The 66104-nt window shown below is 50.8% G+C and overlaps 5 protein-coding genes across 5 annotated transcripts in view; 3 read left to right on the top strand and 2 right to left on the bottom strand.

The window, feature by feature from the left end:
- The first annotated feature begins 11948 nt into the window (after nt 1–11948).
- LOC115503283 (kallikrein-4-like) lies at nt 11949–13504 on the top strand. The gene is made up of 3 exons (XM_030299414.1): nt 11949–12255; nt 12342–12478; nt 13085–13504. Exons 1-3 carry the CDS (start codon nt 11994–11996, stop codon nt 13235–13237), a joined length of 552 nt encoding a protein of 183 aa, XP_030155274.1. The 5' UTR covers nt 11949–11993; the 3' UTR covers nt 13238–13504.
- A 6917-nt stretch (nt 13505–20421) lies between these two features.
- LOC115503264 (kallikrein-1-like) lies at nt 20422–26187 on the bottom strand. Its single transcript, XM_030299390.1, has 5 exons — nt 26142–26187; nt 25009–25168; nt 23487–23791; nt 23219–23355; nt 20422–21207 (listed from the first exon to the last, which is right to left on the bottom strand). Exons 1-5 carry the CDS (start codon nt 26185–26187, stop codon nt 20851–20853), a joined length of 1005 nt encoding a protein of 334 aa, XP_030155250.1. The 3' UTR covers nt 20422–20850.
- A 13323-nt stretch (nt 26188–39510) lies between these two features.
- Nucleotides 39511–40529, bottom strand: LOC115503288 (prostate-specific antigen-like). The gene is made up of 3 exons (XM_030299421.1): nt 40397–40529; nt 40149–40285; nt 39511–39636 (listed from the first exon to the last, which is right to left on the bottom strand). Exons 1-3 carry the CDS (start codon nt 40527–40529, stop codon nt 39511–39513), a joined length of 396 nt encoding a protein of 131 aa, XP_030155281.1.
- Nucleotides 40530–58940: 18411 nt separating this feature from the next.
- Nucleotides 58941–64308, top strand: KLK15 (kallikrein related peptidase 15). Its single transcript, XM_030297361.1, is given in 7 exon segments — nt 58941–58954; nt 59677–59747; nt 62538–62648; nt 62651–62693; nt 62988–63271; nt 63392–63528; nt 64144–64308. Coding segments are annotated over 7 exon segments (825 nt in total).
- A 1741-nt stretch (nt 64309–66049) lies between these two features.
- The window catches only part of KLK1 (kallikrein 1), a 4279-nt gene continuing 4224 nt past the window's right edge, over nt 66050–66104 (top strand). Inside the window, exon 1 of the mRNA XM_030299400.1 lies at nt 66050–66104. This exon is cut by the window's right edge and continues 29 nt beyond it. Coding sequence (XP_030155260.1) covers nt 66088–66104 — 17 coding nt within the window. The 5' untranslated portion in view covers nt 66050–66087.

The following is a 66104-nucleotide window of genomic DNA, read 5'->3' as shown; positions in this document are numbered from 1 at the left end:
GACACTTTCTTCCTGATGATGCAACAGTTGTGAATCCTGATGGTGGTGACGGGAAAGACAGAGAAAGAGATATAAAAATGATGAAATTCAACTGAGATCTGTAGCAGACTACTATTGTACCAAACCCAGTTTTCTGGTTTTGACAAAGTTTTGTGGTCATGAAAGATGTGACTGAGGGAAACTGGGTGAGAATTATCTGTACCACTTGGCAACTCTTTGTGAGTCTTGAACTATTTCAGAATAAAACATTAGAATAAAAAAACGTTTCTGGCACATTGAAAGCGCTCAACGAACATTAATCATCGCGGCCATAGATCTCCCTATGTGCATCTTTCATCTGGTCTTGTTTTCTTTTCAATTTTTTTTTTCCTGGCCAGCTCTAAGCCCCACAAAATTAATAACAAGATCCCTTGAGGAGGGAAAAAAAATGCCTCCCACTAAATTCCCCCAGACTGAAAGACTTCCCAGCAGAAGGCTTTATAGGCATAGATATAATTATGATTCATCTGTAATTTTCACACCAGCCATTGTCTTACAACTTAGGTAATTATCTAAACAGTGTTTCACAAACCTTGAAACTCACCAGGCATTGCAAAGTTTCCATGCTTATAACAGGAAAAAATAATTAACCAAGTGTTCTGAACACCAGGAGACGCCTTACTTTGTTAGGAGCCCAGCCCGGTGGCGAAAGGCAAGAGAAAAATAAAAACACATCTTTGCATTTGCCTGTTTATGTGCAACGAAACCTTTGAAGATGACCCAAGTAACATATTCTACTTGTTATGTTTTGAATAAGAGGTGAGGACAGGATAGAAGGCGGATATGGTCATGATTTGTCACTGTGTACCTTTTTTTATAAACATACTTTATTTTTGTACCATGTGGAAATAGTACAATTACCACGTGGAATAGTACAAATACTATTCAAATACTTGGGTAGAAATGATATTACACACACACACACACACACACACACACACACACACAGATTCTCATGCAAGTCTCTCTCAGTTCAAACCTAGCTATTTCCTACTGTGTGGACTTGGGAAATGATTTTAATGTCCTCTGGCCTCAGTTTCTCCTGTTTATCGTGAAGACAGCAACAGCAGCAAGGTTTACGGGAAGATAAACAAGTTAATCCACGTAGAGCCCTTCAAACAGTTCTACAGAGGATGCGTTCAGCATACATTGGCCAATAATCTTAACATTGCCCCTTTGAGTAAGTAAAAACAAAAAGGTACTTTCTTTTCACCTCTGTTGCAATCCTAACAAACCTAATCAGAGAGGATTTTACTGAAAAAAAAATTATTTCTTCTTGTAATGGGAAAGTCATATTTCTTTATCTGTTGTTGTTTTCTTTTTTTTAATTTTTAAGTTTTATTTCTTATTTTGAGAGAGAGAGAGAGAGAGAGAGAGATAGTGAGAGTGTGGGAGGGGCAGAGAGAGACGGGGAGAGAGAATCCCAAGCAGGCTCTGTGCTGTCAGGACACAGCCCTACATGGGGATCGAACCCACGAAACCATGAGATCATAACCTAAACGGAGATCGAGAGTTGAACACTTAACTGACTGAGCCACCCAGGTGTCCCTGTAGTTTTGTTAAAAAGACAGGTTCGTGATTTTATCCCACTAGATTAATTACAACGACACAAGTAAAACAGTGACTATAATTGCTCGAGGCATGTGAGCTATTTATTATATTATTACTATTGTTATTATTATCATGATCTTAGGTGGGTATCTGGGTGCACAGAGGAGATAGTTCTGGAAGACAACCAGGGTCACCATGACTCACGAATAAACAGACATGATGGTAATTTCTCCAACTTATTAAATCATTACATTGGTAGCAATACTTGGAAATAACAGTGGCTGAGCTCTGAGGTAGAAATACTTAGTCTTGGGGCGCCTGGGTGGCTCAGTCGGTTAAGCGTCGACTTCAGCTCAGGTCACGATCTCACGGTCCGGGAGTTCGAGCCCCGCGTCGGGCTCTGGGCTGATGGCTCAGAGCCTGGAGCCTGCTTCGGATTCTGTGTCTCCCTCTCTCTCTCTGCCCCTCCCCTGTTCATGCTCTGTCTCTCTCTGTCTCAAAAATAAATAAACGTTAAAAAAAAATTTAAAAAAAAAAAAAAAGAAATACTTAGTCTCTTGCCCAGGGTCTCATCGGAGCGGGTCTGACCCCACAGGCCACACTCCCTGCCTTTCCCTGTAGAACCTGAGAGACCCAAGATCAATCAAGATCAGGACTTGAGCTCGCCAAGGGCAAGGTTCAGGTGGCTCCCTCCCCCTGTCTGCAAGGAGTTTGCTTGCACCTCTGTCCCCATCTAGCACCAGAACTGGGTGCTGAGACCCACAGTCACCCACCCAGGAGAACTTGGGAATCCTTCCTTTGTGCCTCACCCCTTCAACCTCTTATTCTTTCCCTGTGTGCCTCCAAATCCACAAGGGGGCAGTGTTGCCTAGTGGTTAGGCTCACACAGGGTGGGTGATGTGGGGATGAGGGTTCAGATCTCAGTTCTACCAGGTAATCAACTTGGTCAACAGGTAAACAGCTCTTAGCTTCTCCGTGCCTCATTTTTCATCTGTACAGTGGGGGGAGGGGGGGATAATAGATCCTATTTCATAGGATATTGAGGAGACTGAGCCAGTTAACGTTTGTGAAGAACCTGGAGAAGTGCCTGGAACAAAATAAGTACTGTTTGTATAGCCTATATGTAAGTTTATATGTAGGTGCTCTATGACAGTGTATGACGATTATTGTTTTTTTTTTTTCTGGTTTACTTTATCTCTTGTCTCTTTGTGCCTGAGTCTTTCTGTATTTGTGTCCACTTTTTTCCTCCACTGGGGTCACGAACTCTGCTGCTTCCTGGGGCCAGGCAGGTAATGAAAATGAAGGAAACCGCCGGGTGTGGGCCAGAAAACGGGCAAGCTGTCCCCAGGACAGTGGCCACTCAGAACCTGCTGCTGGTGAATCATGACCGTGGGAATGCAGACACGATATTGACTTTTCAAGAGAAGCTTGAAATTTCCTGATCTGTCAATGTTGGTGGCCAATTGAAAAAAAAAAAAAATGCCCAGAATAGAGAGCCCGGAATAAACCCACACATATGTGGTCAACTGATCTTAGACAAGGGTGCCAAGAATACAGAATGGGAAAAGGACAGCCTCTCCCACAAATGGCGTGGGGAAAACTGGATATCCACATGCAAAAAAATGAAACTGGATCCCTGTCTTACACCCTACACAAAAATCAACTCAAAATGGATTAAAGAGGGCGCCTGGGAGGCTCAGTCACTTAAGTGTCCAACTTCGGCTCAGGTCATGATCTCACTGCTTGTGAGTTCGAGCCCCACGTTGGGCTCTGTGCTTACTGCTCGGAGCCTGGAGCCTGCTTTGGTTTCTGTGTCTCCCTCTCTCTCTCTGTCCTTCTCCCCCACCTCCCAAAAGTAAATAAACATTTTTTTTTAATTTTTTGAAAATGGATTAGAGATATAAACAGAAGACCCAACACTGTCCAACTCCTGGAAGAAAATAGGGGGGTTGTCTTGGCAATGATTTCTTGAATACGACACCAAAATCACAAGCAACATAAGCCAAAAATAGACAAATTGAATCACATCAACTAAAAAGTGTCTGTTCAGCAAAAGGAACCATCATCAGTGACAGGTGGCCTATGGAGTTTGAGAAAATACTTGCAGACCATATAACCAACAAGGGGTTAATATCCAAACTATATAAGGAACTCCTTCAATTCAATAGCAAAACAAACAAACAAACAAAAAACCTATAAAACCAGATAACCGGATTTAAAAATGAGTGAAGGACTCGAACAGACATTTCTCCAAAGACGACACAGAAATGACCACCAGGTATATGAAACAATGATGCCACTCATCACCAGGGAAACGGAGATCGAAACCACAACGAAGTATCACCTTGCACCTGTTAGGATGGCAATTAAAAAAAAAAAAAAATCCAAGGGGCGCCTGAATGGCTCAGTCAGTTAAGTGTCCGAGTTTGGCTCAGGTCATGATCTCCCGATTTGTGAGTTCGAGCCCCGTGTCAGGCTCTGTGCTGACAGCTCAGAGCCTGGAGCCTGTTTTGGATTCTATGTCTCCTTCTCTCTCTGCCCCTCCCCTGTTCATGCTCTGTCTTTCTCTCTCAAAAAATAAATAAATGTTAAAAAAAATTAATAAAAATTTTTAAAAAATTTAAAACCCACAACAGCAAAAAACCCAACAACGACAGCAGAGGTAAGTAAGGAGCATTGGTGAGACTATGGAGATATTGGAATCCTTGTTCACTGTTGGCGGATATACAAAATGGTGCTACCACTGTGGAAAACAGTGTGGGGGTTTCTCAAAAAATCAAAAGTAGAATTACTATATGATCAGGAATCCCACTTCTGGCTACTGAGTCAAAAGAATTGAAATCTGAGTCTCACGTTAGGTTAGCGTCACATCTCGTGAAACACTGTTTCAGGTGTTTGCAAAGTAATATTAATATTAATAACAAAAGTGAATTCTTACGAAGTACTTCCCACGTGCACCAGACTCCGCACCAACTGCTTTACAGGTATTAACTAAGTGAATGTTCTCAATATTCCATGAGACAAGTAATATATTTATTCCCATTTCACAGATGAGAAACAGAGGCACAGAGAGGCTTGGTAATTTGCCCATGGTCACTGACCTAGTGAATGGCAGACCTGAGATTTGAACCTTGAAAGGCTGTCTCTTCATCAGTGTGCAATCAGCTGGGAAATTGTTTCTGTGACTGTAAATCAATTTGTTGGTAAGGACGTTAATTCTTCCCTCCTCGAGGGCATTTGTTCACTCAGCGAATCTTTACTAACAACCTACCACGCGCCAGGCATTGTTCTTGGCCCTGGGGATACAATGGTGACCTTGGCAGGGATGTTTTATCCTCATGGAGGAGCCTGTGTTCCAGTGGAGGAGACAGACACCATGAGCAGGTGAAACATTAACGCATCATGTGATTTTGCGGCAGATAAAATAATCCCCATCACAAGGGTGTCCTGTGAATATGCGATCTTACTTGGGGACTTTGCGGGTCTGATTAAAGATCTCGAGATGGGGCGGTTACCCCGGGTTATGCTGCTGGGCACAATGAAACCACAAAGGTTCTTACAAGAGAGAGGCAAGAGGCAAGACGGGCTAAGGAATGCAGGTGTCCCCAGAAGCTGAAAAGACAAGGAAATGGAGTCACCCTTAGAGCCTCCAGAAGGAACCAGTCCAGTGAGACTGCCTTTGGACTTCTGGCCTTCTGAACTGTAAGAGAATAAATCGGTGTTGTTTTAAACTAGTCAATTTGGGATGTTTCGTTACAGCAGCAATAAGAAATTGACATAGATTTATATATAGATAAGTTTTATACTGATAATCAGGGCATATATACTGTTAATAAGGATAAAGAAATGGGGCCACTCGAGACACGGGGCCGTCAGGGAAGGATCCTCTGGGGAGGGGATATTTAAGAAGAAACTTGAATAAGGGCAGAGACAGGTAGATAGGTGGACAAAGAGCATTCTGGGTAGAAGCAGCAGCCAGCAGCGAGTGCAAAGGTCCTGAGGTGGGGACATGATTTACATATCTAAAAAGCAGCAAGGAGGCAGGTGTGGCTGGAATGGGCAAGGGGGAGAGGGAGGAAGATGAAGTCAAAGCAAGAACAAAGGGGGACAGAGCGGGTGTGGGCCTTTGCATCATGGTGAAAAGTCTAGCTTCTACTCTGAGTGTGATCACAAGTCTTTTAGACCAAGTTTGCACATTAAATAGTTTTCTTTTACAGCTGAGCGCCATTGTAGATCAGCCCAGTCAAGGATCTGCCGTTTATAGAACTTTTTATTAGAGATCAGTGACTCTTCTGGGGACCAAGAAAAACGGGGGGGGGGGGATGTCACTGCGTCCCCTCCCCTACCTCCACAACCAGTTTACAAAGTGTTTCTGGCAGTTTCCACTTAAGATCATTTAATACCAGGGTGCCTGGGTGGTTGAGTCGGTGGAGCGTCCAATTTCAGCTCTGGTCATGATCTGATCTCACAACTCATGAGTTCGAGCCCCACATTGGGCTCTGTACTGACAGCTCAGAGCCTGGAGCCTACTTTGGATTCTGTCTCCACCTTTCTCTGCCTCTCTCCCTTTCTCTCTTTCAAATATAAAACACATTAAAAAAATAATAAAAAATAAAAAAAGATCACTTACTACCACTTAAGCTTTGATCTATTTGATGTGGTTCCTATGTTCTCCAAATCAGCCCTGTCCAATCAAAATAGAACATGAACCAAATATGTAATTTAAAATTTTCTAGTGGTCACATTCTAAAAGGGGGGAAAAAAAGCAAGCAAAAGTTTAATTTTAGTAATATATATTTTTTGAATTTAGAGAGAGAGAGTGCAAGCAGGGGAGGGGGGGGGAATGGAGAGAATCTTAAGCAGACTCTATGCTCAGTGCAAAGCCTGATGTGAGGCTTGATTGCATGACCCTGGGATCATGACCTGAGCAGAAATCAAGAGTCAGATGCTCAACTGAATGAGCCACTCAGGCGCCCCAGTAATATTTTTATCTTAACCCAACGTATCCAAATTATGATCATTCCAACATGTAATCAATACAAAAGTAATAAGATAGCTTACAATCTTTTATACCAAGTCTTCAAAATCCACTGAATACTTTACACCTGCAACAGCACCCCATCCAAATACTAAGTTTTCTTCAGAAATAATTGATGTCGGGGCGCCTGCGTGGCTCAGTCGGTTAAGCGTCCGACTTCGGCTCAGGTCATGGTCTCACGGTTTGAGTTCAAGCCCCGCGTCGGGCTCTGTGCTGACCGCTCAGAGCCTGGAGCCTGTTTCGGATTCTGTATCTCCTTCTCTCTCTGCCCCTCCCCGCTCATGCTCTGTCTCTCTCTGTCTCAAAAAATACATTTAAAAAAAATTTAGAAATAATTGATGTCTACGCAGAGCCTATAAAACTTAGATTTGAAACAGTAGGTTCTTGTAGCCAGATGTGCTTAAGACCTTTTCAAAAACTGGAACAGATGGTTCCAGATGTGCTTAAGACCTTTTCAAAAACTGAATCAGGATTCAATGCTTACACTTAAATTAGTTAAAATTTGGGGGCGCCTGGGTGGCTCAGTCGGTTAAGCGTCTGCCTTTGGCTCAGGTCATGATCTCACCGTTTGTAGGTCTGAGCCCCGCGTCGGGCTCTGTGCTGACCGCTCGGAGCCTGGAGCCTGCTTCGGATTCTGGGTCTCCCTCTCACTCTGCCCCTCCCCCACTCACACTCTGTCTCTGTCTCTCTCTCTCAAAAAGAGATAAACATTAACAAAAATAAATACGCTAGTTAACATCGAATAACAGTTCAAAGCTCGTTGCCCTACCGCACTTGCCACGTTTCAAGTGCTCAATAGCCCACCTGTGGCTGGTGGCTGCTGTGTTGAGTGAAGCGGATCTAAAACCCAGGGAGATCGAAATCCACCTGGCAGGAAATGTCTCAGTCACTTCCGGGGTCTCCTGTCCTCCCCTGCAAGGTAGCGACAGAAAACTCAACTTGGTTGGCGCTAGAAAAATGGGGGGGGGGGGGGGGGGCCAGGCCTTTGGTGCGTGGGGTTCCATCTTAACTTCTGCTCCTTTGGTATGTGCTGAGGTCCCTCTCAAACCCTGTTGCTGCAGAGGGGCTGGGACATGCCCCCCGTGGTGGTCCCTACAGCCCGCAGCCATCCTGCTATTGTGCGTGTGGTCAGGATACGTCTCCTGTGGCTCTCCGGGGTGGAGCAGGCTACAATTCTCTCTGTGCCCAGTAAGACTCTGTGCCACCAGGAGACTGAACACAAGCAGACAACTGGGGACAGAGCTAGAGGACCAGACAGGCACCAAGAAAAAGCGAGCGACAGAGAGAGACAGGGTCAGAGAGACAGAGAGAAGTGCAGACGTTCATGCTTCATCACCACCACCATCTGTTGCCCAACCCCTCATCAGTGCTGTCCACACCTGCTCCTTAGGTGATCTCACACAACCCCATGGCTCTAAACACCACTTCTCCGCTATGACTCCCCACTGCTTCTCGCCAGCGCTGACCTCTGCCTGCCCATGCATCCAACCGCTTGGCTCCCGACAGGCACCCCCGGCTCAGCCCTTGCCCCCACACCTCCTTGCCCGCTGCCACAAATGGCACCACAAGTGGTCAGACCAAGCCTCGGAGACACCGTTGGCGCCTCCTTTCCCCTCCCTGCCCATTTCCCACCTGTCGGTCAGCATGTGGACTCTACCTCCGGGATGAGCCCTGCGCCCATTCATTCCTCTTCTCCCTGGACCACAGTATCGCCCACCTGGGCTGCTGTCACCTTCCGCCTTCGTGTCGGCGTCTGCTCCCTTCTCACCCTACGGTCATTCTTCTCCACGCAGGATGTGTCTTAAAAGTAAATAAGATCGTGTCACTCCCTTCTACCCCTGTGCTTAAAACCCATTGCCCTTAAAATAAACCCAAATTTCTTCCCCAGCATTTACACCCCTGCATCATCTGCCCCGTTCCTTCTCCTTGCTCTGCCTCGCATACCCCGAGTTCTCTCTTTTTCCTGCAAGGCTCACATGGCATGGCGGCTGTCAACCTAAATGTCCCTTCTTCTGTCTCCCCAACCATCATCTTGTCCGCCGAAGGTCCCCCGCCCCCGCCCCCGTCACTCTACGGTCACCTGTGTTCTCTGCACACACACGACTGCCAGATATTGCCTTGTACTTTTTCTGCTTGTCTGTCTCCCCCACTAGGATGTGAGCCCCGTGAGCACCAGAATTTGCTTGCTCCGTCCTGCATCTCAAGTTGGGACAGCAGGAGCTCAGAGCATGGCAGGTGTGCAATTGCTCTTTACCGAGCGAGGGCTTCGTCTTACTCCCACTTACTGGGCACCTACGATATGCCTGACACGATGCCAAGGCACTTTCCCTGCGCTATGTCTTTGGAGGCATCTGGGGAGCGAGGAATAACAGTGCCCCTGTTTTACAGATGGGAAAATGGAGGCTTAGAGGGATTCAGTCACCCCAGGGTTTCAAAGGTAAACCATGATGCAGTCTGGATTTGAACCCAGAAAGGTTTGCTCGGGAAACACAGCAGGTGACAGAGAGAGAGAGAGAGAGAGATAGTAAGAGGGAAAATAAGAGAACATGAGACAGAGCAAATGAGAGAGAACAGGAGAGAATACGAATACGAAGGAATGAGAGACAGAACCAAGAAAGAAGTAAGGCTCTGAGTCCCCTCTGGGTCGCTGCTCCCAACCCCTCGAGCCCCCTGACCTTAGCCTGACACCAGGGCAGCCCCGAGAGCTCTGAGATGGAAACTTGCAGCACCTGACCCCAGGAATGTGTCCCCAGGGGGCAGGCCAGCCCAGCCGGGGATGCTTATAAGTCCCACGGGGGCCCCTTCAGGAGGCAGCAGGCGGGAGCACAGCCCAGCACAGGATCCCGGAGCCCAGAGGCAGCGAGGTGAGCGTCCTCGCGGTGCCCGCCCCGCCCACCGCCCCTAAGGGCGCAGGCTCCCTACAGCTCCGCGTCACTGTGAACCTCAGCCCCCAGACCCTGGGTCTCTAGGTCTCTCCAAAAAGGTCTCTCGCGCTCTCTAGTTAGGAATGTCTCTTCATCACTCTCTCTGGCTCTGCTCTTTCTGTTTCTCTGAATATCTCTGGCCGTGACTCTGGCTCTCAGTCTGTCTCTGATTATCTCTCGCAAGTGCTCTGTCTCTGTCCCAAGTCCGACCCGCGGGCCACGTCTCCATGCTCCTACTCTTCCAGTTTAGAGACAGAGGGACACTTCCTCCGTCCCTTCCTCTCCACCTAATTCTCTCTCTTTCCACCTTTCTCTCCCTCTTTCTCTCTCCCTCTCTAAATCTCTCTGGGTTCTGGGGCTCTGGGCTGGGATCTCCAAACCACGATGCGGGTGTTGGAGGGCAGGAGTGGCATACATAGGTCCTTGTCTGACCAATAATATCTTTAAGGGGACAGTAAGAGAGGGAGACAGAGAAAGATGGAGAGATTTGGGCTGTGAGTCCCCCAGACTCACCAGAGACTGACCCTCGTGCCCAGGTGCTGACGTGATGACCACAGCAGGAAACCCCTGGGGCTGGTTCCTGGGGTACCTCGTCCTTGGTGTCACAGGTATCTGAGTGTGTGTTGTGGGTGTGGCTGTCTGTGCCTGAGGGCACAGTGTTTGTCACTGTGCAGGCATGACTCAGTGTCCTCCTGGGTATGACTAAAGCTGCCTGTGTGACAGAACCGGGACCGTTGCTCTCTGGTTACACACATGGGATTCCTTGTATCATAGGGAGTTTCTGTGTGTGCCACTGGTGTACTCTGTGTGTGTGTGTGTGTGTGTGTGTGTGTGTGTGGTTTGCACGCCTCTGTGTGTGACACGGTGTGATGGGCTGTGTGGTCAAACCCGTGAGAGTCACTGTGTTACTGGGTGAAGGTCAGACGGTCTGGGCCTCGGAATATGCTGCGGAGTGACAACGGTGGATGATGCTGTGAGGACACGGGAAGCCCAGGGTGCCGCTGACAGGGAGGTCGTGCTTCTGGGGGAGTCGCCCATTGCCGGAAACCTGTGCCTATTTCCCGGGTCTCTGATCCACGGACTCCCAGGGGCCCACGTCGCCCCGGGGTTTCTGTGTGAGCCGGCTTGTCGCTGGTGCGACTGTGGAGGAGGCTGAGCCGGGGAGAGAGTGACTCTGAGGGCCACCAAGAGCGACACTGCTTCCCTTGAGCGTCTGACTGTGTCATCCTTGTCTCTGCACCCTATATGAGGGGTTCTGCTTACGCTAGGGGACTGTGGCCCCGGGTACTGCACGAGGCTGGTGTGGCACTTGTCGGGGAGCGGGGGGCGGGGGGGAGGGAGAGACAAGGAGATGGCAAGTGGGTCTTGGAGATGGGTGTGGCTTGCTCAAAGCTGAAACTCCCCTGGAAGACAGACCCTTCTCCTTTACTCTGATCTCCGCTTCCGGAGTCGTATCCCACCCCAAGAAGCCTGATCTGGCCCAGAAAATCCCTGCACCAGGACCCCGCCCCCGGGAGGTCTAGTCCCACCTCCTGAGCCGGCCTCCGCACTCCTCACACCGCCCCTGGGATCCCTGACTCCACCCATGAAGTCCTGGCTCCGCCCTCGTCCCCGCCCCGCGGCACTGGCCACGCCCCCCTGCACTGTGACCCCCGCCCCCAAGAGCTCTAGTCCTGCCTTTTGAGCCTGCCCGCCAGCCGGGCCCACGCCCCCGCATCGATCCCTGCGCTTAGGAGTCCTGTTTCCACCCTGAGACCATCCCCGGTCCTGACCAGACCCTTGAAGCCATGACCACGCCCCTAGCCCGTGGCCACGTGCCCAGCAGCCGGGTTTCCACCCGGACCCCGCCCCCATCCCTGATCCGCCCTCAGGATCCCAGGCCTCGGGTGGCGGCAACCACATCATAAACGGCGAGGACTGCATCCCGCACTCGCAGCCCTGGCAGGCGGCGCTGTTCACCGAAGACGAATTTTTCTGCGGGGGCGTCCTGGTGCATCCGCAATGGGTGCTGTCAGCCGCACACTGTTTCCAGAAGTGAGTGCCAGCCTGGGTGGGGGGGAGGCAAGGGCCTGGGGCAGGGTGGATGGAGTGGCGGCGGTGGGGGGGAGGGGTGCCTGGAAGTAACTTTAGCTCAGCCTCGGTGCTGAGAGCGGAAACCTCTGTAAAGCAACACTCTGCAAGGGAAGTGGGGGCTGTTGGCTTTGGAAAGACTCAGGCAGCCCAAGAGCGAAATCCCAGCTCAGCCGCTGAGTCACTAGTGAGTTAAGACAAATTCTTGTCGCTGGATAAATTGGGTGTGTGGGCGAGGATTTGAGATCACAGATGGGTAGCTCCAGGCGCCGCGCTTAGCGAGGAGGATGGGGTTGGGATAAAGGGGGGGGGGGGGGGGGGAGATGGGGTTGTGGAGATAACGGTGTTGCCACAAAACTAATCCGTCCCCCATGGCCCTCAGGTCCTACACCATCGGTCTGGGACTGCACAGTCTTGAGGCCAGCCAAGAGCCAGGCAGCCTGATGATGGAGGCCACCTTCTCCATACAGCACCCAGAATACAACAAACCTTTTATCGCCAACGACCTCATGCTTATCAAGTTGAAAGAGTCGGTGCCTGGGTCGGATGCCATCCAGAACATCAGCATCGCCTCCCAGTGCCCGACCGCTGGGGATTCTTGCCTCGTTTCTGGCTGGGGTCAGCTGATGAATGGTGAGCTCACGAGTGTGCGTGTGTCCGCCCTCTCTGAGGGGTTCTCCTCCCGGCCAGAGGGGCTGACCCCGGGCTCTGCGTCGCAGGCAGGCAGCCCCAAGTGCTCCAGTGCGTGAACATCTCGGTGGTGCCCGAGGAGATCTGCAGCGCGTTCTATGCCTCCGTGTTTCACCCCAGCATGTTCTGTGCAGGTGGAGGACAGGACCGGAAGGACTCCTGCAGGGTGAGAGATGGGGGACAGGGGAAGGAGGGGAGGGGACGGGTGGGGGGGATGGAGCAGGGAGGGAGGCAGAGACACACAGGGGTACAGGGGAGAAACAGACACGGGGAGATGAATGGAGAAACAGAAATAAACATGAGAGTAAAAATAAACAAAGAGAGAATGAGAAATAGAGACAGAGATAGTGGAGGCAAACACACACACACACACACACACACACACACACAGAAATACCTCAGGGAGAAACAGAGAGATAGACTCATAGAGATGAAATGCAAAGAGAAATAGGGGATTTAAAAAAAAAAGAGAATATGCAAAGAGATGCAGAGAGGCATAGAGACTCTGGGAGTCAGAGACAGAAAAACAAGCCATAGGGGGAGATTAAAAAACAAACAAACAGAATAACAACAAACCCAGGAGAATCGAGCGGCTGTTGGGACCTAGGGGAGCAGAATTCCCTACGGTCAGGGCTCTGGAAGGGACCTCTGAGGTGTGTGCGGTTATCTTTTATTTCCCTATCTTAGTCTCTTGGTGTCACTAGTTCCCTTCTGACTTCAATCTGTCTCCACCTCTCCGTGTTTTGGATTCTCCCTCTCTCTCCAACAACAGGGTGACTCTGGGGGCCCCCTGGTCTGCAACGGGTCCCTTCAGGGCCTCGTGTCTTTTGGACAAGTCCAGTGTGGCCAACCCTATGTGCCAAGCGTCTACACCAACCTCTGCAAGTTCACTGACTGGATACAGAAAACCATTCAGGACAATTAACTTCTAGAACTTGGACCCAAGAAACTCAACCCCTAAATATAGGCTGCAGAAGGGATTCAGGAATTTGGATTCCCAGTGCCTTCCTCCCTCGGGCCCAGGAGTCTAGGTTCCCAACCCCCTTCTCCCTTAGCCCCAGGAATCCAATCCCACCAAGAATCTTTTCCTGTACTCAGTGCCCCCTAGTGGCACAATGTTGACCCAGCCTTACCAGCAGCAGAGAAAGTTGGTGTTTCACTTTTGTCCCTTCTCTTAAGCCCAAAAATAAAGTCTAAGAGAAACACAGGCTCTGTTTGGACTGTCCTCCTCGCTTCCATTCCAATTCAAAGGATTCTAGCAAATAGCTTTTCCTCCTTGGGCTATTGGAGGGCCATTGGATTCCCAAAGAAGGAGATAATGTTTGAGACGTTAAGAGAATCTGATTCTGTGGATGTTACCCAATTTCAAAAAAGTCAAGTCAGCAAATGGCAAATTAATGAGGTTTTTTCCTTGCTTAGTTTATTTACCTATGGTTGACTTATTTTTGGTTTTATCTTCCTAAGTGCATTTTAAGAAGTTTTCATTTGTATCTGCCTCAGAACCCTGCTGCTGTAACTAGGGGATGGTGAGAAGAATCATGGAGAGATATGGAGACTGAGGGCAGAGATGGGAGGGGGGAGACTGAGGGCCCAAGGAATTGTTATCATACTCTTTCCTGATAAATTATATTAATAAGAACATACTACTAAGAATTTCTATTCAAGAATATATTCATAAGTATATTATTTGGGAATCTATTCATCTGGAGATATTCCTCAAAATATACAGAGTGAAGAGTAAAATAACTAAAAGTGAAAAAAAACCATCCCCACTCATCAAAAAGGACTTAAAGATGTTTCTCAGGGGTGCCTCAGTGGCTCAATCAGTTGAGCATCCGACTCTTGGTTGCAGCTTGGGTCAGGATCCCAAGGCTTGCATCAAGCCCCATGCTGGGGTCTACACTAAGTGTGAAGCCTGCTTAAGATTCTCTCTCTGTGTCTCTCTCTGTCTCTCTCTCTCTCTGTCCCTCTGCCCCTCTCCCCTGCTCACATGCTCGCTCTCTCTCTTGCTCTCTCTCTAAAAAAAGTAAAAATAAAAAAATAAAGATGGCTCTTAGAAAATAATAGAATGGGGGCTGGCTGGCTCAGTTGGTAGAGGATGTGACTCTTGATCTCAGGGTTGTGAGTTCAAGCCCTACATTGGACATGGAGCCTTAGAAAGAAGGAAGGAGGGGCGCCTGGGTGGCGCAGTCGGTTAAGCGTCCGACTTCAGCCAGGTCACGATCTCACGGTCCGTGAGTTCGAGCCCCGCGTCAGGCTCTGGGCTGATGGCTCGGAGCCTGGAGCCTGTTTCCGATTCTGTGTCTCCCTCTCTCTCTGCCCCTCCCCCGTTCATGCTCTGTTTCTCTCTGTCCCAAAAATAAATAAACGTTGAAAAAAAATTAAAAAAAAAGAAAGAAGGAAGGGAGGAAAGAAAGAGAGAGGGGGAGGGAGGGAAGAAGGAAGGAAGCAAGCAAGCAAATATAACAAACAAGATAAAAATGAATAAGGACACAGGTGATCTGAACAATAGGATTAACAAACTTTATTTAGGGGCACCTGAGTGGCTCAGTTAGTTAAGCATCAGACTTCAGCTCAAGTCATGATCTCATGGTTCGTGAGTTCAAGCCCTGAGTAGGGCTCTGTGCTGACAGCTCAGAGCCTGGAGCCTGCTTCGGATCCTGTGTCTCCCTTTCTCTCTGCCCCTCTCCCCCCTCTCAAAAATAAACATTTAAAAAAAAACTTGATTTAATTGTTACATATAGAACATTGCACCCAGTATCTGAAGAATACACAATCCGTCCAAAACACACATATCTACCAGAATGGCTAAAATTAAAAAGAATCGCAGTACCGAGTGTTGGTTAACGTGTAGAGTGGCTGTAACTCTCATACGTTGATGACGGGGTGTAAATGGTAAGCTGCTTTGGAAGACAGTTTGACAATTTCTGAGAAAGATGAGCGTATGTCTACCTCATGACCAGCAGGTCCACCCTTAGGTATTTATGTAAGAGCAATGAAAAAAAAAAAAAAAAAAAAAGACTTGCCAAGAATGCTCATAGAAGCTTTCCTCATAATAGCCAAAGTGGAAACAGCCCAAATGTCCATGAAAGGGTGAATAGACAAGCTATGACATCTTCACTCAATAGAATGCTACTCACTAATAAAAGAGAAATCAACCATTGATATACCCAACAACGTAGGTGCCTGTCACAATCGTTATGCTGAGTGAAAGAAGCCATATACAAAATACCACACACTGTATAATTCCTTTTATACATGAAATTCTCGCACAGATGAAACTAACCATGGGATGAGAAGGAGAGGTAGATGTGGAAACAGTGGGAAATGATGTGAGAGAACTTTCTGAGGTGATGGAAGTTTTCTAGAACTTGACAGGAGTGAGGGCTACAGGGTTCATGCATTTGTCAAAACTCATTGAACTCTATACACTTGAAACCTGGATATTACACTCTATATATGTCAATAAAAAAATTATAGCTTCATAAAAAACTTGACACAGCATTTACAAAAAGTGACCAGATACTGAGCTATGAAGCAAGTCTCAACTCTCAAGTTTCAAAGTTATAATGTACAGAGTATGTTGTCTGACCCCGCAAGGTAATTACAGCAGAAATCGGGACAAAATAATTATGCAGAAAATCCCCACATGTTTTGATTTTCGAAATACGCTTCTAAATAACCCACAGCTTGGGGCACCTGGGGGCTCAGTCGGTTGAGTGTCCAACTTCGACTCAGGTCATGGTCTCACGGTCCATGGGCTTGAGCCCTGCATCAGGCTTCGTGCCAATGGCTGGGAGCCTGGAGCCTGCTTCAGATTCTGTATCTCCCTTTCTCTCTGTTCCTCCCCTGCTTGCGTGCTCGCTCTCTCTCTCAAAAATAAATAAAAAATTTAAAAAAAAAACAAATTTTAAAAGTTTTTATGTGCTGTTTATTAGAGACGCACCAAAAGCTCATAGAAAAATTGAAAGCAAAAGATCAGGAAAGATTTTCCAAGAAATATTACCCCTAAGAATGATAGTATAGCTTTACTGACATCAGTCATATTAGGCGTTAATACTAAAACCATCACTAAACAGAGCAGGTCACTACGGAGTAATAATTCTTCATAAAAATTTATATAACAAATGCAACAATTCAAAATTTGAATATTTCTAATAAAATAGCTTCATAATACTTACTATAAAAATTAGTAGAAGTATACAGGGAGAAATGGATGTATGAGATTTCAACATCACTATCATGCAAAGGATTTGGTATCACACAGATCACATTCTCCAACCAGGACGAAAGAAAATTTCAATTCAGTATACACATCAACATAATACCAATACAAACAGAAGTTAAAACTCAACCACTCATCTGAGTAATTCATGATAAAAATGAAATCATAATGGACAAAAATGGATGAAAAAGTCATAGTGGAAAATTTTTACACCTTAAAACTGGATGATAAATTAAATATGACATATGAAGGGCGTCTGGATGTCTCAGTCCAACTCTTGATCTCAGCTCAGGAAGTCATAATCTCTCCATGAGATCAAGTCCCACATCGGGCTCTGCACTGACAGCAAGGAACCTGCTTGGGATTCTCTCGTTCCCTCTCTCTCTGCCCCTCTCCAGCTCTCTCTCATGCAAACATACACACACTCTCTCTCTCAAAATAAATAAACAAACTTTAAGCAATAAAAAATATGACCTGAAAACTTGCGCGGAGCAGAAGATTTATAGCTTTAAATAATTAGATTAAGGGCACCCGGCTGGCTCAGTCAGTAGAGCATGTGTCTTGATCTTGGAGTTGTGAGTTTGAGCCCCATGTTGGGTGTGTAGAGTATTTAAAAATAAAGTCTTTTAAGTGCCTGGGTGGCTCAGTCAATTGAGCTTCCCATTCTTGATTTTGGCTCAGGTCATGAGCTCCCAGTGGTGAGACTGAGCCCTCAGAGCTCTGTGCAGAGTATGGAGCTTGCTTAAGATTCTCTCTCGCTCTTTCTCTCTCTCTCTTCTCCTGCCCTTTCTCCCATTTGAACTCTATGTCTAAAATAAAATTTTTAATTAAAAATAAAATATAAGAAATAAAGAAAAAAAGGAAGGAAGAGAGGGAAAGGAAAGGAACAGAAAGGAAAGGAAGGAAAGGAAAGGAAAGGAAAGGAAAGGAAAGGAAAGGAAAAGAAAAGAAGGAAAGGAAAAAGAAAAAGGGAAAGGAAAAGGAAAAGGAAAGGAAAAGAGGAATGGGGGAATATAAAGGACCCAAGGTGTTGACAAAGAATAGTGAATAGGGGCGCCTGGGTGGCGCAGTCGGTTGAGCGTCCGACTTCAGCTCAGGTCACGATCTCGCGGTCCGCGAGTTCGAGCCCCGCGTCGGGCTCTGGGCTGATGGCTCGGAGCCTGGAGCCTGCTTCCGATTCTGTGTCTCCCTCTCTCTCTGCCCCTCCCCCGTTCGTGCTGTGTCTCTCTCTGTCCCGAAAATAAATAAACGTTGAAAAAAAAAAAAAAAAAAAAAAAAAAAAAAGAAAGAATAGTGAATAGCCCTAACTCAAAGGAAACTGAGGTAGGGAAACCTGCAGGAATGAAGAAGGGGGTGCTAGCTGGAGGTGAAAGCAGCTTGGGGCTCTGGATCAGAAGTCACTCTCAAAGTGACCATCCCTGGATCACGCTCTAAACACCCTGATTGGGGTCTGGGAGGTGGGTGGGCTGGGGGGGTGTGGACTGTAAGACGGCAGTATCTGGCCCCAAGGCACCTGTTTCCCAGCCATAAGGGTAGGAGAGCCCTGCAAAGGGGAGCTTGTAAACCTCAGTGTAGCTTCTGGAAACAGTGGCGGACTCGAGGCCAGTCCAGCCCAGATTAGCCGAGTGAGTGAGTGATGGGTGGTTTCTGCATCCTGCCTCTCTGGCCCCATGTCAACCTTTGGGTCTCTGATGTCTCTGTCTCTCCATCTGTGAGTCTCTGAGTCTGTATTTCTGGCTCCGTAACCTCTTCCCTCCTCTGTCCCTCTATCTCTGTATCCTCCAGATACAGCATTCATCAGCTCTCCTGTCCAGCTCTGTATCTCCATCACCTGATTCGGTCCAGCTCTGACACTCTTGCCTTCTCTCTCTCTCTCTCTCTCTCTCTCTCTCTCTATGCCCCCCACCCCCGCATCTCCATGTTTCTGAATCTCACGCTGTGTTTCTCTTTCTCCGATTTTTTTTGTCACTCTCATGCCATCTTCCCTCTGCTGCCACTGTTCAGAACTGTCGCTGACACTTTCTTTCTGTCTCCCTGCTGTCTCCCACTCCTGTCTCAATGTCTCTAGGCTCTGCGTCTCAGGGCTGAAGTCTGAGGGTCAGGAGGAAATGCCCTTTCTGCCGCCCTTCCCTGCCCAGACATCTCCTGGGAGACAGTGGAAGAACGGAGTGAGAGGGAGGGTGGGCAGACCCCAGCTAATGGCTTCAGACCCACCGGAGGACTCGACGGACCCGGAGACTTCCCACAACTCTTGCATGGGCAAGAGAGGACCAGTCTTGGCCAGGGGGAGACTACAAATGTGAGATGATGTGTGCACCCAGGTAGGTTTGCACCTGTTGTGTCTTGGGGAGAGGTGAAGTGTGGAGTCAGAAGGGTCCAGAAGAGGGGTTCCAGTCTCTAGCTTTCTTTTTTTTTTTTTTAATTTAAATCCAGGTTAGTTAACATACAGTGTAATAATGATTTCAGGCCAACCTCTAATGTTCTTCACGGGAGACCTTGTCCAGGCTTCACCCTCCAGAACCTTCCTTGGTCTTGACCCCGCCCCCTGAGCTCTGGCCCCACCCTGAGCCCTGACTCCTCTCCGCTGTGCTCTGACCCCGCCTCCAGGAGTCCAGGCCAACGGTGGCCAACGCCCCATCTCTAATGGCACACAGTGCAGACCGCCCTGGAAGGGAGCCATCTTGCAGGGAGAAGGACTCCACTGCACCCCGCGGTGGGTTGGGTCCTCTTGGCTGTGCGCGTCGGGCTGGGGGCGGGGCTTCATCTCTGGGGTGGGCCCTGAGAAGAAGAGGGAACACTTTTCCTCAGCTGGGGAAAGATGTCAGAGGGGGAGAGGGGTTGCGACTGGGGATGGGTTGCCGCGGAATTGCTTGTGGATGGACTTGAGATGGGCCATCTCGGGTGGGAGCGCAGATGAGGGGGAGGCTGCCAGGGCCCTGACGAGCTGGGTGGGGGTGTGGGGGAGGGGTGTGCCCATCCACAGCAGCCTACAACATCAGGCTGGGTCCTCACGGCCTTGGTGCGCACCGAGAGCCCGCCAGCCAGACCTCATGCTCACCAACCACAGACGGAATTCAGCAACCACAGGGCAGGATTCGGTCAGCAGCAGCCACCTGATGTCTGGCTGGCACTTACGTCCCAGAGTGAACTTTTCAGTCACTGTCGCCGCCCTTTTCCCCTTGGGGGGGGGGTCTCTCCCTAACAGCTCTGTCCCCAGTCTGTGTCTCTGAGCCTGGGTCCTGTCCCTAGGCGACAGCCCAAGCGTCCTGCAGCACGTGAACCCCCCAGTGGTGTCTGAGGGGGTCTGCCTCAAGTGCTGTGCACTGGCACTCCCTCTACCTCAGTTCCCTCTTGATTCCCTCTCTTTGGGGCCTCATGGGCAGGGGGGGGGCTGAGGAAACTGTATTCCTTGGTTCACGGACCTTTGACTCAGAATCCATGACCGGCCCCTCCACTGTGTTTATATTCGTTTCACCGACTCACACCCTCCACTGACCATTCCCTCTTGTCCCCATAATCCACTCCCACTCCCCACTCCTGAGAGGCACCCCTGCTAGTGTTTTCACTGGACATCGTGACTTGACTGTGCTCTGCAGGATGAGTATTTGTGAGCACACGTTGTAATTTACGTAAAGCTATTATGCTCCATAACTCATGGTGTGTTCACGCATTTTCACTCATGGCTGTTTTTAAACTCCATCCTTGGTGTCCATGCGTCTGCTTTGTACTTCCTACTCTGCTCGGGGCCTCATGGGGATGGTCTAGCACATGTCCCACAAAGAACACGGCCATCCCTGCCTTAAGGGTGTCTCTGCCGAACCTGATGTCTCCAGACATTGCCTAATGTCCCCTGGAGGTGGTAGTGGGTGGGAATTGCCCCCATTGGAAAACCACTGGTCTTCCCCTTCTGTCGACCTCAAAGGGCCGTGGACCTGGGGCGGCGAAGGAACTGAGAAAAAGAGATGACGGTGTAGCGAGGCACAGGGGACCCCGAGCCAACAGCCCGAGGCACCAAGGTTTATTGTACATCTTCTTCTATACGTTTTCAGGAAAAACAGATCAGCAATGATTAACAGAAACTTAGCAAAGCATGTCCACAATGTACATCTGATTCAGCTATTGTACATATCTTGCGTAGGAGAGCAGTCTAGCAGATACGTATGTTCTGATAAGAATCTTTACGACAGAAGCAAAGACAAAGAAGGGAGTGAACGCACTGTGCTATATACAGCTGGCTTCCTTTGAGCAAAACATCCTTATGTGCGTACTAAAGAACAGACCACATTTCCCAAGGGCGATTCACTCACGTCCTCTCAGGTCGTTTTTAACCTTACAGTCTCGATCTCGAGTTTTCTCAGACCTTGGAGCCTGAATGAATATGCGCCTCTGGTCATTGTGGTGTTCTGTGTCCCACACCCTTCCGCTTCGGGACACAGGCTGCGTGGGTCCTCCACATCTGGAAAAGCCAGAGGATGCCAGAATTTTTGAGTAAGGGGAGGGGGAGGGCAGGAGCATTCAACTGTTGGCCAATATGGCCTCTTTATCCACTGCACGTAGGGCATCACTTTGGTGTAGACAGCAGGCGTAGTGGGGCAGCGACATGGGATGTGGCCCCAGGACGTGATTCCCTGAAGCATACCATCACAGACCAGTGGGGTCCCTGAGCCCCCCTGCAGCACAAGGGGGAGAGAATGACAAAGGTCAGCGGTGGCGGCGGGGTTCTGCCTGTGGAGCCCCAGCTCTCACACCTGGGCTCACAGAGCTCGAGACGGCGACTCCCCAGCCCCAGGAGAGGACACAGTTCTATCCAGAGTCCATTGCCAGAGGGCCAGCGGGATTCCAACAAAGGTGACAGTGGCTCAAGTCCTGGTCGATGGGGATGGGACTTCAAGGTCCAATTTCTGTGCAGGGGGCAGGGTCCAGGAGAATAGTCCCAGCTGACAGGTCAGTGGGGAAGAGGAGCGGAATCCATCTACAGGACCTTCTACGTTCAGGACTCATCTCTGATGTCACTTCTCCGAAACAGCTTTTTTTGACAGGATACCCCTCCACAGGGCACTGGGGAGCCGTTCTGAGATGAGAATGACCCACTGGGGCAGGACAGGGATGGAATAGAGGGGGAGAATGAGGGACAGAGGCGGGTGAAGAAGGCTGGGGTGAGGGTCCAGTCAGAACAAGGACAAACAGGGGCGCCTGGGTGGCGCAGTCGGTTAAGCGTCCGACTTCAGCCAGGTCACGATCTCGCGGTCCGTGAGTTCGAGCCCCGCGTCGGGCTCTGGGCTGACGGCTCAGAGCCTGGAGCCTGTTTCCGATTCTGTGTCTCCCTCTCTCTCTCTGCCCCTGCCCCGTTCATGCTCTGTCTCTCTCTGTCCCAAAAATAAATAAAAAAAAAAAACGTTGAAAAAAAAATTTAAAAAAAAGAGTAGTTGAAGAGTAATAATTTCTTTAAAAAAAAAAAAAGAAGAACAAGGACAAACATAGGTTGAACTAGGTAATGGACACAGAGGGACACTGGGTGAGACAGGTAGCAGAAGGGGCCAGGCGTGGGGAGGGATGGGTTGGGGGAGGGGAAGTTAGGGGTGTGCCCCAGAGACTGGGGGACTCACGGACCCAGGGGGTGGGAGAGGAAGAGCAGGGCTCCTGGTGGAAAATGCGGGGCTCAAGTGGGGCTTGAGGAGGTGAGAGGCTGGGCTCCCACCTGCGTGTTGTGAGGGGGGGACGTCGTGAGTGTAGATGTGTCCTTGGAGCTGCTCAGCTGAGAGACTGGGGCCAGAGCTCAGATCATCCTGAGTCCCGTCTGCCCCTCTCCTCACTCGCGCTCGCTCAGCACACCCTGAGGGCTCCCTTTAGAGGTATCAGGAGTGGACCCCTTCTCCCTCCCTGCCTGCACCCCGGCTAGCCCGGTCCTCACTCCGCCTCTCCTCAGCCCTGTGGTCTGACCCCCGCACAGATGCCTGAGGGACCCGTGAGGTGAGGCCCTGTCCTGCTTCTGCTCAACATCGCCCACGGCCCCTGGGTCCCTCAGAGGAACGGCCGCGTCCTCCCCGTGGTGCCAGGTGAGGCCCCTTTCTTCCCTCTGGCGTCACCTTCCCCCCTCCCCTTGCTCCCTGGGCTCCATCCACACTGGCCCCGCTGACACCCTCACACACACCAGGCCCGCCTCCCCGGCCTCCCTCTTCCCCCACGTTCCGCACGGCTCACCCTCACCTGCTGCAGGCGTTTCCTCCCCGTCTTCTGCACGCCTTCTCCTCCCCCGTCACACCTGCTGTCGCCCCCAGCTCCACTGGGTCGCCTCCTGACATGCACTATCCCTTCTGGGTCGGGTTCACTGTTTCTGCCTGTGTCCCCTGGCACAGTGGGGCCCCAGGAGGGGCGCTGTTCTCTGTCCGGTCCCTGCGGGCTTCTCAGGGGCTAGGTTGGTGTTGGGCACGTGATGGATGCTGAGCTGATACGTGCTGCACGGAGAAGGGGGTGGACTGTGGTGTGGACGGAGGTGCGGGTGGTGCCGGATGGGGGGTGGGGTAGGGTAGGGCAGGCGCGGAGGCCCTGGGGGGCGGGGCTACAGCTGGGCCGCGCGGTGGGACAGATGCCTGGTGAACCCTCCCACCCCAGTTCTGAATCTGGTACCCCCCCCCCCCCCCGCCAAGCCATGGATGGCCCCAAGGGTACAGGCTGGCTCACCAGACAATTGTCGCTGTTGCCCTCCCAGGGTCTGGCGCATAACATGTGACCTGTCACCTTCTGGGAGCGGGCCTTGGCACATTCATCACTGGGCAGGAGTCTGAGGTCCACACACTGGACATCGCCTATGTATGTGACTAGGCCCCGGGGGGAAAAGGGCTGTGGCCAGACTCCTGGTGGCTCCTCAGCCCCTCCTACCTCAGACCGTGGAGTCCGGGTCCCCAGCCCTCTCTTCCTTTCACCCAAGTGTCTGGGCTCCAGGCTGCACAGTCTGGCCCTGGAGTATGCTTACCAGGTTGGATGCCGCCCCAGCCAAAACTGTAGCAGATGCTCTGCAGTTTGGGTTCCTGGACGGGCAGGTTCAGGATCCTCACAGTTTCTCTTTTCTGGACGGGCTCTGCCAGGCGGAACAGCGTGAGGTCACGGCTGTAGTGCTCTCCCGGAAGGCGGGTGTGGTTCTCCAGGAGACTCAGGTTGAATCCAGGGTGGGGGAAGCTTGTAACTCGGTCGAATAATTGGGCTGTGCCTTCCCTCTCAAACAGGTTGCGGCCACCCACCCAGAGCTGGTAATAGCTGGGGGAGAGAGAGGGTCCCAGGGAATGAGGAGAGAGGAGGGGGAGGAGATGGGGCCAGGGAGCATGGGGGAGGGTCCCGGAGAGAGAGAGAGAAGCGAGGAGTAAACACGGAGAGAGGCCATGCAGGAAGGATTTAGAGTCATGGAGAAATAGAGACCTTGAGAGAACAGAAGGTTGTAACAGCATGAAGGGCAGACCCAGAGACAAAGAGAAGCAGTGAAAAAGAGAGAGCTTGAAACAGAAGCGGGAATGAGGCAGAGGGGAGAACAGTGAGCCGGAAGGAGCACAAAGGAGACAGGAGAGGAAGAGAAAAGGTGGGGGGGGGGGGTTTGGGGAGGAGAGGCAGCAAGAGAGAGAACAGGGAGGGAGGACGGGAGGGACGGGGGAGGGGCCTGGGACCTGCTCAGGTGTAGCTGGGGCTGTGGGGTGGAGTCCCCAGCAGAGGGTGACCTGGTCCCAAGCCCAAGGATGGAGTTCCCCTCCCTCCCTCTCCCCTCCTCCCACTCCTTCCTCTTCCTCCTCTTTCTCCACCCCCCTCCTCCTACACCTCCCCCTCCTTTTCCTCTTCGTTTTCCTCCTCTGCTTCCTTCCTCTCCCCCCCCCATCCTTCCTCTAGGGTTCCCATTAGGCTCCAGCTGAAACCAGCCTTTCCCTGTATCCCCCTGGAGTGGATCACTATCCTGGAAGGAGGGGCTGGGTACGTGAGAAGACCCCCCTCACACAGAGACAGGGTAGGACAATCCCTTCCTTTCCTCTGGGGTCCCCCTCAGTCCCATCCTGGGGGGGTGCTCAGCAGTGAAGGGGGAGAGGGAGTGAGGCAGAGACCAGGAGACACAGAGATGGAGGGTGAGACATACAGTGACAGGGATGCAGTAGAGGAACCCAGAGATGGACAGAGACACGGAGAGACACAGTGGCCCAGAGACCAAAGACAGGGAGACAGAGAAGAATCTTAGTCACACAGATACACAACAAAGCCAGTTACGGAGAGACACAGAGAGACTGGAGGGGGAGACATAGGAGCACTGTGACAAGGAGAGACAGAGAGACACAGGTACCAATAGAGGGCTTTCCTGGGGTTGTCCCTGTCACTCTCCATGACATAGACCATTAACGTCTTTCTTTCCCTGAGCCCCCCAGCCTCCCCTGGGGTTAACCCGGGACAGTGCTTGGTTTTCATTCCTGCCCCCCCCCCAGACCCTCTGCCCCACTTACTCGTTTATGCAGTGGGCCGCTGTGAGCACCCACTGGGGGTGCACTAGGATGCCCCCACACCTGTTATCGGTGAAATTGTACACAAGCGTCTGCCAGGGTTGGAAATTCTTCTCACAGCCCCAGTATCCCATGGCCTGGGGATGAATCTGGGGCACAGTACCTGTGGAAGGGGTGCTAGGTCAGGGCAGGTGGGAGGGGACACTGGGGCTGGGAGGCCCTGGGCTAAAAGACAGAGCAGTGCTCTGAGGACAAAGGGACCTTGGTCGTAAAGGAGCAGACTGGGGGGCTGGGGACATGGCAAGGGGTGTGGGAAGGGTCTGGAATTCTCCATCAATCCCTTAATTGTGTTGGCGGCTGGTCCCAGGTGGGGAGACTTTCTTCTGAGATAGACCCATCCCATGGATCAGGTAGGAGACAAGGCAGCATCCGGAACAACTTGTGATGTGGAGGCCAGGTGTTTGGGAATGATTTGGAGGTCTTGGCCTGGGGGACAGGTGGCCTTGGTGGAGGTGTTGGCTCAGAGAGGAGGAAAGGGTTCTAGGAACCAGTGTTAAGGACCCCAAAAGAGAGGGCCGCTGATTAGAAGGGAAGAATTTGGGGGGTCTTAAGGTGCCTCAGGCTTGGATACTTCTATGCCTAGGATGGGACTTTCAGGTTCTGAGAAGGTTTCAGTATTTAAGGGATGGGGCGGAGAGCCAACAGCTGGATGGCAAAGGTCACCCAGGGGGTCAGGAACCACAGCACTGAACCCTAGAGAACTAGGAGGAGGGAGGGGATGATTAGGATCCCAGGGTCCGGTGAGGAGGGGGCACTCCTTGGAAGAATTGGGGAACCCCAAAGACAGAGACAGAGATGGCCCCAGGCTGTGCCTGTCTGGTAACTGTCTGAGGAAGCAGGAGGCCAGTGTGGCAGTAAGGACTGTGAGGAATGAGCAGTGTGGAGAGCTAAGGAAGGTTTTGGGGTGAGAATGGGAGAGGTAGGAGGCACCTGGTACCCTGTCGGGGCTGGACTGAGGGCTGGAAAAATGGGCCGCACTGCCTGGTGAGAGGGGAAGGCCTTATGCGGGCAGGGGGTGGGTGAGGGTTTCATGAGAGTCAGGGCCCCTTTCCCTCTCCCAGATCCACTATACTCACCGGTCAGCCCCAGGGACATTGTCAGGCACAGGACCAAGAACCACATGGTGGCAGGGGTGTCCAAGAGGTGGCAGACAGTGAGCTAGTAGCTGGGGAGCAACCTCGGGGAGGCTTTAAACACCTACACCCCCAGGGCCCCGCCCCTACTCTACCGCCACCCAGAAGCTGGCTAAGGCCTGCCCTTCCTTCTGGGTGTGGACAGCCCCAGCCCCCCACCCCCAGCCCTATGGAAGGGATGACAGAGTAAGCACCTGTTGTTCTTAGGTCCTCAACCATGCTTATGGTTATCCATGGTTATGGTTAACCATGCTTATCCTTAACCATGCTGGATGTATTCCGGGGTCTGAGACCAGAGGGGCCAGGGCTTATGGCTCTGTCGCCTTGCTCGCAGTGAGGGGGAGGCCCAGAAAGACAGAATCCACAGCTTTGGAGAATCTTGATGCCCATTACAAAGCCTCAGATGCCTAAACCCCAAGTGAGATTTTGCACACCAAAGCCCATTGTACCTTCAAATAGTTGCACTATGTCTCTGGAGCTCTCTGATCTCTGCACCTCCCTTGAGCCAAGATGCCTGTTCCCCCAACTTCCCGCATCCCTGAACTATGAGCTTTGGCTTTCAGAACTCCCTGATTCCTATACTTCCAGATGCAGGAACTGCTTCCCCTATTACATTGTTCCCCTAAAAATCAATTCTTGGGATCTCAGAGCTCCACAATCCCAGGGCTTACCAGACTGAGATATGAAATCCCAAAGGCCTCCTGGGGCGAGTTTCCTAGCATCTCAAAATCCAACGTTCTGCAAATGCTGGGGTCCCAACATCACAACCCGTCTCAACTCCCCAAACCTCTCCCTGGGCACCTGATGACCCAGGACACCCAGATTACCTGACCTTCCAGGTCAAGAGTATCCTCTAGGAAATCCAGTGGCCCCGTTCCAGTAAATTTTTAGATCTCGGGGGACACCGAGCTAGTGAACCTCAGGATTAAGTGGCATTGAAAATCACATTTGGGGGGGGGGGTGCCTGGGTGGCTTGGTTGGTTGAGTGTCCAACTTCAGCTCAGGTCATGATCTCACAGCTTGTGAGTTCAAGCCCTGCCTTGGGCTCTGTGCTGACAGCTCAGAGCGTGGAGCCTACTTCAGATTCTGTGTCCACCTCTCTCTCTGCCCCTCCCCCACTAACACTCTGTGTCTCTCTCTCAAAAATAAATAAACATTAAAAAAAAGAAAATCACATTTTGGAGTCTCAGAAAAGAAGAAAAGGTAGAGCCTCATGACCTCCAATGTTGACCTGCAAGGTTTCCTCGGGGCTATAGAAAGAATATCTGTGTCCCCTCAAATTCATATACAGAACTTCTCCCCAGTGTGACAGTTGGAGGAAATGGAGCTTTGGGGAAGTATTATGTCATAAAGGTGACCCCTTGCCCCTTTGCCATGTTAAAACACAGCGAAAAGACAGCCATCTATGAGCCATGAAGCAGGCTCTCAACCGTGGGACACATGTAGGTCCAACCCCTGCCATGTCAAGCACTTGATCAAATCTTCCCCCTCTCTGAGCTGAGGAACATGAGAAGCTCCCAAGATAGAAAGTGAGAGAAGTGGTCTCAGACACTCACAAATTAAGACCATAAAAGCTGGGGTAAAAGAATATACTTAGTGATCTGACCTCCCCCCCACACAGATCAGTGTCACCCTACGGGAGAAGTATGCCTCAGACTGAGTGAGGAACCTCTGGATACAGGCCCCAGTCCCCATCCTAATCCCCATACACAATCTCAACCCAATCCCGGTACAGCCGAACCCAACCAGCCCCAACCCCACACAGGCCCAACCCGAGGCAAACGAACCCACCCAATTTAGCCTAGCCAAACACAGCCCCCACATCTTCTCCATTCAAAATCAAACCAAACCCACATCGTCCTCACATCCAGCACAACCCAATCTTAACCTCCAGATCTTCTACATCCCCAGTACATCTCCCACCATCCCCAATTCAACCCCCACATCTTTCCCATCCAAATCAAACCAAAACCATTCCAAACGCTAACAATGCCATCTAAAACCAACCCTCGGGCGCCTGGGTGGCTCAGTCGGTTGGGCGTCCGACTTCGACTCAGGTCACGATCTCACGGTCCGTGAGTTCGAGCCCCACGTAGGGCTCTGGGCTGATGGCTCAGAGCCTGGAGCCTGCTTCTGATTCTGTGTCTCCCTCTCTCTCTGCCCCTCCCCCATTCATGCTCTGTCTCTCTCTGTCTCAAAAATAAATAAATGTTAAAAAAACATTTAAAAATAATAATAATAATAAAAATAAAACCAACCCTCACAATATCCAGCTCAAAGCTTATCCAACCCAATCCAACCCTGTTCCCAGTACAAACCATAACCACGACTCCACCTCCATTCTAACTTTTCCTACTCCATCCCCAACCCTATCCAAAGCATTTTCTCTGGGGCAAGGGAAACCCTACCTAACCCCATCCCACTCCTAAGCCGGCCCACATCCCTCCTCCACCCATGATCCCCTCTAGGCTATGACCTCACAGGAGTCTGTGCTCCCACTCTCCCTGCCTGCACACAACATGGTGTCCAGCAGGGGTCCTGGGGAGTACTTGTTACAAGATGTGGCCAAGATAGCACTGTCCTTGCACAATGCAATGTGTCAGGGAGACTCACTGGGGAGGTAAGTGAGTTTAGAGTGGACCCATAAGATCAGGCCTCTGATCCCTCTGCCAACAAACCCGAGTCCTGGCTTTTGGATAGCAGCCTTGTGACCCTTCTCAAGCACCTTGCTACCCCCTGCCTTCCAGGGTTTCTGAGCTCCTTATCCCACAAAGGCCTAAGTCAGACCCAAGCAGGCCATATCTACAAGGGGGCAGTCATGGGCAGTGCCGTGCAGTACAGGTGACTAATGGGGCCACATGACTTGGCCAAACCCTATGTCATACAAGGTTATGAATGTGGTCATACTATTTCAGGAATGTGCACACATGAGAATCAGACGTTTAGACTTCAGGACTGATATGGACAGCACTTGAAGCTGAAATTCACTTGACGTATACATGTGATGCCAGAATCATGGCAGGTGTTCATATGTGCATATGGATGTAGGTAGTTAAGACGTAAGTGCATATGCACACATATGCAAAGCTTTGGATGTACAAACTCAGACCTAAATTCACAGTCTCCAATGGAGCTCTGGACATCCAGTGTCAGACATGCACACACTTGTACACAGGGTCTAGACATACAAGCTGGGGTCCTGATAAGGATACACAGGGCAGAGGCATCCATATGCACTCAGGCCCCTAAAGACATGTTCACAAACATGCATCTGTAAAATGGTATTATATCCAGAATTTTACCTAGGTGTGTTTCCATTTCCTCATCTGTTAAATGAGGGTTGTTGTAAGGTTAAATAGGTGTGCGTGTGTGTGTGTGCGTGTGTGTGTGTGTGTGTGTGTTTCACAATGCTTAGAACATAGCGACTGCTTAATAAATATTAGTTCCTTTAATCAAGGATACATGATATATGTGGGGCATATATTTGGATATTCAAGTTGTGGACACAAATATGGTCAAAGTCAAACATATGTGCAGACCCCAAAAAGATAGCCAAGGTCAAATACTTGATGAATCTGCAAACCACTTAGTGGTGATTCAAAGTTGCAGGCACAAACACAGAGGCCAAGCATTCAGATGTGGCCTTAGTGAATCAGACCCCAGGGCATCACCTGGACACAGGGCTGGGCATTGAAGATGTAAGAGACATAGCCGGAGATACAGGCAGCCAGGACCGGACATATTTACCCATATCTACATCAGCCTCCAAGCCAGATGCTTGGTATTCAAGGTCTCTCATTGGGTTTCACATATGATGACAAGGTTCACAATTGCAGGCAAGTAGGAGACAGGTAGGGCTTTGCACTCTTGCCACATATAGATACACACACACACACACACACACACACACACACACACAGGTGCCAACACTGGGGCAGGATTTGATATAGATCCTACAGATCCAATGACCACGCTAATCCCCCTGTTGTTGGGATCTGGATCTGGAACTCTGGTGACCACAGGGCAGCAGATGTAGTGGATGAAGTGCTTGAGGAAAACAGAGTGATGTTGTCTTACAGGGAAAGGTACAGGGTGAGAATTGGCTCATGTTGGGAGAAATTCTCCAGTGGTATGTCACATGTCTTCAGAGCAAAGGAATAAATACATTTTATACTCTAGACTGTCTATCAAGTTTGTCCATCATGCAGCCTTTCAAGATAGTATCTCCCTCAGAGAAGGTTTGTTTACTGTCCATGATAACCAAGATAATATCTGTTTACGGCCAAGGACATTAAACAAAGTATGTCCCTCCAAGCATGTTTGCATATGGCCCAGAATTATAAAGATAATATCTCCATCAGGGACAAATTTTGGGCAGGTTTGCCTGCAGACCCCTTATCATTAAGATTAAGGATTCCTAAGCTCCAAAGGCATCTGGGTGGCTCAGTCAGTTAAGCTTCCAACTCTTGGTTTCAGCTCAGATCATGATCTCATGGTTTCATGAGTTTGAGCCCTGCGTCGGGCCGCACTGACAGTGCAGAACCTGCTTGGGATTCTCTGTCTCCCTCTCTCTCTGCCCCTCTCCCACTAGCGCTGTCTCTGGTCTATCTCAAAATTAAAAAAAAAAAAGTTTCTAAGCTCCAGTCCTTCCTTGGCTGTGGCACAAACCACTGTGTGCACAGAATCCACCTATGCTCCTCCGATCACCCCCATGGGACTTGGGGGACAAGGCAAACTGAGGCGAATATAAAACTCATGCTACCTGGTGCGCCATGAAGAGTAAAATCCTGCCTCTGACCCAGGATCTGGCGTGTTCTGCCAGGACTCATGAAACTGGCCAGCTAATGTTTGTTTGCAAGTCAATAAAATCACACACTCTTCAGAGTTCTTGACAAACAGCTAGGCACTGAGGCACCACCTGGTCAGATGGAGCTGGGGTAGATAGGGAACCTACTGCATGAAGCAACATGGTGGAGGACAGACCAGGACTGAGCTGAATTCTGGGGGAGAGTTGTAAGCTGTGGAGAAGCCGGACCCTTCTCCCAGATGGATCCCTCCAGACACAAATTCATTCCACCTGCTGCTTGAGAAAATTCCTTTCACATCTCATGTCCCTCCCCATCCTGCAAAGAGCTCTTGCTTCCAGGTTCTCTATCTGGGGCGAGTATACTGTTCCCTGAGGCATGAGGACAGACCCCAGGTGCTTCACAGCCTTGAAAACACAGGCCATATCACACTTGCTCCCTGGATCTTCTCCATGCCCGAGGCTGTAACTCACACCACATCTCTATTTGGACCCTCTCCACATTATCCTCCCTTTAGTCAGGGTTTCCCCATATGCAGCCTTTCTGACTTCAGGATGTTCTTCCTTCCCAATCATGCCTTCCTTTTAGCAACAATCACCCAGATGGCTGATTTCATTTGGCATTGTAATTTGGCCACTCATGGGGGGATGGGCAGAGAGAGAGGGAGAGAGACTCTCAAGCAGGTTCCACACCGTCACCGCAGAGCCTGATGAGGGGCTCCATCCCACGAACCGTGAGATCATGACCTGAGCCAAAATCAAGAGTTGGATGCTCAACTGGCAAAGCCATCCAGGTGCCCCCACGTGGTAACATATTCTTTATCTAGGATTGCTACTCTGGTCCATTTAACGGGTGAACAGAAAAGCCATTAGCTGGCAGTGGACCTCAGAACAAATGAAGGCTCAGCGACAGGTCCAGTCAGCCATACAAGCTGCACTGTCATTCGGTCTGTGTGAACCAAGAGATCCAAAGGTTTCCTCACTCAGTCACTGTTGAGGGTTAAATCTGCCAGCAACAAAAACCAACACATAAGGCACCATTTTTAGGGGTGACCACCCAGCCTCCTGTTGGCAGGTTGATGACATTAGGCCACTCTCATCATAAAAGGGCAAGTGTTTTCTTCTTACTGGAAGAGTCATTTACTCTGGTTATGGAGTTCCCATCACTACATACAATGACTCTGCCAAAAGAGCCGTCTATGAACTTACAGAAAGCCTTACCCACTGCCATGGTATCCCACACAACATTGCTTCTGATCAAGAATCTCATGGGCCCCTGGGTGGCTCAGTTGGTTGAGCATCCCACTCGATTTTGGCTCAGGTCATAGGGGCAGAGGAGCAGAGGGGGTTCTGGGGAAATGTGTGAGGGTTGTTGGGAAGCGTCTGGAATTCTAGAACTATCCCTGGTATTGTGGGTTAGTGGCATGTCCTGGGTGGGAAGACTATGTTGAGAGCAGAGCCAACCACAAGGATCAGGCAGTAGACAAGAAGGCGAGTGGTCTAAGGGTTGGGTGATTTGAGGTCTCACACTAGGGGATGGGAGGCTGTGGGGTCTGGAGTATTAAGAGCTTCCAGAAACCCAGGATAAGGGGCCCAGAGTGTGAGAGGCTGAGAGAGGAAAGTTTTAGTGAGTCCCATGCTGGAGAAACTTATAAGGCCTGGAGTGAGCTTTGGAGGTTGTAGAAGATCACTGACTTAGGTGATAGTTCTGGTGGGCTGAGAAGAGCATCTTGGATGGGCTTAGGGTGTTTGGGAGCAGGGTTCCAGGACTGAGGTTGGAAACAGTCAGCTTGGCTGAGGGCTGAGAGAATTGGGTATTCCCGGGTCACGGCATAATAGAGAGAGTGAGGGTCAAGGCTGGGAGTGTCTCCTATGAGCTGCTGGTATTCTAAGAGGGAGTAGGAGTCCCAAGGACAGGGCTGGGGTCAAGGTGGACTGCACTCAGGAGGAGAGAGGTGAGCGACAGTCATCCTGGGATGGAGTGAGGATGGCCTTTTGTTTCTGAAGACAATGGAAGTCATGGACTGAGGTAATGGAGGGACTTGGGATTCTCTTAAGGGTGGTCTCAGGGCAAGTATGGAAAAGGCGGCAAAACACTTAAAGGCCTAGGGATCCTGGTTCACTTGGCTACCCAAATCAAGACTATTCTCATGCAAAATCCAGCACCCCCTGCAATAGACTATGTAGGTCTCAGGAGCTAGATTTATGCACCTCAAGGTTAGTCTTTGGAGCGTCTCAGAGGTAAAATAGGAAGGTTCTCTAGTTTTCCACAATTTTGATGGCCAAGGCTGTTCAGGAAAACCAAACCAACTCATGAGGTCCAACCTAAGATACGTGTTAAAAACTTGATAGAAAATCTTCCTCCTTTCTTAGTTAAGCAACCAGAGAAACTGTCAAGATAATGAATAAAAAATAAGTGGGCGCTGAGGGGTGCCCTCCTGGATCAGTCAGTAGAGCATGAGATTCTTGATCTCAGAGTAGTGGTGCAGGTGAGTTTTGAGGCCACATTGGGGCAGTGTTACTTTTTAAAAAATATAATAAAATCTCTTCCTTAAAAAAATAAATTAGGGGCACGTGGGTGGCTCAGTCAGTTAAGTGTCGAACTCTTGGTTTTGGCTCAGGTCACGATCTCACGATTCACAAGTTCGAGCCCCACATCTGGCTTCACACTGAAAGCACAGAGGGATTCTCTCTCTCCCTCTCTCTCTCTGCCCCTCCCCTGTGTGCTCTTTCTCTCTCTCTCTCAAAATAAATGAACTTTAAAAATCTTTTTTTTAAAAAAAGTGTGCGTTGAACATCTGAAACTAATACAACACTGTATGTTAAATATACTGGAATCAGGGGCGCCTGGGTGGCTCAGGCAGTTGGGCGTCCGACTTCGGCTCAGGTCATGATCTCGCGGTCCGTGAGTTCGAGCCCCGCGTCAAGCTCTGTGCTGACAGCTCAGAGCCTGGAGCCTGTTTCAGATTCTGTGCCTCCCTCTCTCTCCGACCTTCCCCCATTCATGCTCTGTCTCTCTCTGTGTTAAAAATGAATAAACGTTAAAAAAAATTTAAAAATACTGGAATCAACAGCAACAAAAAAAGTGGGCAGAGATAAACCCATTTTAAGACCATCAAGACTACAGAAGATGAAGATAGCCAGCCAAAGGCTTGATCCCTCACGTGTAGATCAGGGTTTCTCCCAAGTCACCCTTCTGGATCCAGCAGCCCATCCCCATCCTAACCCTCATCCACAACCCCAACCAAAATCTCACCTGACCCAATGCAACTCAATCCAGCCCAACCCCATACAACTCCAACTCAACTCATTTCAACCCAATCCAAGTTCTGGCCAATGGCCCTTCTACAGTGAAGCCTTGAAGTCTAAGATTCTTGGACAGCTGACATCCAGCCTCTCTCATACTCCTTTCCACCATGGCTCCCTGTGATCCTGGGCTCCTTGTCAGACACCAGGATTCAGCCAGATGCCATGTGGGCCCCACCCACGAAGGGGAAAGCATGGGCCGCACCATGGGCAGTGCAAGTGGTGGGTGAGGCGGCACAGGTGGGGCCAGTTGCAGCAACATGGTGTCATGGTGGCAACCTTGTGTCCCACAACTCTTGCTGGATGATGTATGAAACAGCCCACAGTATCTCTTGGGTATTGTGTTTACACAGAGTGTGCTCACCACAAGCACCCATGTGGGGCTGTGTAGGGAGGGGCTATGCACAAGGAGAGTGCAGGGTACACAGAAAGACTGAAGTGCTAGCAAGCTGGGCTCTCTCAACACTGTGGGGTGCTAGAGTTCCAGTTATCCACTGGTAACATCCTAGAGCCAGGGTCCAAGCCCTGTGTCTCAGGTTCCTTGGAGTCCCAAGGCACACACAGTCCAGCCTCCTAACTCCAGTACATCCTTCCACATAGTATGGGAGTTGGGAAATGTCCCGTATCCTTTTCCCCAACCCTGGAGTCCAGGTCTCTAGACTACTTCTCACAACATCCAGGAGCCAACTCCCAGACCTCTCCATCCCCGGATCCAGAATCCTGTTTTTCTGAGTTATTCAGTCATGCCTCATCAGGACCATAAGCCCTGCATTGTCACAGCCTTTGTCAGTGGGCCCCATGTAGCCTATTGTGTGGGGAGAGGAGGGAAGCAACCCAGTTAAATGTCCACACACTGAGGGTCACTTGCCAGGGCTGGGAGTGGAGCTCACCCTCCTCACCTTCCAGGAACTTGTCACCTTACTGGGTTTCTGGGCAAGTAAGTGGAAAATCCCTGAGGACAGGAAACTTCCCCTCTACTGTTACCACTTCCCTGTGCCCTGCTCTACCTACATATTATTCACGTATGCTTTTCCTGCAACTTCTCCAGAAGCCCCTGGGTTGTTTTAAGCAATATTCTTTCTTTAGGTTTTACAACTGCTGCTTATTTTTCCAGAATTTACCCCCACCTCCTCTGACCTCATTTGCTATAGACTTGTGTGTGCATGCGTGTGTGTGTGTGTGTGTGTGTGTGTGTGTGTGTATGTATATGTGTCATGGCTTCAGTGTCCACAGATATATTCCTAAGATCACAGCCATACACACAGACATATACATTAGGCAGGATTTGCACATACAGATCAAATGACCACATTCTGTCTGGGCAGCTTGGGGAAACATGGATGTGGTAAGTAAGACATATGGAAGAATGGACAAGGTTATCCTGAAGTAATGATGGAGGGTGTGCTGTGAACAGTGCTGGGGTAGAATTCTCCATGGACCCTCATGCTTCTGCATGTCTTGTGAGCAATGGAATTAACATATTTTGCTTGGATAGGATGTTGGTGTAGCAAGCAGTCTTAAATGGTTATTTCCCTCAGAGCAGTTTGTTTACTCTCCAGGACAATAAAAGCTTCTCTCCAGAAAAATCTGTTTATTGTCCTAGCTAATAAATATAATGCCCCACCCTCACAAAGATTTATTTGCTGTCCAAACAATAAATATGTCTCCAGGGCATATCTGTTTGTAGCCCAGATTAATAAAGATAATATCTCTCTCCTGAGCAAAGATTGAGAAGATTTCCTTCCAGTCCGCTGGTAAGATTGTGGATTTCTAAGCTCGGTTTCCTCAGTTATGGTACAAAATACTATGTCTGCAGCATAAGCCTAGAGATGGTTGACTCCCTCAACTCGATAAAGAACAAAAATCTCACGGATCACACTGGTTAATAGTGAGAGACTAGATGCTTTCCCCCTATGAGTGGAAACAAGGAAAGGGTGTCTTTTTCAACTACTCTTATTCAGCATTATATTGGAAGTCTTAGCTAATGCAATGAGACAAAAAAAATGAAAACAAAAACAAAAACCCCACTAAACTAAACTAAAGGTATGCAAATTAGAAAAGAAAAAAATAAGATGATCTTTGCTCCTAGATGACATAACTGTCTTTGTAAAGTCACAAAAAAAATTTTTTTTTTACAAAAACTCCTGGAATTGATAAGCAATGATAATAAGGCTGTGTTAACCCTAAAAATAAAACTGTCAGTCATGTTACCAGCAAGATGGGTTTATTCAAGAGCAGCAGAGAACAATTCAAGATAAGAGAGCTATGGCACAACCATATGCAAATCCAGAGAACGAAAGGGAAACAGTCTTTTATAGAGGAAATGAAAGAGTGAGAGGGTCTGTTATAAACAAAAAGCCCGTTGGAGTGACTGGGAGTTTGGAGTGTAGTGGCTTTTCATTGGCTGAGTTGTGACAGTCTCTCACTGGTGGGACTGTTACCTGGAAAGGCGAAAATATTTCTTTCTCCTACTGTGCCATTAAAGTATAGGCTTCTTCCTACTTAAATTTTTTTTTTCAATGTTTATTTATTTTTGGGACAGAGAGAGACAGAGCATGAACGGGGGAGGGGCAGAGAGAGAGGGAGACACAGAATCGGAAACAGGTTCCAGGCTCCGAGCCATCAGCCCAGAGCCCGACGCGGGGCTCGAACTCACAGACCGCGAGATCGTGACCTGGCTGAAGTCGGACGCTTAACCGACTGCGCCACCCAGGCGCCCCTAGGCTTCTTCCTACTTAAAGTGCAAGGAATATCTCTTTTTGTTGGGATCTGCAACTGACAAATGGTAGAGCATAAGAGCTCCACTTTCTGGACCCAGACACTATTGTAAATATCCTTTTATTAATTTTTGCAGTGGCAAGATGCAAGGATAAAATATAGGAGTTAATTGTCTTTTTATATACCAGCAATGAACATTTGGAATTTGGGATTAAAAACACAATCCCATTTACATTAGCACTCACAAAAATGGGGATCTTAGGAACAAATCTAACAAAATGTGTGTAAGGTCCACATAAGGCAACTACCACACTTTGATGAAAGAAACCAAAGAAGGTCTAAATAACTGGAGAGATATTCCATGTTCACAGATAGAGACATTCAATATTTTAAGATGTCAGTTTTTCCCAACTTGATTTCCAGAGTCAGTGAAATCCCAATCAACATCCCAGAAGGTTACTTTGTGGATAATGACAAACTGATTTTAAACTTTATACGGAAAGGGGTGGTTCAGTCAGTTAAGCGGCCGACTTCAGCTCAGATCGTGATCTCATGGTTTGTGAGTTCGAGGCCCGCGTCGGGCTCTGTGCTGACAGCTCAGAGTCTGGAGTCTGCTTCGGATTCTGTGTCTCCCTCTCTCTCTGCCCCGACCCCACTCACGCTCTGTCTCTCTCTCAAAAATAAATAAACGTTAAAAAAAATGTTAAACTTTATATGGAAAGGCAAAACACCCAGGATAGCCAGGTTTAGAGTTTTGAGGCCAGCCAGGCGCCCCTCTTTCCACCATTTTAAATTCTATAAGCCCTATCTCCCACATTTTGCCACATTTTTCCTTTTGCTTTTTTTTTTTCTCTTTCTGAGACCTTAATGTCAGCATCTGTACCTCCAGCCTCCATTTCTTTTAGCATTTCTTTAAAATTTTTCTTTCTCTTTCCTTCCGGTCTGATAAGTCATTATTGTGTTCTTCAGCTGTATTCCACTCTGCTACTCATCTGTAATTGTTTTTACTTTTTACAACTACTACATTAATTTAGCAGGCCTGTGGTGCTCAAACCACACATAGTCCAAAGAAAGGACTGGCCCTTGAGTGGCTTCTGGGAGGTAATACCTGATGTCTTGGAATATCCTGCCTGGGAAGAGTGCCTTAGCATACCTGGCGTCTTGAGTCATGCCAGAGAGTTTGTGCTAACAAATGTGATTTATGGTGAACATAAATGTTTTTGTACACCTGGGGCCTGGGCCACGCTGTATCAGTTGGACCTCTGGAAAGACTGGTGACTGAGTAGTTAAGGTCAGTTGTGCAAGCACTCCAATTCTACTGACCTCCACTCTAAACTCTGGACACCAAGGCTTGGGTGAGAAATACTTTGTACTTGTCCCACATTGTTTCTGGGGAGAATCAAGTGCTGCCCATATGACTCCACCGGGAGAGAGAACTGCAGGTCAGTCCCTGGTTTCTCCACACTTCAATCAATATACCTGCCTCCTTGGCTGATTTTAATGTGTGTCCTGTCACTGTAATAAACCATATAAACCACAGTATAACAGCCTTTCCGAGTTCCTGAATCCTCTAGCAAATCATTAAATCTGAGGGTGTTTTGGGGGACCCCCAGCAGACTCCCCATAGTAAGGCAGCTTCCAGGGACTCCAGCCTCTTCCCCTAGTCTGTCCCCTCACAACACAATGCTGCCCCTACTGGGTGCCCAGGTGGCTCAGTTGGTTGAGCATCCAACTTTGGCTCAGGTCATGATCTCACAGTTTGTGAGTTTGAACCCCATATGGGGCTGTCTGCTGTCAGCATGGAGCCTACTTTGGATCCTCTGTCTCCCCCCCCCCCCCCGCATCTCCCCTGCTTGCTCTCTCTCTCTTTCTCTCTCTCAAAAATAAACATTTAAAAAACATAAACAAGAAACAATGCTGACCCTACCTCTCCTCTAGTCACGATTTCTCTAGGGTTTCCCAGGGCCCCCAGGACAAAGTGGGTTGTTTAATCTAAGCTCATCCATGATGTGTATCTGGTGCGCTGTGCTTCCACCTTCTGTTTCTTGCTCCATGGACAGCATCTACCACGTGTCACTGTCTCTCTCTCAAGGCGGACACACAGCCCTCTTCCATCTCAGCGTCACCACAGAGAACGCAGACATCCATCTCCTTGTGTGTGTCCTTGCAGAACCTATGGGAGATGTCTTCAGACATTGCCAACATTTCTGGGCAGGTGGGTGCAAAACTGCCCCCACTTGACAATCCCTGGACTACATCTGTCTCTGTCCCTTCCTTCCCCTCCTAGTCCTTGACTTCACACCTCAGGACACAAGTCAGGGGGACTGGGAAAGTTCTAGCTTCTGCCACGTGGGTCCTGAACTTCCAGGTGCCCTGTGTCCAGAAAAGACCAGATGATGCCAGAAATTGATGTATACTCAATTTTATTAGGGGTAGAGGGTTGGAAAAGAACATTCGGGTGTTGGCCCTCGTAGCATCCTTGATCTACTTCAGATGAGGCATCAGCTTGCTGTACAAGGTGGGCTTTTTACATCTGGCACATGGCTTACTGCCCCATGATGTGATACCTTGAAACATGCCATTACATACCAGGGGACCCCCTGAATCACCCTGAAAGTAAAAGAGGGAAAGACAGAGAGTGACAGAGGTCAGCCTAATTTCTGCCTGGGGAACCCAAGCTTTCAAACCTGGGTTTGCATATTACCCACAGCGACTCCCAGCAATGGGGAAAGAAACAATTGCCTGAGTCCTTTCTCAGAAGGCAGGTGGGAATTCCAACACAGAAGACAATGACTCGAGTCCTGGCTACTAGAGGTGGGACTTCAGAGTCCAGAAGGACAGTCCCAACAGATGGGTCAGCAGGAAGGAAGACTAGGACCATACTACAGGACCCCTACCAGCAGGGGTCATCTCAGATGTCACCTCTTCAGGAAGCTTTCTCTGACCAGACACTCCCCCCCTGAGGAGTCATGGAAGGGAGGTGATCAAGAGAGGAATAAGGTCAACATGGCATATTGCATAAGTCACAAGGAAGGGGATGGATTAGCTTTCAGGTTCCAGCCCTGAACCGTGGTCACCTCCCTTCTTTCACCTCAAAACCTTGAAGTGAAAGGCTGGCTCACCAGGCAGGTGTTCTTTTTACCTTCCAAGAACCCAACACACAGCATGAAGTCTGTCACCTTCCGAAGGTAAAGTTCGTCACATACATCATTGGATAGGAGTTTGAGGTCCACACACTGGAGATTCCTTGAGTGTATAACTACATGCCAGAGAGAAAAAGGGCTGTGGCCAGAGTCCGGTTGTCCCTAGTCCCTTCCTCCCTACACTCAAGGGTCTGGGCTCCAGGCTGCAGGGTCTGGCCCCGGCATACACTCATCTGGTTCGATGCTGCCCCAGCCATAGGCATAGCAGGTGCCCCCCCCCACTTGGGGTTCCTGGGTGGGCAGGTCCAGGACCCTCACAGCTTCTGTTATCTGGGCGGGCTCTGCCAGGCAGAGCAGCATGAGGTCGTGACTTCGACCATCCCCTAGGCTGAGGATGTGGTTCACATGGCTCAAGTTGCAGAGTGCAAGTAGGGAGCTGTTACGGACCCGGACAAGCTGGCCCGTGTCTTACCTTTTGAACAGGTTGCGGCGACCCAGCCAGAGCTGGTAATGACTGGGGAGAGAGGGGGCCCAGGGGATGAGGAGAGAGGAGGGGAAAAGGGAGATGGGGCCAGGGAGCATGGGGAAGGGTCCCAGAGAGAGAAAGAAACAAGGAGTAAACACGGAGAGAGGCCGTGTGCAAGAAAGACTTAGAGTCATGGAGAAATAGAGACCTTGAGAGAACAGAAGGTTGTAACAGCATGAAGGGCAGATTCAGAGACAAAGAGAAGCAGTGAAAAAGAGAGAGCTTGAAACAGAAGCGGGAATGAGGCAGAGGGAAGAACAGTGAGCCAGAAGGAGCACAAAGGAGACAGGAGAGGAAGAGAAAAGGCAGCAACCCTGAGAAAGGGTCCCAGGGAAGAAGCAGGCGTGAGGGAACAGACAGGGAAGGAGAAGGAGCAGCAGGTGAAGTGACAGAAAGACAAAGAAGCAAAGGAAGATAGTGAGGAATACAGGCGGTGGGGGTGGGGAGGCAGCAAGAGAGAGAACAGGGAGGGAGGACAGGAAGGGCGGGGGAGGGGACTGGGACCTGCTCAGGTGCAGCTGGGGCTGTGGGGTGGGGTCCCCAGAAGAAGGTGGCCTGGTCCCAAGCCCAAAGTCAGCATCCCCCTCCCTCCCTCTCCCCTCCTCCCACTCCTTCCCCTTCCTCCTCTTTCTCCTCCCCCCTCCTCCTACATCTCCTTTTTCTCCCCCTCCTTTTCCTTTTCATCCCCCTCTTCCTATACTTCCTCCTCCTCTTCCTTTTCCTCCTCCTCCTTCACCTCTTCCTCCTCCTCCCCCCACCTCCTCCTTCCTCCAGGGCTCACACTACGCTCCGGCTGAAACCAGCCCTTCCCTGTGTCCCCCTAGAGTGGATCACTGTCCTGGAGGGAGAGACTGAGCACGTGAGAAGACCCCCTCACACAGAGACATGTCATGACAATCACTTCCTTTTCTCCAGGGTCTCCCTCAGTCCCATCCTGGGGGGTGCTCGGCAGTGATGGAGAGGGAGTGAGGCAGAGACCCAGAGACAGAGGTGGAGGGTGAGACATACAGTGACAGGGATACGGCAGAGGGACCCAGAGATGGACAGAGACATGGAGAGACACACAGTCCTCTGCTGGGGAACATGACAACGAGGAGGGGCTAGGAGAGATATAAGAGAGACTGGTAACCTAGTCTGGGGTGGACTGTGGGTTGGAGTGGCATAAGCTGGGGTGCTGGATGGGAGGGAAAGGGCTTATTGGGGACGTGAGAGCAGCATGAAAGTCACAGCGCACTCCCCTTTCTGCATCCCCCACCCCTCTGTCTCACCAATCTTAACCAAGGACAGGGCAAGGCACAGAACCAGGAACCACATGGTGACAGAAGTGTCCAGAGGCAGGCAGGTGGTGAGCTTGGAGCTGAGGAGCCTCCCTGAGGAGGCTTTTAAAGCCTTCATCCACTGGAGGCTCCACTTCTGCCCCCCTGGTACCCAGATGCTGGCCAAGACCATGCCTTTGCTGCCGGAGACTGAACAACCTCCTCCCAATCCCAGAGCTGTGAAAGTTGTTCTGTCACTAGTAGATCACCCTGGATGCATTCCCAGGGAATTAGGGCAGATGGGGGAGAGCTCATGAGCCTTGATATAGGGGACAGAGCCCGAGAGGAGAGGCCCAGCATAAACAGGAAAAGAGGGTAGGATAATCGCTGATTCTCAATACAAAGCTTCAAATGCCTAAACTCCAAGTAAGTCCTTCGCACCCCAAGACCTAGTGTGTTGTGTTCTGAAATGCCAGCACCACTGGGCTAGGAGACTCCCAAATCCCTGCACAACTATGAGCCAAGCTGTCAGCACTTTAACTTCTCAAGTTCCTGATACCAAAGCTCTGGCATTCAGAACTCCCTGATTCTGGCACTCTTACACCCAGAATCTAGTTCCCCAAATCTCTTGTTCCTCCCATAATAAAATCCTGTTGTAGTCCCAGAGATCCACATGCCTAGCACCTCCTAACCCATGACAGTCCAGGAATCCACCAAAACTATTTCATTTAGTTCTTTAGCATTTCAAAATCCAATGTCCTTCAAATAATGTGAGATTACAGTGACCCCCCCCCCCAGTCCTCATTCTCCAGATGTATGCACTCAACGCTCCAGGAATGATTCCTGTTGATGTGCCCTTTCCAAATCAAAAACATCCTCACACAAAATCCAATTCCCCCTCCCCAATGAAGCTATTTAGATCTCACGAACCAGAATCAGACAATTCAAGATTCAGTGGCATTGGAAATTATTTTTTGAGTTTCAGAAGTGAATCAGGAATGAGACCCTTGCAGCATCCACTATTAACCCTATAAGATTCCATTTATTTCCAAGAAGTAGGTTATTTCAAATATTCAGTAACCACAGCAGTTAACATAAGTCCACCTCTAACTGTGTCTCAAGAATTTGATAAAAATGAGCCACCTGGGTGGCTCAGCTGGTTAAGTGTCAGACTCTTAATTTAAGCTCAGGTCATGATCACATGATTCATGAGATCAAGCCCCCTTTGGGCTCTCCTCTGACAAGATGAAGCCTGCTTGGGATTCTCAACCTCTCTCTCTCTCTCTCAAATAAATAAGCATTAAAAAAAAGAATTTTATGGGGCGCCTGGGTGGCTCAGTTGGTTGAGCACCCAACTTCAGCTCAGGTCATGATCTCACGGTTCGTGGGTTCGAGCCCCGCGTCAGGCTCTGTGCTGACAGTTCGGAGCCTGGAGCCTGCTTCAGATTCTGTGTCTTCCTTGCTCTCTCTGCCCCTCCCCTGCTCACACTCTGTCAATCTCTCTCTCAAAAAAAAATAAATAAACATTAAAAAACTTTTTTAATATAAATAAATAAATAAATAAATAAATAAATAGAATTTTATAAAATCTTCCCCCTTTCCTAGGTGAGAAACTAGAGAAACTCCAGTATAATGAGCTCAAATAACTGAACTCAAATAAACACAATTTAAGACCATGAGGTCTAAGTTAAGATGTATACTAAGCCAGTGGACTGACCTCTCCCACACAGAGATTCCCTGAGACTCTCCTGTGAAGGGAAGTTTGCCTCAGCTTGCATGAGGACCCACTGGATCCAAAGACCTCTAAACCACCCTCATCCCTGTTCACAACCCCAATGAAAGCCTGACCTAACCAAAACCCAAACTTAGCCTGACCCAGTTCAACCTAACTCAACACAACCCTCAGCCTAACTCAACTCAACTCAACTCAACTCAACCGAACTTAAACTAACCCAACTCAGCCCAATCCAATTTAACACCATCTGATCCAGTCACAGCCTACCCAACCCCAGCCCAAACCTAACACTATCCAATCCAACTGCACCTGACATCTCCAACCCAACTAAACCTAACCCAAGCCAACCCCCACATCTGCACTCATTTAAAACCAAACCCAACCCTTATCCATTGTCACAATCAACACAACCCCATACCTAGCTCCATGCTTTTCATATCCCAAACCAAACCTATCTACATTCCCAATTCAGTGTGCACGTATTTTCCATCTATCTGCAAACCAAACCCACTTCCGATCGCAGTCCAACTCATGCTACTCCTAAACTACCCCGACTCTGTCAATCCCAAACCCAACCCAAGCACAATCTTATCCCCATGTCTAACTCAACTCCAGCCCCACCCTCTGTTCTAAGTGATTGTCATATTCTATCTCCAAACCTACACCTAGCATTTTCTCTGCCCAATGTAGGCAAACCCAATTGCATTCCAACTCTTAAAACCTCCCATATTCCTCTTCCCCTCCCCACCATGATCCACTCTTCTCTGACTTCACAAGAATCCGTGCCTCCACCTTCCACACATGCACACACTGTGGTGTCCATCAGGTGCCCTGGATAGGCACAAGATGTGGCTGAGATAATGCTGATGTTGGCACAATGTAGCATATTTGGGAGACTCACAGGGGAGGACATAGACTTGGAGCAAACTCATAAGATCAGGCCCTTGCCCACTCTGTCCAGAAGCCCTTGAGACATCCTGAAAGGCCCAAATCTAAAGCACGTGGCAACCCTCAGCTCCCTAAGGTCCCATGCACACAAAGGGGTGGATGTGAGTAGTGCACAGTGCTGGGCACATGACTGGAGAAGTGCACAGGCTAGTGGTAGCAGCATGACATTTTGGCGGTGGCTACGCCCTCCCTTGTAATGGATTTGCTGGAGGATGTGGGATACCGACCACAGTTGTGCTGGGACACCTCGCACACACAGATTGTACTCAACCAAGTGGACCCTCATGGGTCTGCTCATGCAGGGGGGTGAGTGTTTGCAAGTGGAATGAGGAGTAGATGGGAAGATCAAAGAATGGGCAACTCTTATTCCCTTGACCCTTTGGGAATCTGGATATCCCATTACCTTTCCTCCTGACCCTGGAGCCAATGGTTCCAGCCTCCTGGGACCAACAAGTCTTAAGCCACACACACCTGGAGCTCAACTGCCAAGTTCCAGCCTTTCCTTCCTCAGGATACAAGATTCTGAGACCCCCTAGGCCATTCCCACATGAGAACCTCAGGAGATGGGCCCTTCCCAGTCTCTTCACTCATCCCTTGGGGACCTAAGATTAGGGAACCCACACTCCTCTTCACCCAGGACCTTGACCTCCAGCCTCATCCTCCATCAGAACCCAGGAATCTGGGGGTGCCTGGGTAGCTCAGTTGGTTGAGCGTCCGACTTTGGTTGCGGTCATGATCTCACAGTTCATGGGTTTGAGCCCCGCGTCGGGCTGACAGCTCAGAGCCTGGAGCCTGCTTCCGATTCTGTGTCTCCCTCTCTCTCTGCTCTTCCCACTCACACTCTATCGCTCTCTCAAAAATAAATAAATATAAAAATTAAAAAAAAAAGAGGGGTGCCTGGGTGGCTCAGTCGGTTGAGCGTCCGACTTCGGCTCAGGTCATGATCTCACAGTCTGTGAGTTCGAGCCCCGTGTCTGGCTCTGTGCTGACAGCTCGGAGCTTGGAGCCTGCTTCGGATTCTATGTCTCCCTCTCTCTCTGCCCGTCCCCTGCTCATGTTCTGTCTCTCTCTGTCTCAAAAAAAAAAAAAAAACATTAAAACAAAACAAAAAAAAAGAACCCAGGAGTCTGGGTTCCTTCCCCACTCAAACCCAAGATTTTTGATCTCTAACCACACCACCTCAGGATCCTGAGCCTTGCCCTCATCCTCAATTTGACGGTATGCTACAAAAAGCACAGTGTTGGGGAAAGCATCTCAGTTCAAGTGTCTGTGTTTGCATATGGCCAGACCAATCTCTGACATGTTCAGGAACTAGATGGGAGATGGGAGAACCAGGTTAGGCAGGGGGAACCAGCGAGTGGTAGACAGTGTTTAACAATGGAAAGTTGTGGTTGTCCTGAGGCTGACCAGTGTTGACAGACAATTCTCTGTGGGCCTTCCAGGGCCTTTCAGGTGTGTGCACATCTTCTTGGCAAAGGTATTCACGCTTTTTTTTTTTTTCTGGACTCTTTTCAAGGATGTTTGGATAGAGGCAGGCTTGTGTGATAGTATCTCCTTGAGAGCAGGTTGTCTTATTGTCCTAGATAATGAAGATAAGGTCTCCCTTACAACAGATTTGTTTGCTGTCAGAATAGCAAATATGTTCCTCCAGAGCAAGTCTGTTTGTGGTCCAGGATGATAAAAAGAATATCTCTCTCCAGGGCAAAGGTCAGGCAGGTTTGCTGGCAATCCCTTATATTAGGTTTAAAAAAAAAAAAATCTCACATTCTGGAAATGGGTAAGCATATTATTTATTAACTATTCAGTTAAACATAAATCAGAAAAGGAATTTTGAAATTCCTAGAAACGAATGACAATAAAATAGGTAAAAATTCGTGGGAAACAGTGGAAGTAACAATTAGAAGGAAGTCTTAAAAGAAATGAGCTGAGGGGCGCCTGGGTGGCTCAGTCGGTTAAGCGTCCGACTTCGGCTCAGGTCATGATCTCACAGTCCGGGAGTTCGAGCCCCGCGTCGGGCTCTGTGCTGATAGCTCAGAGACTGGAGCCTGCTTCCGATTCTGTGTCTCCCTCTCTCTCTGCCCCTCCCCGCATTCATGCTCTGTCTCTCTCTGTCTCAAAAATAAATAAACCTTAAAAAAATTAAAAAAAAAAAGAAATGAGCTGAGTGTTCATAAGACAGCATAGAAAAAACCCAAAGAACCAATAGGTTAGCAAATAATCGAAAGAGGGGTGGAAATCAAGGAGGATACGGAGAACAACAGCAAAAATGTTGAGATAATTCTCTCAACCAAATATTAGCTCTCTTAAAAAGATTAATGAAAGGCAAATAATAAAGACAAAGACACAAGAACATTAATTTTAAAAGGCAGAAACAGTGCGCCTGGGTGGCTAGTCGGTTAAGCATCAGACTCCTGATTTCAGCTCATGATTTCAGCTCAGGTCATGATCTCACGGTTCGCAAGTTCAAGCTCTACTTGATCAGAATGTGTCATTTTGTTTTTTATTTATTTTTTTAAGCTTATTCTTTCATCTTGAGAGAGAGAGGAAGAGACAGAACTAGCAGGGGAGGGACAGAGAGAAGGGGGTCAGAGGATCCTAAGCAGGCTCTGTGCTGGGAGCAGAGAGCTCGATGTGGGGCTCGAACCCACAAACCTCGAGATCATGACCTGAGCAGAAGTTGGGCACTTAACCAACTGAGCCACCCACGCGCCCCAGGATGTTTCATTTTAAGACACACGGTTGGATTTGGTTAGCTTATATTTAATTTTTTTTCTCATCTATATGCAAATTGAAACCAGTCTATAGTTGTCATATTCTATCATTATCCAGACTTCAAAAAATAAATCGAACTTCAAAAATAAATTGCAGCTTCCTGCCTTTCTCCTTCTTTCTAGAAGAACTTGTATAAGCAAGAATTATCTGTTGCTTGAGAGTTTCGTCACAACATTTTTCAGATTCTTATTTAAATATCTTTAATGATTGTAATCCATTCAAATTTTGTGTTTCATGTAGCGACCTTATGTATGTTTTCCCATTTATTGGATACATTTGTTTTACTATTTTTATGATTAAAAAGAATTCTATTATAGTTGTTTGCTCTTTTATTTCTGTATTTTTTTAAATTTTATTTTAATGTTTGTTTATTTTGAGAGAGGGAGCATGTGCATATGAGAAGGAAGGGCAGAGGGAGAGGGAGAGAAGAATCCAAGCATGACTTTTTAGTCTTCCACGTCCCAAGCTCAGAATTCCAGACTTTAGATTCCAGACCCCATGATTACAGACTCAGATCTCTGACTCCAGGCCTCACAATTCTGCCTTGGGATTGCAGACACCAGGCTTCTGATCACAGGCTCTAGAAAGCAGAACCCAGAATAGATACACTCAGCTAGAGATAACAGAATTCAGACCAGACCACAGACTCCAGATTCCAGACCCTTTGAGGCCAGATTCCAGAACTCCAGGCACACAGCAAGCCTCAAAGCACAGACCCAGCATGTCAGATCTGTGTTCCAGAATCCAGCCCCACAGCACTGAAGCCAAGCCTCACAGCTTAACTCCAAATCCCAGATTCTGGACTCCAGAATCCAACCTTTGGGTCTAGAACTCTCACACTCTAGGCTTCAGGTGAGGTTTGCAAACATGTTCATCTTAGAACACCTTAACACACTTAAAATTTTAGTTTATGTGGATTGTATGTACCAATATTTATCATATTAGGAATTAAAATGGAGACATCTTTAAAATATTTATTCATTTAGAAAAATTTTTTCAATGTTTATTTATTTTTGAGAGACAGAGCATGAGTGGGGGAGGGGCAGAGAGAGAGGGAGACACAGAATCCGAAGCAGGCTCCGGGCTCTGAGCTGTCAGCACAGAGCCCAATACGGGGCTCGAACTCACAGACCGTGACATCATGACCTGAGCCGAACCAGGTCAGACGCTTAACCGACTGAGCCACCCAAATGCCCTTCATTGATTCATTTTAAAAAAATAACAGGGGCGCCTGGGTGGCTCAGTGGGTTAAGCATCTGACTTCGACTCAGGTCATGATCTCACGGACCGTGTCGGGCTCTGTGCTGACAGCTCAGAGCCTGGAGCCTGCTTCGGATTCTGTGTCTCCCTCTCTCTCTGCCCCTCCCCGCATTCATGCTCTGTCTCTCTCTGTCTCAAAAATAAATAAACATTAAAATTTTTTTTAATAAAAATTAAAAAATAAAACAATAACAAATATATGTCAATATAAATAATGTATCTTAATGAAAAATAACTCTATTTTCTGAGACAAAAAAACTATTGAGAAGATAACAATGTTTTTACATTTTTGCAAGTTTCTTTAAAATGTGGCAACAGAAGACAGCTGGGTTGATTCTCCTATCTGCTTCTGCATTTAATTTGCTGTGCTATCACTTGTCATGTAGGCTCCAGAAAATTTCACTATACACTCATGAAAGTCAGAGCAAGAAAGGTAAATAGTGCGTTAGGATTAACAGGAAACTAGTTTTTGACCTCACAAGACCCCCTATAACAGTCTCAGGAACCCCTTCAAGGTTCCACTAACTACACTTTGAGAACCACTACTCTGGAATACAGATTTCAGGCCCAAGACTCAGACCTTAGCCTCTGGAGAACACAGTCCATTTCCACAGCCCTATTTTCTTTTCTTTTTTAAAGTTTTATCTATTTAAGTAATCTCTACGCCTACTGTGAGGCTCGAACTCAGGACCCCGAGATCAAGAGTCGCATGTTCTTCTGAGCGAGCCAGCCAGAGCCAGGCACCCCCTTTGTCCTCTTTTCTGAGTTCAGATTCCAATAGCAAATTCCAGAATCCACTTCCCACACTCAGACCCCAGGCCCAGACCCTGGACTCCAGACTTGATGCTACAAACTCCAGAATCCAGGTTACAAACCCAAGATTGTTGGTCCCAAGTTTCTGGCTCCACACTTCAGTGGCAAGCGCCCAGCTGCTGTTTCTGGATGTTGGTCACTCTGACCCATCCACCGTGATTCCCAACTTCTTCCTTCGGAACTCTGCCTCTCTCATTACTGCCTTTTGACTTCCAGGTGTGCAAAACATCAGGATCTCGGGGCCTGGCCCCTCATCACCACCAAGTCCTTGGGCTCTTTGTCAGCCTCTCCTGTTGGTGCCAGGGCACGAGGGAGGGGGTGGGTAAGGCAGGTCTGTTAATATGCAAAGGGGTGGAGACATGGGTGGAAAATCAAAGAGAGAGATGGACAAAGGAAGAGTCAGAAAGGAGGCAGAACCAGAAAGACAGAGAGAGAGATCTAACTGAAACAGAGCTGGGCAGAGGAAGGAGGACCCGAGGAAAGAAAGGAACAGACATAGAAAGGCAGAGGGGCAACTGGGTGACTCAGCCAGTTAAGCATCCGACTTTGGCCAAGGGCATGATCTCACTGCTCATGAGTTCAAGCCCCGCTTTGGGTGAGCTCAAGCCCCACTCCAGGCTCCGAACTCTCTTTCTCCCTCTCTGTCTCTCTGCACCTCATGGGATTCTCTCTCTCTCTCTCTCTCTCTGCCTCTCTCTCACTTGTGCTCTCTCTCAAAAAATAAATAAAATAAAGTTATTAAAAGAAAAAAAAAAAGAGAGAGGAACCCAGAGAAAGGAGGAGGGAGGAGGAGGGAGGGGAGGAAGGGATGGAGGCAGAGAGGAGGGAGGGAGGGACAGAGTCTGAAATGGCCAGAGAGCACCCCCTCCGACTCCCTGCGGGACAGGTGGACAAGATTTTGTAGGTCTTCAGCTTCTAAAGAATACTAATAAAAAATACGAGATTACCAGTGTAAACTTATATATGAACCTGATTATTCTAATGAGAAAAGAAATACAAAATATAAATAGCAAATCTACGGGATAAAAAGAGTAACAGCAAATGACATGTTTCAAATCATCTCGAGGCACCTGAGTAGCTCAGCCGGTTAGACGTCCGACTTCGGCTCAGGTCATGATCTGGAGGTTCATGGGTTCGAGCCCCGCATCGGGCTCTGTGCTGACAGCTCGGAGCTGGATTCTGTGTCTCCCTCGCTGCCTGCGGCCCACTGCCGTTACGGTATAAAAGGCTCCCGCGTCCCAAGGCGGTAGGGCTAGGACGCCAAAACGCTCGGATAGGGGACCTGAGGGAATGGGGGGCCGGAGGGTTTGCCCTCTTGGATCTCGTGGGAAGTGACGGACGGGGTTCTGGATTCCTGGTCGGAGAGGGGAAGAAAACGGCGGGTCTGACTGCCGCTCGAGCCATCGTGAGCGGTTTGGGACTTTTAGGTGGCTGAGAGGCAGAGTCAGGGATGGTGCCCCGGGGTCTGGGGAGAGGTAATGGGATCTCCAGATTCCCGAAGGGTCAGAGGGCTCCAGGTCGCCCACTGGTTGATCGTTCTGTCCTCTCTCCTCACTCGGTGTGCGGGTAACCACGCGGGCGCACGCCTCCATGCCGGTGCCCCTGGGCAAGCATCATCAGCGCAAAGGCAATGACTGAAAGCACCAGTGGGGGGCTCCAGGCGTCGGCCACAACCGCGCTGAGGTGCGCGCACGACGTCCCTCGCAGCCACTAGCCTGACCGCGCGGCTCCTTCTTTGGTGGCCTCCGGCGTGCTGCTCACGCCTGCCCCCTTGTGGACGCCCGCCGCGTGGCAGCTGGCTGAGCTGACGAAGAGCCCGGGGCCACAGGGAACCCTGAGTTGGAAGACGTTGAGAAGAGCCAGATGGCCACAGTTTATGAAGCCTAGACTCCTCGGCTTCTGGGCGGAGGGACCCGACCTTAATGGGTCCACTGCAAGTCCACCGGCCTCCCCAGCGACTCTCTTCCATGGTGCATTGTGCCAACCCGTATCACGGGCTGGGGGCATCATCGACCCAAATAATACATGCCAGGGCGACCTCGCCGACTGCATCCAGGACACCTGAGTCTGAAGGAGGAGGAGGCTGGAAACTGACGCCTCTCGGTCCTCGGGAGGAGGGGCTGAGGAGCCAGATGATGTCGCCCGCACCCCTGTCCCTCCATTGCCCGTAGCCAGAAAGCCAAATGATCTCCACTGTGTGGACCTCAAGCCTGTCTAACGACTTGTGTGCCAGATACCTCGCCCAGAGGGTGACAGACTTCATGCCGTGTGGCGGGGAGTAAGAGGATAGTAAGGACACCTGCCTGGAAAAATGGTTAAAATAAAAGGAGTCAAGATGGCGGAGAAGTCGGGGGGCGGGGGGGGGGGCGCGAATTTCCCTCCTCCCTCAAACTCGGCAGTATTGAGGTCAGAGCACTTGGAATTCCAGGAATCCGGGCTACAGAGTGACAGAAACGTCTCCAGGGGTCCACGGAGACAGCTTGGCGGGACAGAGGATTTCTTCAATGAACAAATCAAAGCACACCTAGTGGAAGGTCCAAACCACCACTCTGAGTAGTGACATGAAGCAACCAGAGACACAACAAAAGAGAGCACACAACACTGCAAAGACGCCTGCCTGCTGGCCACCTGGGCTGGGGGAGGGGACCAGATTCAGAGCCGGGGTGGAGGGTTCACCGGGCCCAGCTGTAGCCCCGCCCCCCAGGGCCTCCCCGCCTGCCCTACCCTACCCCACGCCCCATCCGGCACCACCCGCACCTCCGTCCACACCACAGTCCACCCCCTTCTCCGTGCAGCACGTATCAGCTCAGCATCCATCACGTGCCCAACACCAACCTAGCCCCTGAGAAGCCCGCCGGGACCGGACAGAGAACAGCGCCCCTCCTGGGGCCCCACTGTGCCAGGGGACACAGGCAGAAACAGTGAACCCGACCCAGAAGGGATAGCGCATGTCAGGAGGCGACCCAGTGGAGCTGGGGGCGACAGCAGGTGTGACGGGGGAGGAGAAGGCGTGCAGAAGGGGAGACGGGGAGGAAACGCCTGCAGCAGGTGAGGGTGAGCCGTGCGGAACGTGGGGGAAGAGGGAGGCCGGGGAGGCGGGCCTGGTGTGTGTGAGGGTGTCAGCGGGGCCAGTGTGGATGGAGCCCAGGGAGCAAGGGGAGGGGGGAAGGTGACGCCAGAGGGAAGAAAGGGGCCTCACCTGGCACCACGGGGAGGACGCGGCCGTTCCTCTGAGGGACCCAGGGGCCGTGGGCGATGTTGAGCAGAAGCAGGACAGGGCCTCACCTCACGGGTCCCTCAGGCATCTGTGCGGGGGTCAGACCACAGGGCTGAGGAGAGGCGGAGTGAGGACTGGGCTAGCCGGGGTGCAGGCAGGGAGGGAGAAGGGGTCCACTCCTGATACCTCTAAAGGGAGCCCTCAGGGTGTGCTGAGCGAGCGCGAGTGAGGAGAGGGGCAGACGGGACTCAGGATGATCTGAGCTCTGGCCCCAGTCTCTCAGCTGAGCAGCTCCAAGGACACATCTACACTCACGACGTCCCCCCCTCACAACACGCAGGTGGGAGCCCAGCCTCTCACCTCCTCAAGCCCCACTTGAGCCCAGCATTTTCCACCAGGAGCCCTGCTCTTCCTCTCCCACCCCCTGGGTCCGTGAGTCCCCCAGTCTCTGGGGCACACCCCTAACTTCCCCTCCCCCAACCCATCCCTCCCCAAGCCTGGTCCCTCCTGCCTCCCGGCTGTCACTGACTGTCCCCTTCTCTGTTCCTATGCCCCAGCCCAGATCAGGCCTTTTAGCACCTCCAGACTTCTTCACCCGCCTCTGTCCCTCATTCTCCCCCTCTATCCCATCCCCATCCTGCCCCAGTAGGTCATTCTAAACTCAGAACTGACCTTGCCCTTGCGCGCTCACTTCAGGGCAGTGCTACAAGCAGTGAGCCCCTTGCTCTAGGAACTTGAGCTCACTCTAGGAGCTGCCCTCCAAGAGTTGGACACGGCCAGGATTTGGGGCGTGGTCTCTCTGCTCCTGGGGGGGGCGGGGGAGGGACCTGGATGGGGGCGTGGCCTCACCTCCGGGGGGGCGGGGCGGGGCCTAGGCCGGATGTTATCCGGGCAGGCCTAGGAGAGGGCCGTGGAATTAAGTTAAAATCTCTATGCGGGAGAGGGCTGGTCGCCCGGCTATGGAGACTTAGCATGGAGGGATGATTAGAAGCTGGACAAGAGGACCTAAAGGGTACGGCAGAGAGAGGAGTCTGCTGTGATGGGAGATTCCTTCAGCTCTGGATCCGAATCCCAAATCAGCCTCTCAGGCAGTGCGTGAGATCAGGAAGGTTGTCTTTGAGCCCGGGTCCTCATCCTGGGGGTCCAGGATGGAAAGGCAATTGAAGATGAGTCTGGGATTGAGGGCGGAGCCAGATTAGCAATGGGGACGGACGTGATGAAGCAGTTGCCCAGAAGCTGACCTGCCCACTGGTCCTTCTCTGTGCCACACCAGAGAAAGCCGTTCCAGCAGTAACAGCCTCACGCTACTCAAGCCGAAAGCACCAACCAGCAACTCCGACGCCACCAGCCCCACCGGCAGCGCCCCAAGTGTGCCAGCCCAGGTAACCCTGCCTCACCTCCAGCTGGGTCTGGAGGAGGGAAAATGAGCCCTACCTTTAAGTGTCGCTGTGTCTCCATCCTTGACTGTCTCTGCTCTCGTCGTGTGTCCCAAGCCAGTCCTCCAGTGCTGTAGCGTGGCAATGTGCAGGAGGTGACTGAGGAGGTCAGCAAAGCCCTCTGCTGGTTGCCGTACCCCCCCCCCGCACGCACATTCTGTTCCAGTGGGGCCCGAGGCGCAAAGAGAACAAGATGGGAGCGAGCGGGCCATGCAGAAAGGAGGGAAGGTGACAGAAAAGGAGGAAGGAGATGCCCAAATTGAGATGAAGATGGGGGAGGAAGGGAAGCACTCAGAAAGGCAAGAAAAAAGAGTAAAGAAAACAAAGAAATAGAGGGAACCAGAGGGGAAGAGAGAGGAAGAGGGATAGATGGAGAGAGAGGCAGGCTGGGGGAACCCAGAAGGGCAAAAATTAGGGAGGAGCAAGGACAAGCACAAAGAGGATGTGGCAAACAAACAGCACCAGGGATGTGGCAAGAAAAGGCAGCAAGGGGCGCCCTGGTGACTCAATCGATTGAGCCGAGCATCTGACTTGGGCTCAGGTCATGATCTCACAGTTTGGTTCGTGAGTTCGAGTCCTGCGTCGGGCTCTACGCTGACAGCTCCGAGCCTGGAGCCTGCTTCAGATTCTGTGTCTCCCTCTCTCTCTGCCCCTATCCCGTTTGCGCTCTGTCTCTCTCTCTCTCAAAAGTGAATAAACATTAAAGAAAAGAAAAGAAAAGAAAAGAAAAGAAAAGAAAAGAAAAGAAAGAAAGAAAGAAAGAAAGAAAGAAAGAAAGAAAGAAAGAAAAAGGGGCACCTAAGTGCCTCAGTCAGTTAAGCATCCGACTTTGGGTCAGGTCACAATCTTGCAGTTCATGAGTTCGAGCCCCATGTCAGGCTCTATGCTGACAGCTCAGAGCCTGGAGCCTTCTTCCAATTCTGTGTCTCCTTCTCTGTCTACCCCTCCCCTGCTCGCACTCTGTCCTTCTCTCCCTCTCAGGAAAAGAATAAATATGGAAGAAATAAACAAACAAACATTTTTAAAAAGTGAAAAGACAAGGCAGCAGGGCGGGGTGGGGGGGGGGGGCAAAGCTCTGACACAGGTGTTGCTGGGGGCAGATGGGAAGGAGGCGGGTTTGGGGAAAAGGTCTGTCCCGCCTTCCTTTGTCTTTTATCCTGTTCTCTCTCTCTCTCTCCCTTCTTCTCCCTGCCATATTCTCTCTCTTCCCCACCATCCCCACCACCTTTGATGTTCTGCTGGACTGCATGTTGGTCCCTCCCCCTCTGTCCATGAAGGACGGTGGGAGCTCTCTGGTCTGGGTGGAGGGACACGGCCTTGCGTCCACCGACGACGGCAGTCCACCCCTGTGGGAAACCAACTGCCTACACAAACCCGTCCCATCACTGATTGGATCCCAAAACTCCTGTAGACCAATTAGGGACAAATCCCGGGACAGGTCTCCACCCCCCACCCACCTCCATACCTGCCCCTGCAGCCGCCAAGATTCACCTCGTTCTTCAGTCAGAGTTCCAAGATTCTGGGTCCTTCACCCAAACCCTCCTCCCTCAGACCCAGGAGCAAACCCTCCGGCGGACAAGTGCACATTGGCGCCACCTAGCGGCGAGAGCCTCCCAGGACAAGAAGAAAAGAGGCAACGTTTTCAAAAGTCGCCAGGCACGGGTTTCAGGCATTCATGCCTCAAAACATTCCTGTGAGGCAGAAGCAATTATTCTCGTCTTACAGATAAGGAAACTGAGGCACAGAGAGGCCAAGCGACTTTCCCAAGGATGTGTTATGTGTTCGAGGCAAGATTCCCACCCAGGCCCCCTGGTTCTGGAGTCCACATCTGAATCACACCCTGTGTTAACCAGTCTTTCAAACGCCAACCTAATTTTGTGATTTCACACCTGCTGCATGCGTATTCATCCAACCCAGAGACCATCCCCATCCCTTTTCTACTCCTACCCCACACTAAGACCCTGATAACCAGAGAAGTGACGCTTTGCACCCAAGAGGTAACAGGGTCCCTTGGACCATTCTCTTGCCCCCCTCCCAACTTCTACAGCCTGGGTGATCTTGAACCAGTGGGGCCCTCCCCTTCCCCCTATCTGTTCCTGTGTGAAATGGGGCGAAATGAACAGTCATGGTTTGCTATGTGCTCTTAGCGCCTCACATGCACTAGCTCTTAGATACTCCTTGGAAAACTCTATGATGGGGTCCTCTGATGACCTGATTTTAAGGACGAGACTCAGAAGCACAAAGAAGCGAAAATACATAACAGGATCTCCCAAATTAGCAAATGGGGGAGCAGGGGCCTGAGCCCAGGCTGTCTGACTTTAGGGCCAGCACCCTGAAACACCACCTTCGAGTGGTCCCATAATGAAGGGGAAGGGGGAGCTTCCAGCACCAGGAATCCAGGCTTATTCCAGGGTGGTCAGCACACAGGGACTGTCTCCCGAGGGGAGGGATTCAAGGTGAGTCTTGTTCAGACAAGGGGGTCCCAGCCTCGAACGTCCCACTGAGGGCAGGAACCTTGTCCAGCGGGATGCGGAGTCACCACAGAAGGGCTTGTGAGCAGGAGGAGAAAGGGGTCAACTCTGAGTGTTAAAGAGACCTTCAGTGTAGTGAGACCTTCTGAGGCCACCTGGAGATGGATGGGAGGGAGGCTGGAGGCAAGGATCTAGAAGCTGCACCCAGGCCAAGGAAATAGAGAGAAGGGGTGGGGCTGGGGACCGCGGAGCAGAGCTGCCGGGCCTAAGGGAGAGGGAGGGGCTGGGACAGTGCCTGGGGGTACTGGGTGGTGGGTGGAGCTGTCCCTGAGCTGGGAAACAAGGGAGGAGGAGTGTGGGGAGAGACAAAGGAGTTAGGACGCGAGTGAGAAGGGCCTGGGGACACTGGGGGCGGGAGGATGCCAAGGAGCGTGTGCCTCCAGAGGCTGGAGTTCAGGGTCAGATGAAAGAGACCTGGATGGTTGGCGGTTGATCCACAGGAGTCGAGGAAAGAAAGGCTCCGGGGAGAGTTCGCAGGAGGAGGAGGAGGAGGAGCAAGGCAGAGGGCGGGACTCGGCCTGCCTTTGGAGGTGAAGGACAACTGGAAAGATGCCCAGGAGGACTACGATCGATAGCCCAGGTCTGCCGCGGTCAGAGTGGGCGGGAGGAGGGGCGCAGACGTCACCGCGTCGGAGGCGGAGCCAGGCGCCCTCCCAGTGAGCCCGCGAGCTTGGGCTGAGCTAGGTGTCAGTTCCCTCGGGGTCCCCATCTGTCTCACATGCCGGCGTGACTTAGTGGGAGGAACACATGCGATCACGATGGAAAGCGCTTAGCCTGGCACCAGGGAAGGTCTCATGATGATTAAAATCCCCAGGGGTTCACCTCCTTCCCCTCGCCACCACCCACTCAGGTCCCACCAAGGAAGGTGGCTCAAGGCCTCAAGTCTTAGATTCCAAACACCAAATTCCAGATTCCTAGTCTGGACTCCAGATTCAAAGGCTTCTAGGATCCAGAGTGACTAAGACCTGTCCCTCAAAGACCAGACTCTAGGATCCAGATTCCAGACCCAAACTCCAGAATGCGGACTCTAAAGTCCACACTCTACACTTCAAGTCATAAATGCCTGACTCTAGACCTCCAAACTCAGAGTCCAGAGTTGGAGAGCCACAGCAAAAACTGCAAAACCCAAGATCCAGAATCTAATATCCAGAATCCAGAGTTAGGAGGCCCAGGCACCAAGATCCAGAATCCGAGATCCAGAACCCAACTCCAGGCACAAGAAGCATGACTCTAGAATCCAGTTTCCACACTCTAGACCCCAAATTCCAGGTTCCAGACTCCTGGTCCTATGTGTTGATCTCTGATTTGGGGCTCTTGCCCTCCTACTTCCTCTCCCTTGAGGAACTGTCCCTGGCAGGGAATTCTTCCTTACAGACTCAGACAAAAACTTCAACCTAATAAATGCTCATTAGGCCTTGTCCCCCACCCCACTAGCCGCCTAGGCATCCCCGCCTGTAAACCTGAATCCCAACCACCTCCCACCCCACCCTACCCCCTAGACCCGGGCCCCTTTCTTCTGGCATCCAAGCTGCCCCAGATGAAGCAGGGGGATCTGGAGGGGGTGAGCTCTTTTGAGACAAAAGTCAGGGTGGGGGGGAGGTGAGAGACACTAGAGGAGACACAGGTCTGCCCTGATCTAGAAGAGACACTGGGTGCCCCATCCCCGGGAACAGACGTGGACTGCCCTGAGGGAGCTGAGTTTCAAGGGCACCTGTGTAATTTCATGTGTCCTTTACTGAGGCTCCAAGTTGAACCTGAACCAAGAAAATGTCCCGGAGATGAAAGAAGGAGCTGCGGGGAGTGGGGGGGGGGGGGGGGGGAAGGGGTGGGGGTGGAGTGAATCAGGAGGATGTCCCCAGAGACACTTGTATCAGAGCCAAGAACAAAGTCAGGAGTCATCAGGGGTTCAGGTCAACTCAGCTCAACCTCCCCGAGGTGTCCCGTGTGACAGGCTCCAGGCTGGGCAGTGCTGGGGACACAGAGAAGACCTTGCCTGAGCATGTCTGGGGATCTGTGATGTGATGGAGGCAGAACCAGGGCTGAGCGGCCCAGAAAGGATACCTGTTAGGTCCCAGGGCCTCCCAGAAGAGGTGGGGGCTGAGCCTTGGGGGCGGAATATGAATTTGGAAGATGAGAGGAAGGCTTTCTTCCACTCCCTAAGCTTGCTGGGGCCTCCCATGGACAAGACCCTACACTGGGCAGTGCTGGGGATCCACAGTCCAGTCAGGCCAGGCCTGCCCTCAGTGAGTTCCCAGTCTGGTGGGTAAGGTAGACACCATGGACCAGAGAAGGTCAGAAAAGGCCTCAAGGAGGAAGTGGACCTTGAAGGGAATGGCATACCTGCCAGGAGGAACAGCCTGAGCAAAGGCAGGGAGGCATGAAATCGCAGGAAGGAAAATGGGAGAATGAGCTATGCCTAGAAAGGCAAGGTCATGAGACACCTGGTCAGAGGGGCTGGAAAGGGAGAAACCCCCATATCCTCAAAAGTGAGGCTGGGGAGCGAGGACTTTATCCTCAGGGCGCTGGGGATCTATGAGGGCTATAGGCAGGAGTCGGACAGGGTCAACTCGGGGCATGGAAAGGCCCTGAGGGGGCATGTAGGGGAACGAGCTAGGGGAGTGGGAACTTGACTGGAGGGACAAATGGGGGGAAGACACACCCCCAGGAGGCCAGACAGGAGGCTGGGATTAGGGTCTGGGGGGAGAATGTATCCTGAACCAGAGCTTCAGGGTTGGAGAGAGATCCAGGGCCAAGTGGGACGGTGCTGGGGGCTGACGGGCTGTGGGACACCTGAGGGCCTGTTCTGGTGCCTGGAGAAACAACAGGAACCCTCAGAGATGGAGAACCTGGGCGGGGTGGGGGGGAGAGCAGTCTGGGGTGGGGGAAGGGGGGACCAAGATGGTGAAAGAAGTTTCTCAAGCAGCAGGTGGGATGGATGTGTTTGTGTCTAGAGGGATTGAGGGGAGGCCGGAAGTGTCCAGGCTCAACTCCATTCACTCTCTCCCCTCCCCAGACTTCAGCAGAACCCTCATCCCTTCTCCATAATGTGGCTTCTCACCTTCTCCTTCCTGCTGACGCCTGCAGGTGAGGTGGGCCCAGGTCAGGTCTGGGTCTGTGGGGGTGCGGTACCTCTCCGCTCCATCAGGAGCAAAGCCAGGGCCTGCGATCTGCCAGCACCCCCAGCCCTGCTCCACCCCACCCCACCCAGCCACCCAATGCTCCTGAGTGCTCACCCTACCCCAAGAACTTTCAGAAACCCGGGGCTGCTCTGGAGTCCCCAAGCCAACTGGGTCTCTCGCTGCTCCCGACGGCAAACCAGCTCTGGGGATGACACAGACCTGAGTTCAAGGTCTGGGGCTGCCCCTTCCTTGCTGTGTGACCTTGAGGAAATGACTTCACCTCTCTCCACCTGGAGTGCCTTCTCTAGAAGACAGCACCTACCCATGACCACCACGGTGAGGTTTCAATAGCACAATGTAGATAAAGCTTATAATAAGCATTCAACAAGTGTTAGCAAGGTCAAGAGCACAGACTCCAGGTTTGAATTCCAGCTCACCATTTTGCAGTTACTGAACATCTCTGCGACTCGAGATCCCCAACTGTACCGTGGACATAGGAACTGATGCCCCCAGGGCAGGATTGAATGTGGTCCTGTGTGTGGGGCAAGAGAAGGGACTTAGCCCAGGGCAGTACCCCGTGAGGGTGTTGTTAGCACTGCTGAGTCCTGGGTACATGCTACAGCTCATCTAATTCTCAAAACATCTCTGGAGGGTGGGCTCTACTGGCCTCACTTGACAGGGAAGAGGGCTGAGGCTGGAGAGGGGTGGCCACAATGTCAAGGTGACCCTGGGTAGCAGGAAAACTCCAAACCATGTTCAGCTACCACCCATGGAGAACTTAACTGTAACCTGACGCCTCTACCTGGAGAAGTTGAGGGTGGACTTTCATTATGTCCCCACGTGACCCTCGCCTCTGGGGGCCCCTTGAAGCTCCCCCCTGCTGCCAGCCTCCCCTCAGGCTTTCTCTGTGCTCTCTCCTCCCTGCCTCCCGCCTGCCGCTGCACCCAGCCAGGGCCTCCACCCTCCTCCGGCTTGGACTGGCCAGATGCAGCCTCGATGCCCAGCTGTTCAGCCCGCACCCTCTGTCCTTCTTTGCAGGACAACCCCACCCTTCCCTTGTTAAGCCCCCTGTCTACCACATCCGCATTCCCCCAACCTTGCCAGGGCCCTTGGCCCAGTTCTTGACCCTGGCAGGCAGAATGTGGGTATTTTGTCTAGCTGCGCAAATTCCTGCCCCAGTGTGGGTGTCTGTGTGTTTGGCTGTGATCTTGAGGGCTCATATCCCCATTGCCCAGTAGCAGGTCACGGTTTTGTGACTTTGAAACATCGCTGTTTATGTCCTTGTGCATGGTACACTGCTGCAGTGCCCTGCGTGTGTGTGTGTGTGTGTGTGTGTGTGTGTGTGTGGTGGGTTTGCAAGGCCCTGTGTGTCCACATCCTGCCCACATGTGTGAACCAGGTCCCCTATGTGAAACGCAATGAGTGACCTTGAACACCAAGTGACTGACCAGGCGACAGGTCTAGAGATGGGAAAACATGTCCTGTCTTGTGCCTCTGGCTATGTCTTTGACCTTGGATGCCTAGTCCTGTGTCCTTTGTTTCCCTGGGGTGTGATCTAGTGGGGCCACATCTAAGTGTTGGCCCTCTGGGTCGGTGTCTATTACTCTGAATCCCCACAAAGTGACTTGAGGATGAATCATAGTTTTGACCTTGATTATCTTCATTTGAGCCTGGTCGTATGGCTGACTTACTTTGGCTAAATTTCTGTCCAGAACCTGAACATCCACATGCATATCTGCATAAATAAGTCTACATGTCCTTTGTTTAAAATAAGTAGTATTTATTAAGCAGCTATAATAAGCCAGACATCTCTCTCTCTGTCTCTCTTATTCATTCCTTACAACAATCCCATCTTACAGATGAGGAAATGTAGGCTCAGAGAGGTCAAATAATTTGCTCAAAGGCTCACAGATAACATGGACACGGGGGTTTTACTCTAACATTCCGATATAACCACTATACTCAGACTCACGTCTGTGCACAAGTCTTTGGGGGACCGAGTGCATATCCATGTCTCTCCCCATGTACCCTTATTAAGGACCCCACCTTGTTGTCCAGCCCCTGGGTGCTAGCGTGCAAGTCTGTGACCTAGTACGTTCAGACCCACACAGGAGACTGTAAATTTAGATGTGAGCTTGTATGTCCAAATCAGTGTCTGTGCATGTGCGTGCGTGCGTGCGTGTGCGTGTGCGTGTGTGTGTGTGTGTATCCACATGCACACCCACACTGGAACTGTCCAGACTCATATATACCTATGAATCTCTGTGCTGTGATCCTTGAAGCTGCAGCTGCAGCTGTATGTTTGCCCATGACCTTGTGTGGCCACATCTGCATTTGGCTGAGATGTCCGGACTCTCGAGCCAAGACTGGGTGTCATACACTGAGTGGCCACGTCCCATCCATCTGATGCCTGTGACGGCGTGGTGACCATCTTTCTGGATCCTTATCCAGTGTCCCTGTCTCCACTTCTAACCTCAGAGGACTTCTTGCCTTCTGGTCCTTCCCCACATACCCGCTCTCCCAGAATCCTGTAGTAAACGGGTGAGGGCGAAGGGCAAGGGGACAGTCCTGGAGAAAACAAGCAGCAGTTGTCAAAGCCTGAGAGAAGACAGTACTTGAAATTCAAAGACGGGGACGTCCTAAGACATTGGGGGAAAGCACAGGTGAGAAATACATACTATGGGCAGGGTGTCGGCAAGGTGCGACAAGAGAAAAGACTGTGTTGTGAGGGATCCTCCTCTGCTTCCTCTCCCAGCGGCCCAGCGCCACTCCGCCAAGACGCTGAAAGGTGAGGCGTGTGAGCCCCACTCCCAGCCGAGGCAAGCGGCCCTCTTGGAGCGTGGACGCTTTAACTGCGGTGTTTCCCTCACTCTGCACGCCGGATGCTGTCTGCTGCCCACCGCCACACCGGGTATGAAGTCAGGGCTCAGGGTCCTCAGGGGCAGGATGCCAAGGGCCTAGGGGTCTGAGAATCTTGGATTCTGAGAAGGAGAGAGCTGGAGCCTGGGGGCTGAGTTCCAAGTGTGCGCACCTCCGTGGCCCCGGAGGGGCAGGGGCTAGAACTATTGGCTTCAGCGCCTCGGACACAGAGGGTAATGGCATCTCCAGATTCCCCGAGGGGTGAAGGACCCCAGCCAGCCGGCTCTTTGGTCTTTCTGTCCGCTCCTCACTGCCCTTGCGGATAATCACCCGCGCACGCGCACAGCTTCATGAGCGTGCACCTAGGCGAGCACGATCTGCGCAAGCGCGATGGCCCGGAAGTGCTGTGCACTGTGGCCCGCCTCGTCCCACACCCGTGCCACGAAGCGCGCAGCCATCGCCACGACGTCATGTTGCCACGTCTAACCCGGCCCGCGTGCCTCTCCCCGCAAGTGCGTCCCGTGGCGCTGCCCACGCGTTGTCCCCAACCAGGCGAGGCCTGCGTGGTGTCCGGCTGGGGCCTGGTGGCTGATGACAAGCCTGGGACCAAAGGGAGCGCAAGGTCACAAGGTGCGTGAAAGGATGGCTCTGGGTGTCAGGCCTCCAGGGACCCTATTCTCCAGGGTTCGTGGGTGAAGGACACAAGGGCCTGAAAGTATGGATTCACTCCAAGCCCACTGTCCTCCCCAGTGAGTCTCCCAGATCCGCTGCATTGTGCCAACATCAGTGTTATCCCGGCCACATCTTGTAGCAAGGACTACCCAGGGCGCCTTATGAGCACTATGGTGTGTGCAGGAGTAGAAGGCGGAGGCACGGACTCCGGTGAGGTCAGAGCCATGGGGGAGGGGAACAGGCTTGGGTGTTGGGATGGGGTCGGGTTGTGCTTGCTTTGGGCCAGAGAAGATGCTAGGGATAGATGTGGGGGTGGAGAAGGAAGAGCAGTTAGAACGGGGGTGGAGATGCGGGTAGGGGTGCGTTGTATTTGGGGTGGATGATGTGGTGGTTCGTTTGGAATGGCCTGGCTGTGATTTGAGAATAGGAATGGGCTTGGTTTGATTTTAGAAGGAAAATACGTTGGGTTGAAATGCGGATGGGGTAAGTTTTGTCTGGGATGTGAAAGCCGTAACAGCTGGGATTGGCTGTGTTGGCAGTAAGGATGGACACAGGCCTGGTTTGAATGGAGACGACGTGGGGGTTGGGTTGGGTTGGCGCTACATGGCGGGGATTGAACATGGATTGGCTGAGTTGTATTGACTTGTGTTAGGTTGGGGTTGAGTTGGATTAGATTGGGTTAAACTGGGTTGTATTGAGTTGAGTTGGAGAGGGATTGCATGGGGTGGGGTCGGATTGGGTTTTGACTGAGATGGTGCCCGGTGATTAGGATAAGGATGGGCGCACTGGATCCAGAAGTTTCCCACTCAAACTTTCTCTTCCCCACACAGGGTGACTCTGGGGAACCCCACACAGCGTGGCTGGTCTGTGGGGGAGTCCTGCAGGGAATCGTGCCCTGGGGTGACGTCCCCTGTGACACTACGAACAAGCCTGGTGTTTATACCAAAGTCTGCAGCTACTTGGGGTGGATCAGGGACACCATGAAGAGGAACTGACTGTTTTGGTCTACCACCTGTGTCTCTGACTGAGCAGAAACTCCTGTAGCTGGCCAGCCACCCCACCCTGACCTGGGACAGAACTGAGCCATCCCTTAACACCCCATCTGTCCAAGACGCACATGTTGGCCACGGATTTGTCCCATGTCAAGCCAGAGCTGGTGCTCAAGGTCACCTGTTTAAACACTGAGATAACAGTGCTGATGCAAGTTTCTCTGTAGGAGTTGCTGTGACTTTCTTCTGGGGATGAAGGGAAGTGGGAGCCAGAGACTGGGTGGGGAACCCAAGGCCACTGTACGTTGCTCCATTTCACTCGCTGCCCTGATGCCTAGGTGAAAAGAAATAGCTTGAAGCAGGGCTCTTCATTCACATACACACAGGATTAGCTGTGCAGTCTTGAGGAAAAGACTCGATGCCACTCAGCTCCGGTTCCCCCAGGTGTGAAACAGAGATCTTCATGTTGCTTACCTCACAGCGTTGTAAGGGTTAAATGAGGAAGGTTATATGAACTCATTCCAATAGTGCCCGGCACAGGGCAAATATATCTCTGGACCCCAGCGGAAAAGACCCCCAGCGCACGCTAGATGATCAAGAATGACTTCATTTTCTTCGAGATTCAGTTGTGGGCCTCCTGGCAGCCAGGCAAAAAGGCAAATGCTCTCCTTTTCCTTAGGCAGTCTCCCGACATGCAGCGGAGGCTGGGCTACCCTGTGGCCTACTTTGATTTTGCTGAAGAGCTCAGAGAATGTGCCAGAAGCCCATGAGTTTACCATTGAGGTTGCAGAAATCTCGTTCCTGATTCTCAACAGAGATTCCTCCCAAAATGTGGTCTTCAAGGTCACTGAATGTTGAACCACATAAACCTGGCTCTTGAGATCTAAATATTCTACCGGGGGAAGGGGAATTACAGTTTGTAGAGAGGTCTCTCTTGACCTTGGGAGGCAGATAATCTGGAATTCCTGGGACTTTAAAGGACCTAAACTTGAGCGTCCAGGCTTGGACGCTCAAGGAGTAGTGGTGGGGTGTGATGAGATCCCAGTGTTGTTCTGGGGGGGGGGGGACATTGGACTTTGGAATGCTTAGGGGACTTATTTAGGGAGACCACTGACACCTCGTTTCTGGATCTGGGGGCACTAGGCTGGTGGTGGTAGGTACCCTGAGATTTTATTCGGAGAGAAACAATAAATGGATTTGGACCTAGATCCTGAGTCTGGGAGTGCAAGAATCAGGGTGTTCTGAAAGCCTTACATTTCGGAGGCAGCTGAAGCCGGGAAACTGGCGTGTTGGCTCCAAGTGGTGCGGGGAGAAGGGAATCGGAGCCCCTCAGCTGGTGTCTGAGGATACCCTGGGTCTTCAGGTGTGTGACCTTCCTTGGGGTTCAGGTATATATCGGACTTTGTATTGGAGGTCATTGATTCCTCCGTGCTCCTGTTTCTTCTCACCACCCCCCCAACTCCCCTCACCGGCTCTGTCTCCAAGAGCAGGGGCCTAGGAGCTCCAGGCCCTGCCCTGTCTGGCCTCAGGCCCCAGGAATGCTTCCAGCACAATCAGGGCCCGCAGAACAACAGGTGCTTGCTCTCCCGCCCCTTCCACAGCTCTGGGGTGGGAGGAGGTGTCCAGCCCCCAGGAGGCAGCGGGGGCAGGGCCTTGGCCAGCATCTGGATGCCAGCAGGGCAGGGGCGGGTCCTCAGGGTGGGGAGGGGGTGGATGAAGGCTTTAAAATGCTCCTTGGGGAGGCTCCTGAGCTCCAAGCTCACCACCTGCCTGCCTGTGGTCACCATGTGGTTCCTGGTTCT

The sequence above is a fragment of the Lynx canadensis genome, chromosome E2, assembly GCF_007474595.2.
Source record: "Lynx canadensis isolate LIC74 chromosome E2, mLynCan4.pri.v2, whole genome shotgun sequence".
NCBI classification, from domain to species: Eukaryota; Metazoa; Chordata; class Mammalia; order Carnivora; family Felidae; genus Lynx; species Lynx canadensis.
This window is presented reverse-complemented; position numbering and strand designations above follow the sequence as displayed.

Coding starts and splice junctions, on each gene's coding strand:
- LOC115503283 (XM_030299414.1), top strand. CDS start 11,994: ATGGCCCTCAGGTCCTACACCATCGGTCTGGGACTGCACAGTCTTGAG. Junction 12,256..12,341: donor CTGGGGTCAGCTGATGAATG/GTGAGCTCACGA, acceptor TCTGCGTCGCAG/GCAGGCAGCCCCAAGTGCTC. Junction 12,479..13,084: donor ACCGGAAGGACTCCTGCAGG/GTGAGAGATGGG, acceptor CTCCAACAACAG/GGTGACTCTGGGGGCCCCCT.
- LOC115503288 (XM_030299421.1), bottom strand. CDS start 40,529: ATGCTGCTCTGCCTGGCAGAGCCCGCCCAGATAACAGAAGCTGTGAGG. Junction 40,286..40,396: donor CAGCATCGAACCAGATGAGT/GTATGCCGGGGC, acceptor TCTGGCATGTAG/TTATACACTCAAGGAATCTC. Junction 39,637..40,148: donor GTAAAAAGAACACCTGCCTG/GTGAGCCAGCCT, acceptor TTTTACTTTCAG/GGTGATTCAGGGGGTCCCCT.
- LOC115503264 (XM_030299390.1), bottom strand. CDS start 26,187: ATGTGGTTCTTGGTCCTGTGCCTGACAATGTCCCTGGGGCTGACCG. Junction 23,792..25,008: donor GCGGCCCACTGCATAAACGA/GTAAGTGGGGCA, acceptor TCTCTCCCCCAG/CTATTACCAGCTCTGGGTGG. Junction 23,356..23,486: donor GCATACTCCAGGGCCAGACT/GTGCAGCCTGGA, acceptor CCCGGGGCCTAG/TCACATACATAGGCGATGTC.